This window comes from Ailuropoda melanoleuca, chromosome 10 (genome assembly GCF_002007445.2).
Source record: "Ailuropoda melanoleuca isolate Jingjing chromosome 10, ASM200744v2, whole genome shotgun sequence".
NCBI classification, from domain to species: Eukaryota; Metazoa; Chordata; class Mammalia; order Carnivora; family Ursidae; genus Ailuropoda; species Ailuropoda melanoleuca.
Genome location: NC_048227.1, coordinates 61,783,442 through 61,855,530, shown reverse-complemented (window position 1 = coordinate 61,855,530; position 72,089 = coordinate 61,783,442). Strand labels below are relative to the sequence as shown.

Here is a 72,089-nt window from a genome sequence, read left to right as displayed (position 1 = left end):
ACCTTTTCTCTTGTCACCACCTCTTCAGCATACTCAATGCCCCTTTCATACTCCATGGAGACAGTACAGAAGCAATCTATCAAGTCTTCCATTCCATGGAAGGCCACTTTATGTCCTTCCGTTTCTTCAGAGATAAACACCTACAAGAAAAACACACGTCCCTTGCCACTAGCAAAGCCCTTCAATAGCAGAATGACTTTTAAGTTAACAGAGTCAGTGTCTCTTTCTCTCTTTTACCAAAAAATATCCTCTAAGGAGTGGAGAGGAAGAAAAGGAAAGAAAGAGGTGAATGAGTAAGAAAACCTGTAGACAGTAGTCAGTAGTCATTGTACTCACTGCTTCTGACCCTGGCCTTATCATAAAAACTACACTGCACAAGCTAAAATCCCTCTCCAGGATGTAGTAGAATGGTAAACCATGCACTGAAACCTCTTCTTTCTCAGGTTTTAATGACTTGGCTTGGTAACAGAAAGGAGCAAAGAGCTGTACAGCCACAGGCAAATTCAGTAACTCTCTGAATCTTAGCTCTCTCGGCTATAATATGGAAATAATAATAGTTACCTTTCAGGATTATTGTAAGGATAAAATGGGATACGCATGAAGCATATGACCCATAGTGGGCTTGCAAAAAAAGAGTAGCTCTTATTATTGCTATTATTATTTACTTTAAAAAAATCTTATTGCCGTAGTTAAAATTTCCAGTATAATGTTGAATGAATAGAAACCGTTTGGTTTCTTATTTTTAAAAAAATTCTAGATATGTATATTTAGGAAAAAATTCTAGACTTGTGTAGAATATTATTATAATGGGACACCTGGGTGGCTCAGTCAGTTGAGCATCCAACTCTTGATTTCGGCTCAGGTCATGATGTCAGGGTCATGAGATCAAGCCCTGAATCAGGCTCCACACTCCGCGGGGAGTCTGCATGAGATTCTCTCCTTCTCCCTCTGCTCCTACCCCCATGTGCTCTCTCTCTCCCCCTCTAAAATAAATAAATAAATCATCTAAAAAAGAATATTATTATAATACATTAAATACCATAAAACAATTATGTCACATTAGAGTTTTATGTACTATATTTGCATCTGTTTAAAAGTGAGATTGGTCCATATATTTCTTATCATGTACTATCTCCGACTCTAGTTTCAAATTCTTTGAGTCCTATAAAATGAGACACCACACCCATTTGTGAAATTTTCTGAAACAATTTGTTGTGACAAGAATTATTATTTTTTTCTTTGCTAGCTTGGCAAAAGAAATGTGTAAAAACAGTGGCAGCCTGGAGATTTTGCAGGGGAAGAGTAAGGTCACTGGGGATAAGACTTTTGATTATCAATTTAACTGATTCACTGGTTATTAGTTTATTAAGTTTCTAAGTTTTCTTGACCAGATGCTTAGTGGTTATAAATATAAGTGGTATGCTAATAGTTATAAACAGACTGTTCTTGAATCTGGCAGCACAAGCTTGAAGTCTGTCTTTCCCATTCACTAGCTATTGACGTTGACCAATTTTCTAAGCCTCTCTAATCTCTGATTTCCTCATCCATAAAGGGAGGATAATAAATATTGCCTACTTCACACAGTTGTTTTAAGCATCAAGTGAAATAATGCATATACAATGCTCACCACAGTCCTTGGAAGATTGTGGGCATTCAGTTAATGTTGGCTATTATTAGCAGTGGCTGTGGTGTAGAGAAGCGTAAATTCTAGAAAATAAATTCCTTTTGATCAAGAACTCATACATTTTGTGCATACAGCCATTTAACTGGGTAATTTGGGGAAGGCAGGTGCAGGCTAGACAAGTCAGCTTCTAAGTGGAGAGATTCTGCTTCTGAGCTATTCGCTTCGCATATGAAAAATAGTTTTTTCCTTCTGATTCTGAACGGTCTTCCTGGCTATGATGGAGACACAGATACCCCTCTATTCATGTACATCCAAATGCAAGTATACCCAAGGTAAGACTACATGAGTTCTCATAGGATTTCTCTTTCCTCTGCACTGAGGTCCCTGATTGTACAAAATGAGTTTTAAGTGGCTTTAAGTCTATACCCAGTGAGGACAACTGCTAAGGCAGATTCCACAGTTGATGCCAGTGTTCCCTGGATTCACACAGAGCCAGGCCTGGCTCTACTACCTACCACTCAGCTTTGGGCAGGTTATTTAAGTCTTTAAACGTCAGTTTTCATTCCTGGAGAATTTGAGTACAGGTTGTAATCCCTTATTGTCTAACATATTCTGAAACTGGGACTTTCTCAGATTTTAAAAAGTTAATAGGGCACAAGTACCATATATCATGGACCATCCCAACCAGAGCCTTAAGCAGTTCCCCATAATCACACTAGTATTTCAGAAGAGAAATATAGGATTATTCACAATAAATCAAATAAAGTTTACAATTAGTTTGCTGCTAATTTAGTTAAGGTCAGGTCAGATTTTGCTACCAAATGAGTTAGGAGGGGCACCTGGATGGCGCAGTTGGTTAAGCGTGGGACTCTTGGTTTCTGCTCAGGTTGTGATCTCAGAGTTGTGAGATTGAGCCCATCAGCAGGCTCTGCGCTCAGTGCAAAGTCTGCTTAAGTCCCTTCTCCCTCTCCCTCTCCCTCTTCCCCTACCCGCCCCTATGCTCACTCACTCTCTCTCTCTCTCTCAAGTATAAATAAATCTTAGAACTGTGAACCTGGAGTATCAGTACCTGCCCCCATGGTGTTTTTGTACACGTGGAATAAAATTGTACACAATAAAGTGATCTTAACCATATTTCCACTATTGAGAGTAGAGCTCTTTAAACAAAGAGTTATTTCTTTTTCCTTTTTTCTTTTTCTTCAGTATGCTCCATGACCAACATGGAGCCCGATGGAGGGCTTGAATTCACAATCCTGAGATCAAGACCTGAGCTGAGATCAAGAGTCTGGCGCTTAACCAACTGAGCTAGTCAGATGTCCCCACACAAAGAGTATTTATAACCCCAGAGGCATTCAGTGACATAGAAACAAATATAGCACATCTTCCTATGACCGATTTTCATATAATTATCTTTTTATACTCCTTCTCTCCCTCTCTTTATATATTTAAATGTAGATATACATATATCTATAAATATATATCTACGTGTGTGTATATATATATATATATATATATATATTACATATAATCTTTTTCTAGCATTCTACCTTGACCATGCATAAAGGGGAGCCTCAGTGTTCCATCTGCATAGACTGCCGTTCTAATCTCCCCTTTCCTGAAGAAGGACTAAAGAGGGAGCTCCCAAACGAAGTGTGATCCATGAAAATGTTTCTTGTGCTTTCTCACCACCATTGGTGGAAATGAAGAAAAAGGCTTTAAACTCTACATGCTTCTAATAAGACCCACCCCTGGCCTGCCTCGCTGGGATACCGAGTCTCACCACTGCCTGCTTTGGCACTTTCAGAACTAATCTTACTATGCCCTATATCTCTGTTTACATCATATTCTGAAAGGAAGCCCAGTACTCCCAGGCCGTGTCTCAGTCCCAAGACTCCATCTCCCAACCCCCACTCCAACTCCAGAAACTCAACAACTGTGCACTCTGACACTCCTGGTCAGTTATCCACAATATTCCCCAAATTTTAAACATCTCCTTCATATGTTTTCTAGCTCCAACTGGAATCACAACATTGCTTCTCTTGTAACTTCTTAGAAGGCAAATTTCATGCCTACAACCCTTGTATCTCATTGTAGCTTCCAGACCATCTCCATTCTCTCCTTTCTAAAAATCCCCAGTTTTGAATCCCATACTGTCAGACTACCTCACCCATTCATTCCTGTTATGGTCATGCTCAGAGCTACAAGTCACTCTAGCACATTGAGGATAATGGTTCCTGGCTCACTTTTCCTCTCTTATTTAATTCTTGTCATAATTCATGCTGATTTCAAAATTTACATGTGTAATGTCTCTCATATCCTGTCATCTCAGTACCCTGACCATTTTTTCTCCAAAGATCTTGTTCTTCACCCTGCTAAGCAAACTTCCAGCATTCCCTCCTGGACCATTTCATTATCAATAACTGCAACCCCTCCAAAATTCAAATGCAAGCAACACACCTCTTATATACCCAGAGTATGTCAACAATTCTACAACCTACTGAAACTTAAAATCCATTTATTGAACTATCTTTTCACTATCTGTTGCTACCTTGACAGTCAATGCTTCTTTACCTGGCTCAAATTGCATGGTTCTTCATAATAACCACTTCCTTGAATTCTCCCATCTGCCTTGCCCCTTCCTTCCTTCCTTCATCATTCTCATCTGTCAAAAGCCCATTCCTGTTAAATCTGACTCTCTGCTCTCTTTGTAGTTTACTCACATAGCTGAGCATTGCTGGAATATTAGATACAACCACACATGAATGGCCTCATGTTAAATGTATGACCTTGAATTCTGACCTAACAAATCTTTTGGCTGTGCCACTCTGGTCCTACTACCATCTCACTGTTCTAGATGACTCTTTCCTACATCTCTTCGCTTGAATCCTCCTCTATTTCTATCATCACCAATCTCAGATGATGGCCATGCTTCTTACTTCACTAAGAAACAGAAGTACTCAGAAAGATTTCATAAGCTCCCACCACCACATCTACCTAACTATTCACATCTGTGCCTAAATTCTCTGTGGTCCTCTTGTTATCAAGGAGGTGGAGTACCACTGGGCTCAGTTCTTGGAACATCTGTTTTCTCTAGAGAGGCTCACTCCCTGGATGAATATAAATGGCTTCTCAGCATCTCCACATGGATATCTAACAGGCACCTTAAACTCAAGCCATCCGAAACCCAACCTTTCATTTCCTGTCTCAATAAATTGGCTCTTCCTTTAGTGTCCCTCATCACAGTAAATAGCATCCCCATTATTACAGTTATTCAAACTAAAAAGTTTGTATAATCCTTAACTTCTTTCTTACCTCTCCTATCACAGATCTGAATCCATTAGCAAATCCTGTCACTTCAACCTTCAGTGTGCATTCAAACAATAAACACTTGCTCCCAACTCCAAAACTCTACTGATGTTAATAGTTTTAATTCTGAATTACTGAGGAAGATTAAAGGAAGGTCAGGAGATTCTTTTTTTGAAACCCAAACTTCGAATGTTTACTTTTATATAACTGCTTTATTAAGATGTAGTTCACATAGCATACAATTCATCCAAAGTATACAAATCAATGATTTTTAGTATATTTAAAGGGTTGTATAACCATAATCACTATCTAATTTTAGAACATTTTCATGACGCCACATGAAACCCTGTACCCATTAAAATAGTTCTCACTTTCTTCCCAATGCTTACGCACTTCAACAGCTCCTGGAAACCACTAATTCACCTTCTGATTCTATGGACTTGCTAATTCTAGACAGTTCACATAAATGGAATCATCCAATATGGGTCCTTTTGTGACAAGAATCTTTCCCTTAGCATGATGTTTTCAACATTCATCCATGTTATAGCATGTATTAATGCTTCATTCCTTTTTTGGCATGTTTGTAAAGAAGGCGGTTTAGTGTTCAATTTTCAACTAATAGAGTATTCAGACATAGCATACAGACTCTGGTCTCTAATATCATTTCCTACTAAAAGAACCAGGAATTAGAGGAATATGATGAAAGGGGAAGGAAGGGAGAGAGGGAGGGACAGAGGGAAGAAGGAAGGAAAGAAGAGGGGAGAGTGGGAGAGAGGGAATGAAGAATCTGATACACCCAGAGGGTGAATCATTCAAGTAAACTAACTAAGTTTCTACAATAAATATGTGTTATGAAGGCAAAGTTGTGCTTGATTGAAAGAGATTAAAGGAATATATGACCACATGCAATACAAAGAATACTTTGGGGTCAGTTGGGGTAGTTTGAATGTGGTCTACGTATGAGATCCAATGAAAATTTACCAAAACAGAAAGGTGGAATTTATTAAAAAGATATGTTACCCAAAGTATGTACTGTATAATCTCATTTTGCTTAAAAAATGCATGCGTATGTGTGTAAGTAGGTAGACAGGTGGCAGGATAGATAGACAGATAGATCTAGGAGGATACACAGTGGTGATTTCTGGAATTGTATCTTCATTTTTTTAAACTTTTGCTTGTCTAATTTTCTTCAATGTAATTGTACTTCTTGTGTAACAGACTATGTAAAATAGAATAAAAATGGAGAAATTCCCAGAAATCAATCTATAAACAATGTTTTTGATCCTAAAATAAACAGGCTGTTTCAAGATAGCAGATGAGGAAATCTTACTAAAATGAAAGCAAAGTAATTTTGAAAATATATGTTTGAAGATAATCCTAAAAATGAGGTAAGTGTGAGGGAGGCCATCTCCACATTAAAATAATATATATGTATTTAAACTGGAAGAGAAAGAGAAAGATTATGGAGTATTTGATAAATGAGGCAAGGCAGAGAAAGCTGAAGACATGAAAACATACTGAATGGCTAAAGCTGAGAAAGGAGGTCTTTCCAGCAGAAATCAAGCTGTTCTACAGACTCAGAATTCGCTAGTAGAGATATGGAGTGAGAAGTGGGGCTAAAAACTGGAATTAATTGGAGGTTTTGGAATAAGATAATACCACTTCATACTAAAAGTAGGGTCACTCAAGAATTTACCCCTAGGCAAAAATGCATAATATATACATACGTAAGAAGACAAATTTGAGAGAGAAGATCAGAGCCTTAGAGAATCCATTCAGAATGCCCCACATCCAATTCTTGGGATTTTCAAACAGAGAAAACAAAGAAAAAAGAGAGAAAATTAAACAAAAAAATAATAGAAGAAAAATTCACAGATGTAAAAACATGAGCCTTCAAACTGAAAGTGACCACCAAATACACGATTAATTTTAAAAATTTGTTTGGTACATAACATACCCAAATGATGTTGAAATATTTAATACTATTTAAACAAAAGTGTTAACAATTCTTAGTATTAGTTACCTTCCCACTTCTTCAGACTATCAGGCATCAAAAGCAAGTTGTTCCTTATAATTATTTATATAAATATGTTCTCAAAAAGAAATGGTAGGTAGAGGATTCACAAGTCAGTGAACTTTTAAAATTGAAATTCTTAGGCTAGAGGAAACAAAGAAATCATCTTTAAATAGAATTTTTAGAAAAGGTAAAATTTAGGAATATGAAAATTAGTATTTTATATTTTTTAAAGATTTATTTATTTATCTTTGAATCATATCCTTTATTTTTATTTCTTATAATAATTTTTATTATATTATGTTAGTCACCATACAGTACATCCCTAGTTTTTGATGTAAAGTTCCATGATTCATTACTTGCATATAACACCCAGTGCACTATGCAATACGTGCCCCCCTTAATACCCATCACCAGCCTATCCCATTCCCCCACCCCCCTCCTCTCTGAAGCCCTCAGTTTGTTTCCCAGCATCCATAGTCTCTCATGGTTCATTCCCCCTTCTGTTTACCCCCCCATCTTCTTCCCTTTCTTCTCCTACCTATCTTCCTACTTCTTACGTTCCGTAAATTAGTGAAACCATATGATAATTGTCTTTCTCTGTTTGACTTATTTCGCTTAGCATAATCTCCTCCAGTCCCGCCCATGTTGCTGCAAATGTTGAGAAATAGTTCTTTTTGATGGCTAATATTCCATTGTATATATGGACCACATCTTCTTAATCCAGTCATCTGTTGAAGGGCATCTCAGCTTCTTCCACAATTTAGCTATTGCCAGTCATCTGTTGAAGGGCATCTCAGCTTCTTCCACAATTTAGCTATTGTGGACAATGCTTTTGGGGTAAATACCCAGTAGTGCAATTGCTGGATCATAGGGTAGCTCAATTTTTTAAATTTTTAAGGGACCTCCACACTGTTTTCCAAAGTGGCTGTACCAACTTGCATTCCCACCAACAATGTAAGAGGGATGTGGAGATTTTATATATTTATTTGAGGAAGAGAGTGCACGCACAAGCAAGGGGAGGGGCAGAGGGAGAGGGAGAAGCAGGCTCTCTGCTTAGCAGGGAGCCAAACACAGGGCTCCATCCAAGGAACCTGAGATCATGACCTGAGTCTAGGGCAGATCCTTAACTGATGAGCCACCCAGGCAACCTGAAAATTAGTATTTTAAATAAAGTAACACAAAATCATATTTCGAGTTCTGGTTCTGTGAGAAAATGTGTCCAAGCTTAAAGGAGACACAATGTTCTCTAATTTGAGAATGAATGTGTATCCGCCATGAACAGAGTTCACATTTTAAAAAATAAGATTAAAGATCCTCTCTATCACACTTTCAACCTCAAATTATTATAGGAACACTAAAGAGTATAATAAAGAATGAATCTATTACACAGAAGACCCAAAGTTCTAATCTGTGTTGTCTTAGTCATGTGACAAGAGGAAATACCAAAATTTTGACACTCGATTTTTTCAGCGTAAATGGGCATAAATCTCTGTCCTCCTTATCTTATAACAATATTGTTGGACTGTATTTGTTTACCCTACACATATTTATCGTGTGCTTATTACATGCACTGCATGTGAGTATTTACAAAGAAGGCAGACTTGCTGCTCTCCTGTGGAAGGAAATAATGATAAAATTCTCATTAAGATCTTCTTAAATTGCTTTAAAATGCAGATGTCAGTAAAATGTTATTAAATTTAAATTAATTTTTGAGTTGATTTTAGGCTTTCCAATGCTTTTGTGTTACTGTCACAGCAAGTATTTTCAGTAAGCATGTATATTTCAAAGTAGACTTTTAAAGGTACTAGACAAGTTAAAGGCATTTATATAACACTAAAGTAGGACTTTCTCATATCAACCTGGCTTACAAACTTTTAAGTAAACCAGGGTATAAATTAATAATCATAATAAATGTAGAAATTTTACCAGCACATTAAGGTTAAAAATAATTCTAAACAATTGTCCAGAATAAATAACCAGAAGTAAATTATCTTTGAGAGATTTTGAGAGATTGTATTATCTTGCTTTTATCTAACGAGTAAGCATAACATTTCTAATGCTGTTCTGTGACTGAAGATTATAAAAAGAATTGATTTACACATTAAATTTCATCTAGAATGTACTATAGTTCCTTGGGTCATAAAACATAGACATTCCATTTGGTCTACAATGCTTAAGCAATTTGGAGTCAGGTTTTTTCCTTTTTTGCCAAGGGAGCTTGGGCTCCCCCCCTCCTTTTTTTTTTTTGAACAATAGATCTTTTAAAGACAAGACTCCAGTGACCTTTTCAAGGGTCATTTGGAACCTTGGGCAAAATGTAACAGTTCTTCCTGATGGATTTCCACACAAAGTTACTGGAGACTCAAAGTCTATGGTAAATAGAGTCTAGGGAAACACAAACCTGGATCTGTCCGCCAGCTCATTATTAATACATCTGAATGGTCTGAACCCCTGACCTATGCACTGAATCTCTAAGCAAAACTTCCCTTCTTCCTCTCTCTCCTCTATGGCACTGTGGTCTTACAGGCTTTGCTTATTTTCTTCTATACTTTGTATTCATGTAACCCCCATTACAATATTAAGTCAGATTTATTTTGTTTTCCACATCTGTTCTTCTCAGCCCTATTGATAACACTTCATGGCAAGATGAGTTAGGGAAAGAAAATAAGCAGAATGTGTGGGGTTGCAGGAATAAAAATGGGGCTTTTTCCCTTTGATCTCCAAGTCGTGTTTTCCCTGCCGAGCTTCCTCTACACATCTTGGCAAACATTAGATGCTGAAGTCACCCTACTACAAAGTTTGGGAAGAGAAAAGGAGAATGAACAGACAACTAAAGGCTCTGGAATTAAAAATAAGGACTGTAGTTAGCCCTTAAATATTAACCTAAATATATATATTTTTAACAAAACTTCAAGTGAATTTGTGCAAATCACATATGCAAGTGAATGCCTAAATAAAAATTTTGACATAGTTAAGACTCAAAATGAAAGTACTGTTCAAATGATTATCTGACAGAAAAAAAAAGAATTTTATTATCAACAGGAGCATATTAATGCTGCTACAAAACTTGAAATCTTCTCCTGAAATTCTCTATTAATATTGCAATACCAAAGCTTCAAGAATTTAATCTTCTATGATCGTTTATCTCCACGAATTTAATTATTGACTAAAAAAAACCTAATCACTAGTAGCAACAGAGACATGTTCACTGTGCAATTGATTCACGGTTCGTTGACTGGCTTCACCATGAAAAACTAAATTGTAACCTATATTTTTTCCTAGAAGAACTAACAGAAGTTCTGTTAGTGATTTTAATTTTAATTTTAATTTTGCTTCACTATTATTTTACTCCCCATTTTCCTTCAGGTGAAAAACACAACCATCAAATTGTAGTTCCAGTTTTGCCCAGTTATTTCAGCCCTACAGAGATTATAGTGAATCGTTTAAAAAATGTAATTACATTATTGTCAGGCAGGAACAGTACCATTCCTCCCCTACGGCTCCCCTCAAAAAACTCCAGAAATGAGTTCATGGCTGTGAATGTGGACGAAGTTGTGCGTAGTGTTTAGAAGCGTTAAATCTGAGCTGAGAGAAAATTAGTCCTTTTGCAAGCAGTGAAAAACCAGGGGATCATTTCATTGTCACCACCCAGTAGCCACCAGATGCTTAGAATTCCACGTATTTTAAGGACAAACCATTCAATGACTCCTTTGACACCCAAAGTATGCCAATAATTCAATGTATTAGTTGGATGCAAATTTTATACAATAAGGTATGGAAAGCAAACTGTAATTGGGAGTGCCAGAGTGAATGGAGCTCTATCCTTTGACAGAGCCCATTGTTGAACCCCAGCCTGAACCTCCGACCCTTTACTTTGCCAGGATACAATAGCCTTTGATATGAGATGGTGGGAAACGGACTTAGAGACTCATTTCACATTCAGTTGCAATTCATCAGTTTGGCGAGGACTTTTAGCAGCTTTAATGACCACAGCAATTGATGGTTAAATCAATTTGTGCCGGTGACAGCATGGCTGGCCTCTAGACTGTAACAATCCAGGATTGCACCAGGCAGAAAAGACTCTGTTATTCAGATGTGCACGGCTCCTACTCAGCTCAGAGTGAGAACAACAGGGAGACAGTCTCTCACAGGGCAGGCCCTGGAGAATGCACACATTCACTCCAGTTGACTACACAATGGCCGGGCTTCTTTGTAAAGTGGTGCAGTAGATTTTTTTTTTTTTAAGTATTGTTGCAAGTAAAAATATACAGTAGAAGACAAAGATTTCTAATATTTGACGATATCCTAAGAGAAAGTAGCAAACCAGAAAGAATTTAGGCTTTGTTTCCTTGATCGAAATGGGTGGTCCTATTCCCGCCACCAATAGACTCCCCTCCCCCCATAAAAAAAAAAAAAAAAAAAAAGAAAGAAGGGAAAAGAAAATCCACAGCAGAGATTATAACAGAGAAGGTTTACATTTGGGGGGGGGGGAGGTGAAATAAGAATTTTAAAAACAATACTGCATTCTGTGTCAAAAAGGAGGAAATATTGCTCCCTCTTCTGTTTATCAGAGGGATTTTTTCCCAAGTAATTGGAAGACATATTTTTTAAATGTTTAAATACAAATGTTTATAACAAAAAAATGGCAGTGGCAGCATGGTGGGATGACGAGTATGGCTTATGAGGTTTATTTATAATAAAAAAATGTTAAGTAAATACTTGGCTGAGCCTATTTTTTAATGTTTGAGAAATTTATATGCAAAATCGACATTTTAAAGGTGGGGGCAGGGACAAAAAGTCATTTCACCGACCAAATGTTTTGTGCCAGAAGGAATGAGTGTAAGAATGACCAATTAAACCATACACAATACTTTACAAGTCTGCAGAAAATGTACCAAAGCATCTAAGAATAAGTGCACTTAATGAGGAATGTCAATATATTATTTAAACATCTGACTTATACTGGTTGGAATAACCTAAAGTCCACAGATGTACTTCAGTGGACCTCTAAGACACGACAGCTAACTTAAATAACTGTTTAGGATTTTTTAAAATGGGCATTAATACTATAATTTTTGCAAAACAGAAATTGTCTCCCAAAGTATTGAAATAATGTACACATAATATTAAGTTTAGAATTTAATGAAACTGACTACAAGGATGGAATCTCTGTGATCCTGAGATTTTTTTTTCATCCTTGTTAAAAATCAGACCAAATAATGTAACATTTTTTTTTTAAAGCAATTGTGGAAAGGGGGGAAAGGGATCTCTTTTAGAACATGGGTAGATCCATGGGAAATGAATTGCATAAAACATGCAGCTATAGCACTGTGGAAAAAATGTAAACAACATTTTCCACCAGATTTGTCTAAACATTGAAAGAATATTGAGGTTGTACAGAGGAGGTCTTGGCACGGAGTCCAGAAGCTGTACTTGGTAACTGGGGAGGGGAAAGAAAAGGAGGCGAGTTTCCATGGCAACGCTGGTGCTGAGAGCCAATGGAACAAGCAAGCATCTTCCCAAGGGAGGAAGGGAGCATGAAAAGTGGAAATGGAGGGGGAAGGGCAGTGGCAGCTTCTGAAAGGCTAGTTTATGCTGAATAAGTGTTTTGTGTAAAGCTGTGACGTGATCCATAACAGAGTGTATGTTCTGAGAGCTCTGACACCCTCTGGTAACGCACTGCTTCAGTGATTAAAGATCCCTCTGCGTGGGAATGTATATTTGTCTCACAATTTTCAGTTTCGATGTATAAAGATATTGAATTCATCTTGGTGTGTACGTTGTCTTCTGCCTTCACAATAAAATAATAGGTGACTAGAATAGAACTTTGCATGCATTTTTCCTTATCACTGTATCCAGGAGTGAAGTTTATATGGGGGGAAAAACTTTTATTTCCCTCTCTTAGAGGAAGAGAAGGAAATATAAGGCAGACAGATAAGGTTTCTCATTCTTTTGACTTTAAAACTGTGATTCACAATCCTGACAACAGTGTTTCATGTGTCACAAGGCATTTATTGTTCCTAAGGAATACAACTGTATCAAAGCTAACCTTATTTATCTGATTAAAATGATCATTATGAGTACTTTCTTCTGATTATAAATGGCTTAGTGTGAAGTGGAAAACAGTAATGGCCCCAAGAAGTGGTGACAGATGAAGGGCTAACTTTCCTCCCTGATCTAGAAATAAACACATTACCATTGAAGTGAAGCCCTTTCATTAGAGGTCAGATTATATTGCAAATTAGCACTAAGTGGAAGGGCCCAGATAAAATAGAGGCTTGGTTGCACCGGAGTTAAACTTACACCATCGTCCAATGATTTAAGTAGAAACAACCTGCATCAGGATATAGACTGGTCTATAAACTCTGTGAGGCAGGGGTTATGTCTACCCTGCTCACATTGTATTTCCAGCACCCGCACAAGGCCTACGCATAGCAGCAGCTCAATACATATTTGTTGACTATTGAAACAGTAAGTAAGATGAATCATTTTTCAAAATTGTGAGACACGACCTGCAAATGCATAGGAAAAGAATGAACCCTAATTCACCTTCTCCAGTACAACAGGCAGCACGCTTATGTTCTCTAACTTAGCCCTCACTAATACCTAGGAAGGTAGCTGTTTATCAGCCCCTTTTTGCAGCTGAGAATAGAGAATCCCTGGAAGGCTAAATTACTTGCCCAAATTTACACCACTGAATGAGCTGAGACTCAAATCCAACCCACTCGTGATTTGTTAACTTTTCCATACTGCTTACTTTATACCAGGCAGCATTGAGTAACTCCCACTTTGCTCTAACCTAAAGAACTCATCATCGTACTCATCACTCTCTTTGGGACCCCTCTAAAGCCCAAGGATCTCCCTCAGCACCTAGTCCTTGGAACACAGTGAAGGCCAGGATCTGAAATCCAAAGCTAGATTAACCAAATACAGCTCTCAGCCCTTCACATACAACGGAGTTAAAATGCTTTGGGGAGTAAAAGTAGCTGTGTTCCTAAATTCACATGGAATCTTGGTGCAGCCCACGTTTCTACTGTCTCCTCTTATGTGCTGCTTCCTACATCCTGTGATTCAGTCTCTGCCAAGACTGAGCCCCTCTGAACTGACAAAGCTCTACCCAGATCCATCTCAACCCTTTCCCTTCTCCATCCTTCCTCTGTTGACCCCATTTAAAAAAATCAATTCCAGCGAATCCAATGGCACCTCCATTTCATTATCTATCAATGTATTTTACTCTACACTTAATCTCTTCATAGAATAATTCCTCCACTACCCATTCATGATCTTCTTTTCCCTCTGAATATAAGCTCTTTTTCTTCTCCCTATTTTCTTCTCCCGAACATTCCCAAATTTCCCCCAACATTCTCAGATCATTATGCTTTCACCCTTGTTTAAAAAGGTAAGATGCACCTTTATTTGTGTGTCCACTTACTATGAACAGATAATAATATGACAGGCATTGTCTGAAGACATTTTGTTTTCCATAAATCTCACTTCATTCCATTTTTGTCTTCAAATAACTCTCCTTGAAAGTAAGTTTCCAACAGGTTAAATAACCTGTTTTTGAAGTAGAGTAGGAGTTGAACCCCACTGAGGTTCTCCCCACAGCATCATACTTCCTCTCTATCTGGTTAAACCAACCTTCTTCCACTCTTACTTCAGCCATCTCCCAATTTTCTTATACACCCACAGTCCCTGAAGATTCTTTCAATTGACTCTTATTGTTCCTCTCCATGGCTGGCATCTTGGGGCTTCCAATGTTCACCCTGAGCACACATCTTAGTACATCTCTAAGCTCTGCCCCAATAATCTTTTCCTATATTTCAGAAACTTACTTTCATGGGTATACCCTAACCAGTTTCTCAAAATGTGGCCTAGAAGACCTTTGATGATCACCAATGATGCCAGCAAACATGTGGCAATTTAAAGCAAAAGACAATGAAACTATCTTGTTGACTTTCATTTTATAAATCTCATTCACTAATTCCATAAATATTCATCATGCAGCAACGAATTGCCAGTCACTATTATAGGCACTGAAGATATAGTAGTGAACAAAACAGAAGATCTTGTTTTCATGGGACTCATGATCATAGAGAGAAATAATTATAAATTATTATGAAAAGAAAGAAAAAAAAGCAACATAATATCAAGTAGACAAATGTAATATTCATCTACTCAACAAATATTTCCTTGAGTTCCCACTCTGTGTCAATCACTGTTGTACATAATGGGGATGCAGCAGTAACCATAAAATGCTAAATCCAGAGACTATTCACTTCCAGAAGACATATAGTATGATGCCTATCATATGACCCTAACATTAGAGTAGAAATTATTTTAGCCAGAGTTGGTCCATGCTCTTCAATATATTACAAGAACTTGTTCTTTATCATTGCCAAGGTGTCTAGGATTAAAACATGCAGGTGTTTCTGTAATTATCTGCTCTTTTCTGTGTGTATAAGGATCCCTGCTCAAGTGTTCAGCTGAGAACTCCTTGGAAGCATGAGTCTCCTTGGCCAAGAAGTTGAGTAGGTCTAGGGTTTCTTATGAACTTGAACAGGGTGGGGGGGTTGTTTGTTTTCCCCAGAATAATCAATGCCCCTGTTCTCTTGGAGACTCCTTTTTAGTGGGGGAGATCATCTATATGCAAATAATAAAAAATAAATTTATTTCAGAGTACAGGGCACAAGAATATAAAATATATAAATGATATATATATTTATATATGTGATTAATAATGTGATAAATAAATAAACATGTGATAATAACATAATGTGATAGGGAGAGATGAATGTTAGGGTTTGAGATGTGGGAAGAAGAAAATAAATACGGTGTTGTGGGGGAGGCCCTTCAGAAAGAAAAGACTTGAGAGCTAAAGAATGATAAGTGCCAGAAATTCTATTGTTTTTAATAACCAACACAGGCCTACAGGGTGGACCTATGCAGCACTGAAACAGTTTGGTATCTCCAACATTTGAGTTTAAAGTCTTCTCAGCTAATACATCAGAACTTCTCTGTTTGTGTTTGCAATTGTTATTATGCTGTAACATATCTCAAAGTTAGAGGGGGAAAATGGATCAATGACTCGAAAGTTGTTTATTAAATCACAAAGGTGGCAAAAATAATCAACAAATTACTACAACCAGGAAAGTCATTTGCAGTAAACCAAACTCCAGGATAACATCTGACATGAACCTCTCTGTGCAAGACAAGTGAATCTGCAAGTGTAATCATTTCACATAAATAAAAGGACAAAACGAATACTCTACATAATAATGAATATCTGAAAAGTCAGTGTTATCGAACCAGCGATCAATTAGTCTCAGTGCATTTCCTGTTGAAAGTACCTCAAATAATGGTATAAAACCATAAAAGCTTTTACATTGTTTTCAAAAAAAGCACAGTGACCTCTTTGGTAAGCCAATTGAGTTTTTCCAGAATGAGGAACAAATAATAGTTTCCAGTATAGAACAGAAGAATTTGCTTGCCAGCGGCGGCGAAGAGACTAAAACAACAGAGAAAACATTCAAAATCATACGCCTCATAGCACAAACAAGTATAAGCCTGCTATTGCTGGGAAGTTTATAAGACTATTAGCAAAGTCAATTTAAGAGAGAGAGAAAGAGTATAAATTGGAAAGAAAGCCAAAAGAGTTACACACAAGATACACCAGCATATTTTGCACATTATCATCAACGTATAATGTAGAAACACAATTGCTGTTATATTTGTGTGCTAACCAGTATTTTGCTTAATGGATCTACAAATGTCTAATATGTAGACATTGTCTAATATGAATTAGGTCCTAGAATGTGTGAGATGTGTACGAGGGGAAAGTACTAGGTGATTACTTGTTCTGTTTATCACTGAAAATCTACAGTGACAAAAGATGTAAGTTTTGGTACATAATGAATATTCTGCAAGCCACTTGTAGACCGGCAAAGTTCATTTAGATCAAAGCTGACAAATTTCAACTACGTGAGCAGCAATGTGCAGCTACACCAATAAACTAATTGCACCTGCATATCAAGCAATACAGGTCTTCATTCACAGAGGCCGTTGGTAACGAGCACTGCGTCTCCTGTCGCAGATTGAGTATTGAAAGAAACATGAAACGTGTGAACACAATTAAATGAGATCCCTGGGTGTATGATTTTTAGATTGGGCAAGAGCTATAAGAAAGTTCACCTGTTGTTAAAGGGAAAAATACATCTATTTTTGAACTAAGGAATTAGTTATGGACACTTCATAATGACACTGATTCTTCTCATAACAATTTCAAGTGGCTTTCTCAAATACTCTACCTCGAATAAACTGCACTTAAATATAAAAATTACATGTCTTAATGTTGAGAATAATTTGAAAAAAACTGCCAGGATTTCTTACAAAGATAGAATCGCTGTGTTCACAGGTCAGTTGCTCAAAGTTCCATGCTTTCCCAACAATTCATCATTTTTTTCACTCATCAGAGAATTGATACCATATAATCAAGCTTTTTTAAAAAATGTGGTTAAAAAAAAACCCACTAAACAAAATTTATCATCCTAACCATTTTTAAGTGGACAGTTCAGTAGTGTTAACTGTATTCATATCATTGCGCAACAGATTCCTAGAACTTTTCCATCTTGCAAAATTGAAATTCTATACCCATTAAACAACAACTCCCCATTTCCACCTCCTTTTCACTCCCGGCAAACCATCATTCTATCTTCTATGTCTAGGAGTTTGATTACTTTAGGTACTTCATGTAAGTGGGATCATGCAGTATTTGTCTTTTGGTGACTGGCTTATTTCACTCGGTGTAACATTCTCAAAGATCATCTGTGTTGTAGCTTGTGACAGGGTCTCCTTCTTTTTCAGGGCTGAATATTACAAAGTAATATTCCACTGTGTGTCTATACTACATTTTGTTTATCCATTTACCTGTCAATGGACATTTGGGTTGTTTCCACCTCTTGGCTATTGGGATTAATGCCGCACTGAATATGGGTATGCAAATATCTCTTGAGATCCTGCTTTCAGTTCTTTTGGATACATACCCAGAAATGGGGCTGCTGGATCATGGGGTAATTTTATTTTTAATTTTTTGAGGAATTTCCATACTATTTTCCATAGGGCTGCACCATTTTATATTTCCACCAACAATGCAAAAGGGTTACAATTTCTTCACATCCTTGCCAAGACTTGCTGCTTTCTGGTGGTTTTTTGGTTTGCTTTGGGTTTTGGGCTTTTTGTTTTGTTTTGTTTTTTGGCCTTTTTGCTAGCCATCTTGGTGGGTGTGCCGATAATAACTCATCTTGTGTTGTATCTCCCTAATGACGAATGATGTTGAGCACCTTTTCTTGGCTTATTGACCATTTGTATGTTTTCTTCAGAGAAATGTCTATTCAAATCGTTTGCTCACTTTTTAATTGGGTTGTTTGATTTTTTGTTGTTTTTGAGCTGTAGTTCTTTATCTCTTCTGGATATTAACCCTTAATCACGTATATGATTTGCAAATATTTTTTTTTTCTCATTCCATCAGATGCCTTTGACTGTTGATGGTTTCTTTTGATGTGCACAAGTTTTTAAGTTTGATGTAGTTCCATTTGTCTGTTTTTACTTTTGCTGCCTGTTGCTTTTGTTGTCATATCTAAGAAACTACTGTCAAATCCAATATAATAAAGCACTTCTATGTTTTCTTCTGGGAGTTTTGTAGTTTCAGGTCTTACATTTAGGTCTTTACTCTATTTTCACTTAATATTTGTATATGCTGTAAGGTAAGGGTCTTACTTTATTCTTTTGCATGTGAATATTCAGTTTGCCCAGCACTATTTGTTGAAGAGTCTGGCCCTTCCCCATTGTGTGTCACTCTTGTAGAAGATCATTTTACCATTTATGAAAGGGTCTTATTTTTAAACCATATTCAAATTCTTAAAAATTAAAATTTAATTTCCAGAGATAAATGCACTAAAGAATGGATTAGAAATGTTTTTGCATTTAGCTCTCAAATTCTACTTTGAGTGGGCAATGCTCATTAACAGTACTGGACGTGATTTCAGTGAGGAATCTCTCTGAATTTCTGCACACATTCAATCTGAGTATTCGATACTATTTGACAGCTGCCAAATAATTATTTCCATGCTGCAAACTCATGATTGTGAGGATGGGATTAACTTAATACAAATAAAGACTGAGAAAATTGTTAAAATCTGTGCATTAATCTAGCTATAACTGAGATTGATGTCAAGACTTCGGTGGAAAGCTAAGAAAATCCCCTCACTAATACTAAGCAGTAATCATTCTTTTTTTTCCCCACTCCACTTCACCCATTTTATCCATCCCCTAGTAATCATTTTTCTTAACACACATTAAAATGTTGTTTACCCTTTATTTTTTACACTGTGAGAATTTTTCTATGTATTTCAATATATTGGTTTATTATGCCCCACATACCCATTAAATGATGTAAGACTGCATTTTGAAAAGCTCTGTCTTAAATCTACGACTATATAACTGCTAATAGTGCCATTCAATAGAAAATAAATGCAAGCTGCATATGTAATTTCAGCTGTTTTAGTAGCTGCGTTAAAAAGATGCAACAGGTGACATTACTTTACTAATATATTTATTTGAAAATGACCCAAATATTATTATTTCAACATGGGATAAATATTTTAAAATATTGAGACACTTTGCATTCTTTTTTTCCTACTGAGTCTTCACAGTCTGGTCCGTATTGCACATTCACAGCACTTTTTCACTTGTGCTAACATCTCAGTTTAGAGCAGCTGCCTGTGAATAGTGACTACTGTACTGGACTCCGCAGTCCTGAAACTTTAACCGTAGGAATCAGATTCTCCAATTTTAACCTTCTATCCATTGACTTCTTCTAATATCTTTCTGTCGCTAAACCTAAATTTAAACCACAAAGAGACCCTTTCCTTTGAAGCTACCCTTCTCTGAGTCCAATGACTTCCCCAACCTTGTTAGAAAAGCACTCAGTTAGGAAAGCTCTCTAATCAATGTGCTTCACTGGCCAGATCATTGTGCAACGCTGAATCAGTTTGAGCACTCACTTTCCTATTTCTTCTCCAGACCGTGGCACTACCGAAGGAAGTATATAGCCATGTTCATTGGCATCATCTCACATTTATCCCTTTCACCCTCAGCAGGTGGGAGTGGGTCTCCAACTCTCTGTTATATATTATAATCACTGTATGTATTCCTAGCAGGAGTCGCTTTCCACTCCTTTGGCAGACGGTCCCTACGTGGAATCCCCTTCTTGTGTCCCATGTTATTCCTTCACCCCACAATCTTAGCAGACTATCTAGTCTCCTATTTCAGAGGAAGTAGAGGTGACCAAGCACGCACTCTTCAAGGCAAATCCCTTCCACCTGAGCTCTTCAACCATCCCCTCCAAGATTTCTCAGTGACTTTGCGTGAAGAGCAAGAGCACCAGATGACATCCAAGTTAAATATTGATGTAAGCACTCGGCTCTTTAAGGAAACTTTACATTATTGTTCCCATTCTGGCACTAGACATGTGACTTGAAGCAAATGTTTCCATACCTCGACTTTCTCATCTTGAAGGTCAGGCTGGGCGAATTCTGTTGTTGCTTTTAGATCCAGTGTTTTAAACTCTACAGTCCAGCATAATAGAAAATGAGCTTTGAAGTGCTGAACAGATACAGAGGAGAGGAAAATGAGTATGGGTAGAACCAGGTGGCCTCTGTTCCTTTCTGGCTCTGTAACCTCACATAGACCTGAACCTTTTCAGGACACTGTTTCTTCGTCTATAAAGTTGAGATCTTAGTAACCAATTCACAGATGGCTCTGAAAAGTTAAAGGCACAGCACCTCCGTGGACAAGTGTCTCCTAGCACAGTGCCTGTACAAGAGCAGGGACTCAACTTCCATCCATTGTTTCAGGCACGGGCAGAGGCATCATGCAGGTTATTGTCCGTCTGCACATGGACGCAACTGAGCCCTGTTCTCGCAAACTACATTTCCCAGGCTCCCGTGCTAACTTTTCCCAGGCTCCCTTGCTAACTGGCTTTCTGGCATGTTTGGCCACTCAGAGACACCAGTAGATGACTAAGGGCTGAAGGAAGGGGAAAAATAGAGAATTTCTCCTCCTTTTTGTATGCCTTGGGCAGCATTTTACATTGCTCCAGCTCCCTGCTAGACACCCCTTACCTTAATGGTCCCGTGTTCTGGGTCACAAGAGACAGCCCTTAATTCCAAGTTCTACTAACACCAACTTCTATGTCCTTCTGTCCCTCCTGAGCTTCATCCCTTTGTTTAAAATATTTAGTGAGTCCTACTTCCTGACTGGACCCTGGCTGATGCAGCCATGAGAGTGCCATCTGTCTTTGGAGAATAGGTGAGCATTTAAACGCTGAGAGTAAAGGAACGAGCCAGGTAACCTATTTAGACCCTTATTCAGTTTGAATTACCCAATTCTTAACACTTTGTTAAAGTCAAACATTCATTACATTAATTTTATAGCCTAATGTTTAATTTCAGAGCCTCTCTGAGAAGTGCTGGGTTCACAGAATGAACAAAATTTGGAAATATAAAACTTGGTGAGTCCAATGCACCACAGCTGGTCTTAATAGCAAAGCCACAGGGTAGAAATTGTATGCATCAAACTACCCTGTGCCAGACCAACTGTATTTTATGATCCCAGGTCCGGTTTTCCCACAGCATATCCTCCCACAGCTAATGGCTTCCATGATTTGAAACTCTTTCGCCACTCCTGAAGGCCTTGCTACGTTGGAATGTTGAGGTTTCTAATACTAATCTTAACCACATTCTCCCTTCTGTGTGCTGCACTAGGACGGATCAAAGCAGATGCATGTGCAAAAAATAAGATTTTCGGGAAATAAAACTCAAAATTTTCTTGGGCCTATATACTAAATGAGAATTCATTTCTTGTATACCACATTATTTCTCGGAAATTCGTTCTGTCTTGAGCTAACAGTGAGTTGCCTTGCCAAAAGTTCACATCTCTTAGAAAAGCCACATTAATGGTTTCCCCTGACCTCCTGACCTCTTCACCTCTGTCAGGCTGTTCTGTTGTAATGTCAAACATTTCAACATTGTATCTACTCACTTCTTCCTCCGCGGATAATTCGTCTAAGCTCCTCTATAGCTGACAATGAGATACAGAGTTTCTCATCTGGAGATAGAATTAACAATATCATATTTTATACTAATATTCCCTATATGACAATTGTCACTGCACAAATAGCTTTCAGGCTTCTAGCAAATATTTACTGTATCAGGCACTTTTCTCAGCACTCTAGGTACCTTAGTTCACTCAATATTCACAACCACACTACAAAGAAGCATTACTGTCTCCATTTTACAGATAAGGAAACAAACATTTAGAGATTGATTTGTTTAAAAGTTAAACAGCTGGGAATAAAACTGAGATTGAAACCCAAGAATGCTGTTGTCGGCAATCTGCATTCTCAATCACTACCCAAACTGAGATATAGATTCTTGAGTAAGTATCTCCAGAATCGTATTTTTTTTTACCTAAAATGTTTTAATTTAAATTTTAAATAATTTCAGACTTTAAAAAAAGTTACAAAAATTATGTAAATAATTTCCATATTCCCTTCACCCAAACTCCCACAGCACAATTACCCAAGTAAGGAAATTAATATCAATACAGTACTAATTAATTAACATGGTTCTAATCAATAAATGTTATTCAAATTTTGCCAACTGTCACGTTAATGACCTTTTTCTGACCCAGGATCCAATCCAAGACCAAACATTACATTTCATTATCATGTCTCCTTGGTCTTCTTCATCTGGAACAGTTCTTCAGTTTTTCTTTGTTTTTCATGACCTTGATACTTTGACCCCATTTTTTTGTCAGCAGTCCATTTGAGTATCCAAAATAATCTTAAGGCTCAGGAAAACTGGACATTAATCAGTGGGAAGTGCTCACAATGTCACACAAGGACGTAGCAAGGGTGTACACGTAACCCTGTATCTGGTGGGATGCAAGACCTGGCTTCTCAAGGACAATCTATGGGTTGCATCTTTGTGGCCACTAGGCTCCATTGCCCTCTCCCCTGTGGGCCCTCTCCTGACCAACAATCCATTTTCAGAGCACTACTGGTTTGTAACGAATTAGAGAAATATTTCATTCCACTGGGTAATCTGTATGAATATGATCTCTCAAGCATTTTCTGCCATAAAACAATTATCTCATGAGGCATATGAAGGAATTTAGTCTGTTTTCCTGTATATGTTCTTCCTGAGCATTTCCAGATAATTGGCTCCATATGAAATCCTTGCATGGATGAAAACCATAAATACCACATTTTTACTGTGATATAGGTATGACAGGCAGTGTCTCCGTGTTTTAAAATCTAAGTTGATTCCAGTTATTTGCCAGTTTCAGGTTATTACCTACTTAAATTCCTTAGATGATCAGGGTAATACAGCAGCTGATGCTGCTTGGACTAATCCCTGTGTCAGTTATAATGATCAAATTAGAATTTTTCTCAGTGGATATTCTAAACACTGAATGTAACAACTTGGGGAAAGGGCAAAGATTCTTTTGAATGTCATATAATTCATGTAATATAAAATAGGCATGCTTCAAATTGTTCACTGCTGAGGAGTGAGGTTTTCTCATACAGTTCAATAAAAATTACTCATTTTACTATCATGACCATTCTTGGTTCCTTCTCAGACTTGATCATGAAAATTATCATTCATTGGTCAATGTGCTTAATTCGATATTTTTCCATATTGATAAGTAAGACTACATTCATACCTTGCAAAGCAACAATAGTTCTTATACCTACTGGTTTTAGGACCCCTTTATACCCTTAAAAATTATTAAGAACTCCAAAGAACTTTTGCTTAATCGGGTTATATCCATTACTTTTTACCATAATTGAAATTGCAGCTGAGAATAGGGGCGCCTGGGTGTCTCAGTTAGTTAAGCGTCTTCCTTCAGTTCAGGGCATGATTCCAGCATCCTGGGATGGAGCCCTGCATTGGGCTCCCTATTCGGAGCTTCTGCTCTCTAGCTCTCTCTCTCTCTCTCTGCACCAAATAAATAAATAAATAAACAAAATCTTCAAAAAAAAGAAATTGAAACTGAGAATATTTTAAAATATTAATCAATTCACTTAATTATTCTTCTTTGATCATCCAAAGATGGGCAGTACCATAATTTAATAAAATTCTTGCTTCCAAAAAAAAATCTTTCTTTTTTTAAAAAAAACCTTTATTTATTTATTTATTTATTTATTTGAGAGAGAGAGAGAATGAGAGAGAGAGAGAGAGCATGAGAGGGGGAGGGCCAGAGGGAGAAGCAGACTCTTTGGTGAGCAGGGACCCCAAAGCGGGACTTGATCTCAGGACCTTGGGATCATGACCTGACCTGAAGGCAGACGCTTAACTGACTAAGCCACCCAGGCACCTGTATATATTCATTTTTAATGCCAAAGCTTGGTAAGGTAAATTACTTCTCACNACTTTTATCACCACTTTTAACACATGTACTTGGAAGATATAAAATTGATTGGAGGAGATAACAGGTTAGGACCCATAAAAACTTTCAAAAATAAAAATGGGACTAAAATGATCAGGAAACTTTATAAACTGCCCCAAGTAGCCAAAAGATGACAATGTTTTAGATTGTATTATATCACTCTGAAATTTGGTACCGAGACTTTGCTATCACTCAGTTCAAATACTGTTTTATGTTGCAACTTCTTATATATTGCCAAATTCTAAGTTAACATCATTCAGCTTCAATATTCTTACAACAACCTACAATGTATGACTACTTAATTGTCATAAACAAAGCTTTTATCTTTATTAAAGTCCTTTAGAAAATAAAAGAAAGGCATTTTAAAATCTCCAAGCACAGGAAATAGATGAAAGAATACTTTAATCACCACCATTCCACTAGTCAGGCCGTCAGACAGTTCTTGGCTCTGTGTTAACCTGGTTCCTGACCCAACCACTTCTCCTTAGAGGCTCTATGTAATGTTTGCAATAATTAGATAGGTCTCTGGAGCATAACAACTCAATAGAAATAACCTTAACCAAAACAGTCCTTTCAGTTGTAGGGTTACCAAATCTTACGAAATAGTTATTTCTGATTTATTTCTTCTAGAAATCCCCTTCTGTATCACCACCGCTGCCACTCCCAGACATTTTTAATAGTAGACTGAGGTGGTAAAGTAGAGACCTTTACTTCGTATATTTCTTTATAAGTACTGCCTCAAATATAAACTGCTGATAGGTTTCAAGTCAGATGCAGACCTTCGAATTAATAATCAAAGTATAGGTTTTTAGTTTTTCTAATAATGTTCTCTCAACCTAATTGGGAAGAATCCTAATGAGAATTCTGGTTATAAATGACAGAAACCCAACTCAAAGTATCTTACAAGAACAACAGAGTTCATTGGGTATATACAGGGCAATTCATTAAACTGAGGAAGAAATGCAGAAATTGAGACAGTTTTACAGGCTTTGGGCATTGCAATCAAAAGTTCAAATGCTGCTGGGGCATCTGGGTGGCTCAGTGGGTTAAGCGTGGGACTCTTGATTTCGGCTCTGGTCATCTCAGAGGTGTGAGATCGAGCCCGGCCATGGGCTCCACGCTTAGCTGGGAGTCTGCTTGAGATTCTCCCTCCCCCTCCCTGTTGTGCCCCTCCCCTTGCTCATGCATGCTCTCTCTTTAAGTAAACAAACAGATAAATAAAATCTTTTTTAAAAATTCAAACGCTGAAAATATTATCTCTGTCTCCCTTGGTCCCTCTCTGTCTCCTGTTCTTTTTTTCTCTGTGTGAGCGGTGCATGCAGGCACACCTCACCTTGACTGCTCTCTGCTTGTGGGCTATTCTTCCAGATTTCACATCTGCCAGGAAACCATGGCCACCAACAGCTCTGAGGTTCCATCCTTGCAACTCCAATGATGGAGAGAGAAGATCTAATTTGTGTCACGTACCCACCCTTTAAATCAAACTAGCTAGAAGTTGAGAACCCCCTATTGGACGAGCGTAGGTCATGTGACCACCCCCAGGACAGGACGTGGAGGCAAGTCCAGCAGAACTTCCACCGAAACTACTTGGCTGGAGTCAAGCAGGAGGGGGTTCTCAAGGGAAGATGAAAGGTACTTTCGGAAGAATGAGAGAAAGTGGTGCTTTCCAAAGAAAACAAAAGATATCAACTACAGATAGCTTCTGTTATCTACTGCAAATACTGACTTTAAAATTACCAAGTGTGTTTTAAATTTAATTAGTCGTTCAGTTCCATCAACTTTTGTTTTCCTTGAAATAACTAATCTTTCCTTTACTCCCCATTTCACAATCACTACTCTAGCAGAGCCCCTAGGTATTTGACCCATTCAGATGTCCTCAGACCAGTAGACTGAAGCCTCCTCATTCAACTCCCAAAAGCCTCACTTTCGCACATATCCTGCCCCAGTCAAAGAGACCCCACCAACAGCTCTTCCTGACCAGTGTTGTAGTTCTTTGAATTTCTCATATCGCAGAATGCCTCTCCCTCACCCACCTCTGTTTTCAGCCCTGGACCCTTCCTTTAGTTACATCTATCAGGTTTCAGTCTGCTCTGGAGTTTTCCCATTTAGTCAGCTCTTAGTTTCCCTCTCCTCCTGCCAGTGCCTATAATCGAGGGTACGTTATATAAATCTTTACTGTTGTATTTTTGTGCATTAGACCAGCGGCCTGAGGCAAGGTGCTAGTTTTGCACCTGCTGCTATGCCTACCTAGCCTACAGCTCCTCAAACTCTTACTGGTTCTGAGTTTCTCTCATCATACTTTGCTTAGGTTCTATATTTGCCTTATATAGTATTGTGCACAGTTTTTATCATACCATTTCAATGGAATATTCCCTAAACAACACAATGTCTTAGTAAACGTTGGATAGCTGGATATCGTTCCAATGCAACACTTAAAATGCTCTACTTTTTAAATAGCATTTGCCTCCTCAGGATTGTACGTGGCTTTGCCTTACTACAATGCGTTACTAAGACTTCAACCCTCATTTACTGAGTAAACATCAACCAATGTGTAATAAGAGAGATAATTTGAGGAAGAAAGAAATGGAAATAGGTAATAGTGGAATCTCATTCTACAGACCTGGATTTATTTCAGACCCAAGAAAATGGAGGAAAATGAGATAATCACTAAATGCAAAATATTCCAGTTGTGGGGGACAACAGAGAGAACATGAAGTAACCAGAGAAAGAAGTAAAAAGATTATAGACCATCACCTGTTCTTCAGCTTCTATGATGTATCTGCTTTGAGCTTTATAACTTAACGGCTTTTTCTTCTTAGAGCACTCTCCCACCTCAAAGTACTTTCTGGATACTACATTAAAAAAAAAAAAGCTAAATAGAGTAAATTAAACTACCCCAACTGCATAGTTTGAACCCTTAGCACGTGCAACTCTGATGACCGTTGCTGTTTGGTCACTAGCCTGGCGATGACACACCTTATAGCTTCCCAGTGTCTGTATGACTTTCTCTGTGCTATAGGAGACCTATGCCCCAAATTCTAGCCATAGGATATGATTGAATATATTTCATGTTGGACCCTTAAAAACAAGACCTCCTATGACTCAGTCAAACACATCCAGTGTTCTTTCTCTTCCTCTTCAGCCACCACACCAAGCCAATGTTACTGACGCTCAGGGCAGGGAAAAGGATCAACTTTGTTTTGCTTCTTATAATAATTATCCCCTCTGCCATTGGGGAAACTAGGACAATCTCTTGGCATGATGCGTTTGTGGTGTTCTCTTTTTTGAAACAGAAAGCAGATGACACTCAAGTTCTTATGGAATTGTAATAGGACATTATTGCAAGTCATAGCAGTATTTAGATCGGTTAAGTCTAGTAACTGGTGTGGGCTTGCCTCCGATTACAATCACTGCTCTGGGGAGCATTTTGTTGGATGGGGGCGTGGTGGGGGATACATTACACCCATTATTTCAAATAATTCTCATTACTGTGAATCAATTAGGAAAAGAAAAAAGGAGATGTTCTCATGAGGAGACCTTAAAGAATGCCACACTCTGCTAGTTTAGGATGCTGTGGTCCACAATTCGATGATAGATTTATGAAGTGGTCTACAGAGGTGACAGTGTAAAGAGACCCTTGGCATAACAGTGTGAGGTGCCTTTAAGACAATTTTTTAAATGGAGTACCGTTCTTGCTGCACCTGCTTCCAGTAGAAGGCGACGCAAAAAAAAAAAAAAAAGAAAAAAAAAAAAGCCTGATACTGGTTGCTATGGCAGCAAGTGCAAAAAGTGAGTCTGAATTCTGTGTCAAGGTAATGAATTTAGCATCTACAGGAAAAGAAATGGATTTCCTGTCACACACTGTAAATCCACCACAGGAAATGAACACATTGTAGTCATTTTGGGATGTTTAAAACCCATTTAAGATGTGCAGAAGTGGTGGAAAGAGTGCATCAGATTACCTCAAGGGACTCAGTTTTTCCCCATCACTGCGTTTTCATCTATGTCCGTGATCAGGAGGAGGAAAGAACCTTCCACATGAATCTGGCAGTTTGGACTCAGTGGGTCCCAAAGTGATGATGGCATGGTCACAATTTTTCCTCAAGGCCTTATTGTTGCTCTGAGCTGCAGAAAGCTCCTTCTCAGGGAATGCTCTTCAGAAGGGCATTTCACCCCTTCCTCGACTCTTGACGCTTCTCTTGTTCTTACTCCTGTCAATGTACAAGGCCATCCTTTATTGGGCTTTCCTGGGCCTACTCTTTGGCTCTCTCCCTTTCCTCACAAAAATAGTGTTGTACTATTTTTTCACTGGCCTGCTAAGTTAGGAATTGAATAAGCCATTTTCAAAATAATAATAATTAATAATAATAATAAGTGTGTGTGAATATAAATGCTGTACTTATTAAACTGAGAAATAGACATAATATATTGTTTAGGAAGTGCCAGAGAGTTATATCCACTCTCACAGGTAAAATGGTAACTACTTAACTAGAATTATATGTTATATTTAGTAATGATGTCAGGATGATTTAATATGGATGCTGGACAGACTTAAATCTCAGAAATGTAGTACTTAAAATGTTGGTTTTCTATTGATAGCCTACCTGATATGAGTAAAGCGGCACCCTTATCTTGTAGCTCTGTCATCTGGAGGCCTGAGCTCCAAGCCTGACCTGGGAGGGAAAGAGAGGGGATGGGAGGCATAATGTTGGAGGTAGCATCCATTACTTCCAACCACATCTCATTGGCCAGAAACCAGTCAGAAGACAACCAGAACTGCAAAAAAACACAGAAAGCATATGTGAACATAAGCAATTTCTACAACCACAACTTGCTAATAAAGACATTGTTGGGCAGTATTTTCTATTTTGGAAATTGGAGTGACTATTATTATTGACAGAAAAATGCAAACCAAACTTGGGGGAAATGATATGGTGGTTTCAAAATGTACATGAGAAAAAAATAACCTATATTGGGAGCTGCATCGAACCCCCTAATGTCAGCATTCGTCCTCTATAATTTCTTTATGCCTCCCCTGGTTTCTCTAAAACAGAAGGATGCAAAAAATTATCTCTAGACTTTATTAGAAAACTATTTCTGTATTAGAATATTTCTGCCAGGAACAAGAACAAGGATAATGGTAATGATAGTCTTTCATTATACTTTCAGATAAAATTAAAAACTTGCGATCCTAGGAGCCTCTTTCCCACCTTTCAAGTATCCTTAGACTTAGTCTTCAAAGAAGTCCACATAAAAGTGCTATTAGCACAAAACATCTTCACATCACTTAGCAATTCAGTAACAGCATACTGATGTCAGTGAAATATAATGAAGTACCTTCTCACCACTGTTATTTCTATCATCTCTGAGAATTGTACAGTCAGAATAAAGTAAAGCATAAAATCAAATCCTCTGTTAATTTTTGATATTGCTTTATTAAATGCTAAGTAAAGACTAAAACAAAGCAGAAAGCATGAGTTGTCTCAGTCCACTCAGATGGAAAGCAAAGAAACAGAATTCCCAAGTATAAACTTGGCTGAACCCATTTGGAAGCCCAACTTGCCTATTGCTTTAGAAATTAATGGGCTGCAGATGTTACTATATTTTAACAGCATATTGTACCCAGATCAGAGACTATGCATGGTCCCAGTAGGACAGATGTTTTGCGCAGTCAGTGGAAAATTCAATCAAATAAGCTGTAATTGCAAAAGTAATTAAAGTTCATTACTTACAGTAAATACACTCAGAAAACTTCAATGGCTAAGGAAAAAGCAACTTTGTTTTTTTACCATCATACCAGACAAAATTAAAAACGAAAGAATTTGTTCACTAGAACAAACCAAAGGATTCTCTTCCAGTCTATAGACAAGTAAATATTTGCAAAGTAATAAAAGTTAAGTTAAAATATCCAGCAATGCTTCTTATAATAAATACTTGAGTTGACAAAATTATGGGCATAGAATATCATCAAACACAACTGAGAAAGATTTAGGCATATAATAAACTTCAAAATAGTTACATGATTTCAAAATTTTACCATTGGGAGTATTACATAAGAGGTTAAAAATATGATAGATCTTGCCAGTTTCCTCCAACCTCAATATCTGGTCTTTTAGAATAGCTCTGAAGAGTGTTTGGGGACTTTTTTGTCCTTAAAAGTTCAGTGAAGTGTCACCAATTATACGTATTACAAAAGTAAAATAATAGCTAGAATTGTTATCTACTTCCCGTGTACCTAGCACTGTGCTAAGAACTTTACAACAATCCAATGAGATAGATTCTATTACTTCCCCATTTTACAGACGAAAATAATGAGCTTTAGAGAAATTAAGTAACATCCCACTATCACACCTAAGCGGAGAAGTTGTGAAGACAAACTACACAGTTATAATGCTCAAATGCTTGATTATATTGCCTCGGAAAGCCAGGGTCCTAATTTATTCAAATGCTATCTATTTCCAATAGTTATTTGAGGTAGCTATAATGTTTTTAAAATCAAAAAAGGTATTCATGAATATTTTAAAATCTTTCTTGAACTCATTTACATTTTTCACCCTGTAGTGATCATTATGTAGTGTCTTTTTTGGTACTAATACTTCAAGAGTCAAAGACAGCCTCTTTATTTTACATGCTCTATATTTGATGAATTAAGGATCTTGCTCACATTTTTCATTAATTTAAAAATTTTAGGTATGTCTTCATTTACTTTTCTGCTTCTTTTTAATTGTTTTTATTAAGCTCTATTTTCTTACCATTTGTACTAATATGGAACCCATTTATCTACTTTATCAAACTATTATTATTCTTCAGATTATTCTTCATGATTTTTCAGTTCCTTTATCTCTTAACAGATAGCAAATTGGAATTACAAAGATTCTTTAACTTTGAATAAGGCCACACTAATGTTTTCCATATTGTTCTTTCCTGGTAATGGTTTTTAATTGTAATAACACACTGAGTTAGGAAATTCAAGAAAAAGGCAGTTACTTTTTCCTAAAAACCTTTCCTGGGCTGTAATTAGTAATACACTAGTTTCTAGTTATTTTTCATTTTTTCTAAGCATCTCATATTTACCAACATAAAAGTTTTAAAATTTCAGATCCTGCCATCCTGAATTTTTAAAATGCACCAATAGAAACAGTTTTTTTAGTAGAAATGCTTGTTTTTGATGACATTATTGATTCTTCTTTTAAAGTTATTTCTGCACATGGTAGTTTAGTTAACATTGAGATTGAGGTATCTGCTTTCAATTATGTTTCACTAGAAATAATTTCCCCACATTGGAGGTAATTTACAAATATAACAAGAGAAAAAACAAAGTGCAAGTTAAGAAAAATAGCCTGAAAAATTAACCTCCAAAGCCATTCATATATACATGTTGGGTTAATCCACTGCTTCCTAAATTACTGGTCTTGGAACACTAGGTCCATAACGTTAAATGAAACAGTTTTATTGTTTGGGAAATCAGTAATTAAACAAGTTAAACAAGTTTCTATACCCCAGATCTCAGTTCTTAAATTATAGAAAAGTTCATTATGAATTTCCAAGAGAAAAACATAATATAAACTATTTCCCACATTCCTTTAGCCCCAAAGCCCTTGTATTTATGGAGTTGTTCTCAGTTCTAAAACTCCATGCAACACACACTGGGAAATGCAGAGGTAATTAACATGTTCCACAAACTACCATTAGAAACTAGAATGATTTCTACTTACAAAATGTCTAGCCGTGAATATTTTAGGTACCGTTATCATATAAGGATTTATTCCAATTGGAAGGATCCTGGAGATGGTCAACACAGAAGGGACATTGTTGAGAAGAACCGAAGCAGGGTGACAGGAAACATGTACTATTTATTAAGAACATAATGTCAAAACTTAATTGACTTTATTAACTTTTCTCTTGTTTTCAGATTTTCATTCCAGTGTAAGTATTTGAAATTTTCAAGACATTTTTTTCACTAACAACATTTAGCTGTTTCCATTTTCCTGTAATATGTTAACACAGACATAAAAAGTATGTAAAAATGTTGTCCTTTCCATTCAAAGTATTTAAGTTGTTAAAGCACAATGTTAGCAGTATCTGTAATAAAAAGAAAAAAGAAAAACCAAAACAAAACTGTGGCTCTCTTAAATAGAGTAAGTCTCCAACTGGCTCATTGATTTTTTTTCTGTCAAAACTTGTTATGTTTCCTAAGATTCTTCAAAAATCTCCTGGGAAACTGGGGATCTGCCAACTTATAAAAATACATCATTCCCATATATATTACATCAAGCTGTTGAATGTGTATGGAATTTGTTTACACTATGTGCCAGGCAACGAAAAAGCTGAATCAATGTTCGTCTATTGGTGGCTGTTTGAAGGAAGTTAAGAAACACAAATTATTAAAGGTTTTTAACTTTTAAATACTCGTATTACTAGCACTTTTTCTTATATAATATTGAAAATGCTGCAAAATGTCTTTTCTTGTCCAGTGAGGTCTTAGCTTCAATAAATATTATCAGTTCCTAGGGTAAAATTTGATGTACCATTTTAACAAACTTTTCTGATTGAAAGGACGAAGATATATCCAGACTTAAGGTGGCATTTGCACTAAATTTAGGCAGGTTCTGAGCAGCTCCAGTACTCGAAATATGACCCTATTGCACAACCCTTTACCTTCATAAATAGTATCTTCCTTTGGATATGAAAGAAGATTCTGTCTTGAAGCACATGCTATTAGAAATACAAATATCCTAGGGTAGAAATAATGCAAATGATAGGAGTCAACTAAGAACAAAGTTCTTTGCTTGGAGGATGAGAGGGCAGAGGTGAGGGAGGAAAATCGTAGGTATAGAAAATTATGGGGCTTCAGAGGGGAGGGGTTGGGGGATTGGGATAGGCCGGTGATGGGTATTAAGGAGGGCACATATTGCATGATGTACTGGGTGTTATGTGCAAATAATGAATCATGGAACATTTCATCAAAAACTGGGGATGTACTGTATGATGACTAATATAACAAAATAAAAATTATTTTAAAAATAAAAATTAAAAAAAATAAAAGGCAGAAAAAAAAAAAAGAAAAGTATGGGGGAAAACTTTGCCTCCTTAAAAAATATCTTCCCTGTGAACACAAAATTTTCCACCTGCAGAACTACTAATGGCAAGTAAGATTGCAGGAAAGATCCCAGAGAGGCAGATAATGCGAAACAAGACGAGTCCCATTTTTACTTCATCTAGCATTCTAGATAGAAGTCTAGATAGAAGTCTTTTTAAATGAAACACTTTATGAAATTTAAAACATTTTTTTTTTAAGTTTGAGGGGTTAACCTATCCACCCGGAAGCAGAAAGTAAAGCAGAAATAAGACCACAGAGCTTCCTATCTCGTCAGCCCACCCGGACGTCAGTTGCTGGCCTAAATCAGAAACCAAGACTAGACCAGCGGAGGCAGAAGTGGACCCAAAGCTCACTCTGCCCAGAACAAAGCACCGTAGGAGGGTCTCTTTCTCTGCCTAAATTTAGTGAAAATTTCACAACTGCACGACTGGTGAATGAAATAATGAAATAAAATATGAAAACAGAAAAGCATTATCAATTTTCTCAGGAATGGAAAATTTAAAGAAAAAACCTCTGAGTTAATGCGTCAGCCCTGAAGGTAAAGTGAACGTGGAAAATCTTGGTTAACACAGCTTTCAGTATTCATATAATCAATGGGCCTCCAAGAGTAAGTGCTGTGGTGAACGTTTTTAAAGAGAATATTGTCACTCTTTAAGTTACAAAAGTGTTATCAGCAGTACACATACAAATGAGATCAACTGGGGAGCTTGGGTGGCTCAGTTAGCTAAGCATCCTATTCTTGCTTTGGGCTCAGGTCATGATCTCATGGGTTGTGAGATCGAACCCCCTTCTGGCTCCAGGCTCAGCAGGGAATCTTCTTGAAGATTCTCTCCCTCTGCCCCTCTCCCCCCCCAAATAAATTAAAAATCTTAAAAAAAATGAAAATTAGATCAATTACTTTTTTGTAATATACATTTTAACCTCCAAACTTTTATTACCATTGGTTTTCTCAATATGTGAATGGTGTTAAAGAATAAAAATTCACTCTTTCTTCTTTCTATTTCTATTTAAATAGAAAAAAGTAGAGCAACCAACACCCATGGAACCACCACTCATAATGGAGTCTGCCACATTTGACACTATTTTTTTGTTCACTAATGAAAATAAAATATTAAAATTAAATTAATCTTTCCCCAGTTTTATTCCCTATTCCTCTCCCCCCGCAGAAAACAATTAACCAGAATATCCAGGCATTTAAAAAATAATCATGCTACACATATATGTATCCATATACAATTTTGTTATTTTTAAATTTTACTTTGAGGACATCATTGCTAAATAGTTTTTCAAGTTAGACTAACATTGCAATTTAGACTTTTACCCCATATTATTTTTCATCTAATCTATCCATGTTGGTACATAGATCTGGTTTATTCATTGTAACTGCAGCAGAATATTCAAATTCCATTTTCATTTTATTTCTTTAAGAATTATTTTAAATTAGATCACACTTAATGGCTTTTGTCTGCTTCCTTGTTTTCTTTCCTTCCTGGCCTTTGATCCCAACACACACACACACACACACACACACACACACACACACACACTTACTCGGAGTTTTTATTTTAGGCCTCTCTAACCCCAAATTCTGTTGGTGAATGTTCTGGAATCAAGCTTCCTGGCTCTGACTGTACAACAGGCTGAGATGCAGAGTGTGGCCAGGAAATACCTGAACTTTTGTCAGGATCCCTTTTGGGTGCAGTAATTACATGTAGCTCAGAAACTTTTTGCAGCTAGGTATGAACAAATGAAAATTTGGAGTCTATGTTTGGAATGTCCTATTAGTTTTCCCAAAGGGTTAACATTTAAAATGGCACTTTAACAACAAAAACTAACAGATAGGGTGTATGAATCACTGACTTCACAGGGTGTTTCCATTAATAATGCTTTTCAGCTGTGCAATTTGGAAAGGAAAGTGAAAAGGAAGGGGGGCTCATCAGCTCACACAGATAACTGAACTCTCTCATAAAGCTTTGCTGGTGGAGTTGACATTGTTCTGGATGAAAAAATGCTGCAGCTTTCCCGTCCCTAGTTCTCATTACTTCAATTTCTGGATTTAAGTGGTATTACATTCTCGTCCTTCACACACACACACACACACACACACACACACACACACACACAATGTGTATCTACAAGGTCAAACCACAAACCTGAATATTCAAAATAATTTAACTGTATTTTTATAAGTGAGACTTTATTTGTTCCACATATTGTGACAAATCTGTTACTTCTACCTATTTATGCTTCAGTACAGAATGTCAATCAATTAAAATAATTAAGTGCATGAGAAAAGAGCAGCTCAAGCTAATTTTCATCCCCTCCCCTAAAAACTGTGATTTACTTTTTAATTACCCACAGGTTAATGATTATACTTAGGGAACTTCATATATCACAGCGATCTGATATTGCACAATTTATGTGAGCAAAACTGTTCTGTAGATGCTATAAAATAAACAACAACAAAAAGCAAAAATTAACCTTGTTCTCAGGGAGTTTGCATTCTAGTAAGTGAAATGACACCAGGAGAAATGAAAGCAACATTGACTGTAAACATTTTAATAGGGAATAAGAATTCTATCAGCTATACTCATAAGGAATTGAGGCATCCTAGGACAAGACAGGATAGGAGACTCAGAATTCTAAAACCTTAGTCCCTATGCTGGCTCTACCCTACATGATTAGAGCATACCTGACACATAGTAGCGGCCAATGAACATTTGTTGATTTACTCTATTGACTTCAGACATACAGCTTCTCAGAGTCTTGGTTCCTCTCCCACAAAAGGGGATGAGATAAGTCATAAAATTCTCGTGATGATCAAATAAAATATGAGAAAGCATATTATAGTGAGTTTTAAGGTACTAGAAATGTATTGCTCATTCCCTGCAGAATTCAAAACTATGAGTCTTGAAATTATGAAAGCTTGCGCAACACAATATTAAGGTACCTTTCCTATCAAAAACCTGTGGTTGGAAAAAAAAAAAAAAAGAAAACACATAGCTCATCGTTATCCTCTTGCTTTGGCTACAACCTCTCCCCATCCCACCTCCCTACCCTCTTCTACTGGTTAAGAGGTAACTGACCTTCCAAACTTGTAACTTCCTTTTCCATGGGTGAGCGGGACTTTTGTCAGGAGAATGTGAAGCACAGACTACCTCCATGCTTAAAATCTGACCTTAAATTGAAACTGAGCAATGTTTCCTCTATAGGCCCCAGTACAGTGGCCTTGGAGAGAAAGATTTAATAACTGGATTTTGTAAAGCTGTGGGGTCATCTGTGATTTTAAATCCTCATTCTACGCCAAACCTCTTGCTAGGAATAATGGAAGATCTGGGTGTATATAACCTGCAATTTCCACGTTCTGTGGTAGCCTAAGAAAGGATGCCTCAACCTGGAAATCAAGCACGGAAAAATAATGACAGTGATCAAGAGGTAATGAGAAACGTGTTCTCATAGTTTAAACATCTGAATCAACCTTTGATAGCATTTATCATCCAAGAATAGGAACATTCTGAGCATTATGACACTGACCAAACTTTCTATACAAATTCTCAAAGCAGACATTGTATAAATACACTACGTCAGCATACATACTTCATGTGCTAATCTTTTCATGACGGTTTATTCTGTGACATTTCAGTGACAGTGTAAGAAAAAAAGAATGTGACTAAACCTAAAAAGGAGGTGGTAAGGATTATCCAAAAAGAAAGAAGGAAAGGAAGATGGAAGGAAGAAGACAGGAAGGCAAGAAGGCAGGGAGGGAGCGAGGGAGGGAGGAAGGGAGGCAGAGAGGGAGGAAGAAAAGGAAAAGAAGAAAGAAAGAATAATAATATATGGCACTCAATCCATCTTGGCATATTTGAGACAGACTATTTTATTATGATATTTTACTATTGACAGACTTCTCATTTAAATGGAAATTGTGTACATGTTAGTAGTAACCCTCCACATATAAATCAACTTGGTTCCAGCTACGTGCAGTTCTGCTCAGATATGGCAATAGAAGGTTGGAATTTCAGCAAAAATTAAAAATCAGTAAGGCCCCATCAACTATGTAATTCATTTATTATCAATCCAACTATTTAGAATTTTTTCAATCTTTGGTTTAAATTTCTTCTTCCTCATATATAACATGGATCTAATACATTTATCATTATGACATTTTTCACAGTGCTTAACCCAAAGTATTTGTTCCCTCTCCTTGTGCTCGTATCTTTCTTTTCTGTGGGGTCTGCTTAAACTGGTATGTGTGTGGTACCGTAAAACAAAGTAGAATAAGGAAGAGGTCATTATGAAGAAAAGGGGTGATTTTAAAAATAGAAAAGTTATTGGGTAGGTGGTAATACATAATACACTGCGTTTCTGGTGGTATAGAAGTAGTTTCTCCTGAAAGTGTTTTCTTTCTTTTACCTGGCCCACATTTTTCTGCATTCTTTCTCTCTCTCCTCTCCTTTGCTTTCAGATGACCTTTTTTCCCTTTTCTCTATTTTACTCTCAGTATTGGAGACTACTGCTTTAAGATTGTTTTCTCTCTTCTTTCTCATAGGATCTTCATGGGAAGTCTATTTGTGGGTGAACCCCAGCTTCTTTAGCTGTAAACAAAAGAATACAGTCCCTGATTCTCACCACAAGCCACATCTAAAAGTGAATCACTCTCAAGCAGATGTTGTTTCCCATAGGAACAATGTACCGTTTGGGGTTGTCATTCCTAACTAAAGAGTCAGCCTCAAGTGAATCATAAACATGACCACCAATAAGTTTTAAAGTGAAGATACAATAATTATCAACTACTGGAAAAGATCGTTAGGGCCCAAGTCCCAAGAAATGGATTTTAGTGCATAAATTATACTGGGAGTTATAATATGGATCCTTATTATAAAGTGAGCATTCAAAGACAAGGGACTTCTTTAATGTAGTCTAAACCTGATGTGCCAGGTAGGAGAGAGTTACTTTAATTAAACAAATGTGGAGAAATTAAACAATTACTAATCTGGATAAAAGGTGTGTGTGTGTGCATGTGTGCTTGTACACATACACACACGCATGCACATATATTCAGCTTCTTTAAAAGTTTGAATTTATGGGGTGCCTGGGTAGCTCAGTCATTAAGCGTCTGCGTTCGGCTCAGGGTGTGAGACCAGCGTTCTGGGATGGAGCCCCACATCAGGCTCCTCCGCTGGGAGCCTGCTTCTTCCTCTCCCACTCCCCCTGCTTATGTTCCCTCTCTCGCTGGCTGTCTCTATCTCTGTCAAATAAATAAATAAAAATTTTTTTTAAAAAAGTTTGCATTTATATACAAATTCCAAAGTGTATAAAAACAGGTGCCAAGATCAGCACTCCAAATGACCAACCATCCATTTGCCCCGGACTAAGAGGTGCCGTTGGGTGCAAACCTGAATCACCATAACCAGGAAAGTTCCCCCGGGGAAGCCAGGGCAAGTTGGTTACCCCGCTCCCCAAGTGCAGGTAGAGAATTAACCTTGGACGTGAAAGAGAGGAATTTCCTTGCTGTTTGGTTTGAATGGTAAGAATTATTTATGCATTGACAGACGTATAAGACCCATGTGAGAGAACAGAGCTATTAGGATGAGAAAGAAGACATGAACTGCACTGTTAAGAGTGTTTGGCACGTAGGAGTAGGAACTTGTTAGGGGAAATTATGGAAATTGATATTTACTATGCACCCTCTTTTTAAAGAATGGCATTTAGCCTATAAATGTGTAAGTTCAATCATCAAAAAATACAATCAATATGCAAAATTCTGTATTTGCATATAAAGAGATTGCCTCCTTATGTGGAAGATTAAAAGAAACCAATTTCCCTCATGCTGCTGTTTAGTATCTAATGAGGGATTTCAACCTATTTCAACTGAGATTACTCTTTAGCATTCCATCCCAGGCCAAGTAGCCTAGCTGGCATGCACGATACACTGATTCTAAAGGGAAAACAAATGAATAGCATAATTGTATTTTCAAAACATTTTAAACAGCTTTGATGCTTGGAAAGTCACTTCACTTTTTGCCAACAAACAATGCCAATTTTCCTTTGATCTTAAAAAAATGCAGGTTGGAAGCAAGACTCTCCGATCAGTATATTTTTCAGTTGGGAAAATTTTTGAAAAATAGAGGCCAAAGTCTCCTCATATTACCACTATACGTTGGGCACAAACCCCCTTATAAATTCGTGTGATGCTAAATGTAAAAGGGAAATTCTGAAGGGTTTTTCTGCAAGCATGTCTCAAGGGTCTGCCCTGAAAGTCTCCTGCAAAAGAAGCTGGTAAATAAGCTCATTGAGTGTCACAATTATCTTCACCCAAATAGTTTCTCCCTGCAGCCTACAAGCTGCACGTCTCAGACTTTGGGACAAAATATAAGGAAAAGCATCTTCTATTTCTCAAACGGTAGTTTTGCTTTTAGAGATGCAACATTGACTAGAGGAAAACAATTCAGATTTGGAATCCTATGATTTTTTTTTCCTTGAATCTTAGTTTCACTAATTATCTTAAGATAAAGCAGGACCTATGAGCCTCTGAGCCTGTTTATACACCTGTACAATCGTACAGTAATGCTTGACCTACCCACCTCACAGAGGATCTTGGAAGCATCAAACTGTAATATGTAAGATAATAATTTGCAGACTTTGGTTTTGCTCCTTTGGGATCTTTCATGTATCACCCAACTGCTCTCCGGAGAGTGTTTATGGCAAATTCCACTCCTTATAATGTTCTCCTTTCATTTGTCCTCACTGAAGGATGACTACATCTAATAACAAAGACTACATCGTGTGGGCAATTCATGTATGTAGTTCTAAGGGGCAAACTATGACTCTCTCTTAGTGAGGAGGACACCACTGTCCCACAACAAAGAATGAGCTGGAGACCTTTAACAGTAAGTTCCTCGCTTTATTAAGGCAATGCCTGCCAACAATGCCTGCTTCCATCAGAGCAGATCTAGCTCTCCTGGCAGGACCTCTGGGATGGCTGCTCTTGCAGGATCAACTCAGCACAGACCTGCTAATTCCCATGGTTTGCTCCCCAGAAGGGTCCACGCCTGCCCTGAAGGGTGACTCTGCTCAGCTCTCCAAAGGAGCTCCGTGTTTCTTGGCAACTCCTAGTTCAGTGTCTGTTCCACAAATGTTTATTAAATTCCTACAATTTGCCCAATACTGTATTTCATGCTAGGGATAAACATGTGAAACATAACATGGCTGTCCTTGAGAAATTTAGAAGCTACTATTAGCCCCGTGCCCATAAATAGAAGAATGTGGGTAAATGTTCTGCAGTGTTCCAAACAGCAGCCGGGGGAGCACTGGAAGACAGATTCCTGGAGCACCTAAACTTTAATGGTTGATTCAGACCTTGGTCCTGTCTGAGATTCCAAGCTCAGTTCTTTCAAGGACATAGATGAAGACTTCTAAACCTGGGATCCACAGAGAGAGGCTCTGGTGTCAGGTGAGTTCTGAGACAATTTTGTGTACATGCATTCTTTCATTTCAGTGATAATCGCAATTATGTAAACCAAAATCAGCAAGCTTTTTCGATAAAAGACTAGATGGTAAATATTTTAGGCTTTGTGGGCCATACAATCTCTAGCACAGCTCCTTGCCTCTGCCATTATAGCAGGAAAGCAACAGTGGGCAATAACTAAAAAAAAAATAAATTTAAGCATGACTAAGTTACAATAAAACTTTATTTAGAAAATAGGTGTGGGGGCTTGCAAATTAGGCCAGCAGGCCAAAGTTTGATGACCTCTGATCTAAGTGAGCATTTTGTAACAGAATACTACTATGTGATTTCAGTGGTGTTTAGAGTGTGTTTAGGAGAGGGACAGAGCCAAAAAGCATCAAGGCACAGTATATGAATATAAACTTATAAGCAATGCAAAAAGAATACTCTGTTTCTCTCTCTCTAAAAAATGAAAAGAAAGGAAAAGAAAAATGGGGCATTTGGGTGGCTCAGTCGGTTAAGCATCTGACTCTTCATTTCTGCTCAGGTCATTATATCAGGATCCTGAGACTGAGTCCCTGAGTCGGGCTCTACACTAGGCATGGAACCTGCTTAGGATTCTCTCTCTCCCTCTGTCCTTACCCCTCCTCTCTCTCCCTCTTCTCTTTCTCTCTAAAAAAAATTTTAGGGGCACCTGGGTGGCTCAGTTGGTTAAATGTCTGCCTTCAGCTCAGGTCATGATCCTGGAGTCCCTGGAGTCCCGGGATTGAGCCCTGCGTCAGGCTCCCTGCTCAGCCAGGAGTCTGCTTCACCATCTACTTCTGCCCCTCACCCCACTCATGCTCTCTCTCTCTCTCTCTCTCTAGCTCTCTGTTTCTCCATTAATAAATAAATAAAATCTTTAAAAACTTTTTTAAAATAAATAAAATCTAAAAATTTTTAAAAAGAGTAAGGCAATGGATAGGGAATTCATTACATGGAACATGGCCTTGTAGGCATGCCAAACTAGAAGGCTTCTGTGTTCTGGGAGAGCAGTTCCATATTCATATTGCCTTGTAAAGATATCACTATGCATGGCAACTTTCAATAGGCTGCCATCAGTAAATATATAAATGCAATGAAAAGGGCTTTTTTGTTTTTCAGTATTTTTTTCTTTTTTGGCATCATTTGGGAGAATATATGTTTATATTGATTTTCCCAACAAAACAGTTGATTGGTAGTTAAAAGTAAGTTTACTGTCAATCATCATCATCATCATCAAAGTAATTAAAAAACCAAGAGGGTTTCATTACATAGGCATTGTTGATTTGCCAAGTCACCGAACTTATTTTCTAACCTCCCTTTCCCCCGCTGGTTCTGGGCTCCATCAAAACTCCAACCTCCTAATCAAGTGGTTGTTCTTTCCCGGAAGCAGTGCCTTCCTGAAGCTAACTAGGAGCCCACCTTGACTCATCTCAGTACATAATGAAGACATTCCTATCACTTAGGAAATTCCAACGGTTTTTGAAGCTCCCTGCCAGGAGCTGAGGACAAAGACCGTAGACGTTGTTTATTATACCACCAAACTTTTAGAAAGTGTAAAGAACACCAGTGAAAAGAGAGGACAGTGAGCAAGGGACAATGCTGTAAAACAGTAGTTGCCAAGCTTTGCTGCACACTGGAATCACATGGGTGTCTTTCAAAAATTATGATGTCTGACTGCTACCTTCAGACCACTCTAATGTAAATAGCAAAATGTAAAACCAGGGCATCGGGATTTCTTAGAGCACACCTGGGAATCTAATGAACAAAATGTTTGGAAACCACTGATATAAAGTAAGGTTGAAAAACAAGAACCAAATCAGACAGAACCCTTTAGAGCAGGGTAAATATTTTAAATTTTCTTCTAAGTGCAATGGGAAGCTGCTGCAAGTCTTAAGAAGGGAGTAATAAAACTCACTTTATTTTTATAATGGCTATATGATACACCATGAAATACAGTGAAATATGAGGAAGAGTATGGGAGAATGAAGACCAATTAAAAGGGATTCTAATATTAGAGTAGGCAGTTAGGTTCTAACAGGATACCTGGAGGTCAGGAAGGAAGAAGTCATGACCAGCTAGGCAAGGTCCAAGGCCCGTCCCAGCAGTACTCCACAAGAAGCCCAGTCAAGCCAGACAGGCCCAAGATGGTGGATGCCGTGACAGGAAACTCCTGACCAAGTTAGTAAGAAAAAGCACAAAACCTTGCTTATTGCTCCACGTATAGAATATTCCACCTGTAGTTAACAAGTGCAGATAAAAGATAGAAACCCAAACCTCAGAAAAACCTCTCTCTCTCGTTATTTCTCTCTCTCTAGCTAATCTCTATCATATCTTGAGAGTGTACTTTTTGCTTGAATAAACCTTCCCACTTGTGATACTCATCCACTGTGCTGTGTGCCTGTCCTGAATTCTTCTCATGACAACCAAGAATCTTCAGCGACTCTTTTGGATCTGGCTGAGTCCAGGCCTGGGGTCACCCTGTTCACCCAGTGACACTAAGAGGACAAATCAGAAGACTTGACTTATATTTCTTGAAGCCTGGGTGATACAGAAGACTGGTGTCTGGCCCAGGCCTGAAGAATTTAAAAGCCTACAAGTGGGTAAATTGAACAATGGTAATTGAGAACATGGCTTCATTGCAGGAAACTTTTCTATCAACAAGTTCAAAGTGTGTGTTTTTCCTCTAAACTGGGAAGAAGTGACCTTGGTCAGACCTCAGTCATCTAAAAGTGACTTTGTCCAAGAAGTGTGGTAGAGACCCAGGTGTAGGGGACAACCGTGAGTTTTAAATAGTCAGTGGGAAAATGTCAAAGAACTACCAGTGACCAATCTGCAGTTAACAGGAGACCTCCAAAGAACCCATGCAGCCCACAGAAGAAGAAAGAATCTGTTGTAGAAACAGTAGCTAAGCCAGCAAGTGTTCCACCAGCTCACAACAGTGCCAGGAAAGTAAAACCTTTACTGCCCCTTACTTTCCCTTCTCTTCTCCGTTCCATCTTGGAGAAGCAATGGCATCTTTACCCCGCTTTTATGATCTGTGTGGGGAGAGGACGAGGGACAGAAGCATGAGGCAATAAAATAGAAAAGAAGTCTTCTACATTTCCAATTCTCAGCAGGTGCCAGCTGGGAGAGAGGTAGGGCACCCAGCAGTAGAACTCACCAACATCCTCCTACTCCCTTTTTCTGATTAGGAAAGACACCTTTTCCAGCTCCTTTCAATTACATGGGGCCTGTGACTAAGTGTAACTGAAGAAATGGAACTGGAAATGTCATGTGTCACTTTCAAACTATTCCAATGAGAAGCCTCTGTGTGACTCTGTTGTTCCCTCTTTCCCAGCAGCAAGGCGGTCTCTTGTCAACATGGCAGCACCTCAAGAAACACATGGCTTTGATTACTGAGTTACTGCAAGGAGGAATTACTGCTTTGGTCCTGGGAGGACTTAGGGTAAACAAACAAACAAACAAACAAAAACCAAACAAACAAAACCCCAGAATTTGTGTTGGGTTTGTCTATTACCACAGCACAACTTGATCTGTCCCAATTAATACAAGGATAGAAGATTTAACCTAGAATGAAATTTGGCGTTTCTATTACTACTTGGGACTGAACATGCCAATTATTGCTCTAAAACTGTTTTAGAGATCAAAAAACCTACAGGGCTTTTATTATCTAAGAGCTTCTTTGAGATTTTATCCAAGAGCAGTGAAAAAACCAGCCACACAGACATTTGCAGAACAGTTGGGAGGAAAAATTACAGTGCTTGATTGTTTCAGCCTCAAAACTTACACTTCTATTGTGCTGATTATGGAAGATTTCTGGAAATTCTCACTAACCTAGGTCACCCTATTTAAGAGACCACTTCATGTAACAAGGAAAATAATGGTACATAGATTTAAAAAACAAGTTGATTTCCTCTGAGCTTCAGGTATGGGTAGGGTTAAGTCGCAAAGGAATAGAAAGGACTACCAAACCCCGGAAGTTAAGGGTTTTTTGTTTGTTTGTTTTTTAAAAGATTTTCTTTATTTATTTAACAGACATAGAGATAGCCAGCGAGAGAGGGAACACAAGCAGGGGGAGTGGGAGAGGAAGAAGCAGGCTCATAGCAGAGGAGCCTGATGTGGGCCTCGATCCCATAACGCCGGGACCACGCCCTGAGTCGAAGGCAGACGCTTAACGACTGCGCCACTCAGGTGCCCCCAGAAGTTAAGGTTTTATGTTTATGGAAGATTTTTGTAACTTGAATAGACTGTCATGCCATCAGCTAGTTCAAAAGACAATTCTCATTGCGTTAGATTACTGTTGGTTATCTCTGCCACGGCAGTGGGGATATACAGAGTACATCACCGGCTCAGAAATACAGGACTCTGGGAAACAAACTGAGGGCTTCAGAGGGGAGGGGGGGTGGGGGAATGGGATAGGCCGGTGACGGGTGTTAAGGAGGGCACGTATTGCATGGTGCACTGGGTGTTATACACAAATAATGAGTCATGGAACACTACATCAAAAACTAGGGGTGTACTGTATGGTGACTAACATAATATGATAAAAAAATTATTAAATTTAAAAAAATAAAAAAATAAAAATAAAAGCAATGAAATAGAAAAAAAAAAAAAAGAAATACAGCTATGCTACTTGAATATCCACAGGCATTAACTGTGGTAGATTGCAAAAACGGTCACAATGCTCTGCTCTTTTTCCCTGTCCCTTCAATCTGGTCTAGTCTTTTGACTTAATTTGGCCAACAGACTGGGGTGGAAGGAGCAGAGTTCAAGTTCTGACCTTGCGACTGATCTGGCGTCTTGCAACCCTGGAGTTGCCATCAGTCGGTCCAGGCTAGGCTGCCAGAGGGTGAGAGACACACAGCCCCATCACTTTTGTTGTTCCAGCTGATGACAAGCTACTCTCCAGAGAGAGATCTGCCTGGCAGACGTTCAGGTGGCTGCCAGCACATGGGGAATCCCAGCTAAGACCAGAAGAACTAGAAGAATAGAACTCCTCAGCTGAGATCTGCATGCTGACCCGGAAGATTGTGAGTAAAATAAATGGATGTTTTAATTCATTAACTTTTGGATGATTCATTAAATGACAACAGCTGATTGAAAAAATAAGGATGAGATAAATACTGTTTGTAAGAAACTCTGCCAATTATTTTATGAATGGTGACAGAAAGGAAAGGCTATTATTATGGAACAAATAAATGCCAGGTGTCATAAATGCTACATTTGGGCAGAGAGGGTTAGGTTTTATAGCTACTCATGTTTAGTCTTGTAGTAGTAATTTGGACTGTCATAACAAAATCCCATAGACTGGGTGGCTTAACCAACAGAAATTTATTTTCTCACAGTTCTGGAGGCTGAGAAGTCCAAAGTCAAGGTGCCAGCTAATTGGTTCCTGGTGAGAACTTTCCCTAGCTTGCAGAGGATCGCCTCTTCTTTGTGTCCTCACATGACCGGTGTCTCCTCTTCTTAGGAAGGCATAAGGCCTATAAGATGAGGGCCCCACCCTCACAACCTCATTTAACCGTTATCCCCTCTTCACAGGCTGTATCTCCAGATACAGTCACGTTGGGGAATAAGGCTTCAGTGTGTGAATTTTGAGGGGAACAGAAACATTCAGTACGTAACAGTTTGAAAAACACTATTATTGTTGAAATTCCTCGAGTAAAAAAATTACTTCATTATTGTAGGATTGAAAGTCATCAGTCCTTATCCCCCTTTCCCGAATAAACGATTGTTTTTGATAACACACAATTTCTTAAGAATGCAACTTCTACATTATTAAACTGAACAGATTATACAAATAATTGTCTCTAAAATTTTTGCTCTAGAATCCAACATTTTATGAAGAGAAAGAATTACATTGGAAGAAATAACTTGAGCTTTAGTAGCTTTCTGGAAGCCAAGGTAGTCTTTAAACCAAATCCCATTTGATGAAGCAAAATAGAAAAATAATTCTCAAAGGCTCACATACACATACTGGAAATTTTATTATCTTTCTTCTCTCATATTCTTATTTTTATATTTAGAAATAAATTGTCAACTTGTAATATTATTTGAATGACAAAATAGAAATAGTTATATTAAGTAAATGGCAAAGAATGTTTAAAGTCTATTAGGTATTCCTATACTAAAAGTTTACTACAGTTCATATAAAACGGCCTTTATGCACATTTTGTATTTCTCACTGTGCAGTGCTGAGTAAATATTGGTATTACGCTGTTTTACATTTGAAGTACTTTATGTTTTCTTAATAAAAGATGCTAAAGTATGCACCATGATAGCTCTGTATGAAAATATAAAAGAAGGACATATTCAATTCTATGAATATTATTGGTGGGCTACTATTAAATATGTTTTCATACTTTACACTCCAACTGAAGTCAACAGATAGAGATCATTTACTGCCCTGACATCATGAGGATATTTTCCTGTGTTGATAATTGTGTTTTTCACATTTAGGTCTTTAATCAACCCAGACTTGACTTTATGTGTGATGTAAAGTAGCATTTTGATTTGCTGTTCATATGGATACATTTGATCTGAGCAGTATTTATGGAAAAGGTCATTCATCCTCCACTAATCTTCCATGCCCTCTGTCTCATATATGTCTGTATACCTATACACCTGCCTCTGGGCTCTCCGTTTTATTTCATTAGTCTATCTCTGCATCCATACCACATTACCATAATTATCATAGTTCCGTAATAAGTCTTAATATCTAATAAAGCAAGTATTTGCACTGACTCTTCTATTTCAAGACTGTCTAGTTAGAGGCACCCTCTTGAATTTACATATAAATTTAAGAATCAGCTTGTTACTTTCTATGGAAAAAAAATGCTGTGATTTTGACTAGAATCGTTTGGGGGTAAAATCAATTAATATAATTTATCTTTTAATCCATTTATGTATTGTTTAATGTCTTTCAATAAATTTTAAGATGTTTTTCATAGGGTTCTTGAACATATTCTGTCAGATATGTTTTCATGTAATTTGTATGCTTGGGGTTATTATAAATGTTATCTTCAAACTTTTTTGTTTGTATTCTTACTATTTATTCCTCTTATTTAGGAACACAATTTATTTTACTATGCAGAGTTTTATTTGGCACCTTTCCCTTACTCTTTTGCTAATTTGAATACTTTATTTATAGGTGTTTTTGTTATTCCTTATACACAATTACATGATTTGCAAATTAGGTTTTATTTCTTTATTCTTTCTAATCCTTATTTCTTTTTCTTGTCATACTGCACCAGCTAGAAAAACTGGTAAAATATTAAATAAAAGAGGTATTGCTTGGAATCTTGGTATTCTTCCTGAATTCAGAAGTAGAAGCTTCAGTGTGTTCTCACTGTATATAAAGTTTACTGCTGATTTTCTGTCACATTAAGGAAGTTCCCTTCTGTTTCTAATTTGTCAAGAACATCAACATCAATGGACGTTATATTTTAAGAAGTGCCGTTTTTGCAATTGTTGAGGTATTTTATGATCTTAAACTTTATAATATGGCAAATTATAACAATTAACTTTTCCATATTAATACTTTATCTTCCTGAAGTAAAATCAACTTTGTCACATGGATTATACCATTTATACTTTATATATGTCCTAAATTCTTTTTGCTAGCATATTGTTTATGATTTTTGCATCAATGTTTCATAAATAAATTTTGCTCATGTTTTTCTTTCTTTACTATCTTTGTTGCATTTTGGGATTAAAATTACATGAGCATCATAAATAAATTTTAGTGCCCTGAAAAGCATGATTAAGAGTGCAAAAATTTGTTACTTGAAGAATGATTTGAACTTGTTGATAGAGACTCTGCGTTTGGAATTTTTGTAGTGGAAATACTTTTGACTATTGATTCAATTTTCTAGTAATTATAGGACAATTGAGACCTTCCAATTCTTCTTTAGGTAAATTTGCTTATATAATTTTTTTTTCCTAGAAATTTGTCAACTTAGTTGAAATGTTTTAATTTATAGCATAAATTAAAGTTTTCATAAAGTTTTCATAAAACTGTCATAAATATTAAAAATCCCAGAAATACCCAAATGAGTTATAACTTACGTCTACACAAAAATCTGTACATGAATGTTTATAAGAGCTTTATTCATAATTGCTAAAACCTGGATGCAAGTAAGATGTCCTTCAGTAGGTGAATGGATAAAGAAGCTATGGTATATCCATACAATGGAATATTTCTCAGCAATAAAAATAAAGGAGCTATTAGACCATGAGAAGACATGCAGAAAACTTAAATGCATATTGGTAAGTGAAAGAATTCAATCTGAGAAGGCTACATATTGTATAATTCCCACTGTAGGACATTTACGGAAAAGGTGAAACTATGAAGACAGTAAAAAATCAGTGGTTGCCAGACATTGGAAGAGGCAGAGGGAGGGATGAATAGGTAGAACACAGGGGATTTTTAGAGCAGTGAAATTATTCTGTATGATACATACAATACATTTACACATTTGCCAAAACCCATAGAATACACAGCACAAAGAGTGACCTCTAATATAAACTATGAACTTCAGTTAATAATAATGTATCAATATGGGCTCATCAATTACAACAAATGTTCACACTAATGCAAGATTTAATAATAAGGAAAACTACACTCAGGAGAGAATGGGTATGTGGGAATTCTCCATATTTCCTGCCTAATTTTCTGTAAAGTAAAATTGCTAAAAAACGGTCTATTAATTTAAAAAACAAATATTATATTAATCTACCCCTTGTCATATGATGTTTCCTAGTTTCTTTTACAATTGCATCAACCTTTAAACATATTTTTTCATTACTGTATTACATTTTTATAATGATGGAATCCACAGCTGTGTAAGTCCTGGACCTAGTTTCTTCTCTTACAAGCTCTTTATGTACCATTGAAACACTACATTTTTCCTGATTGACTTATTTTTATGGGTTATTACTTTGAGAGACAGTTTTAAGAAATGGTCTCATTAATGTTGGTTTCCTTTCTGAATAACCATTTTTTTTTAATTGGAGCTTTATTATTGTTGGCAAATTGTGATGTTTTCAAGGTCAATAACATTTGCTCAGGGCCTGCTGCACCAACTCAGGTAATTCTTACCTTACCTCAGTGTACGCTTACCTAAAATGGTCAGTTTAATAAATTTATTTATTTATATTAACACTGGTCACATAAATCCATCAGAGCAGATATTCCACAACTTTAGATAAGTTCTGTAACCCTGACTTATTTGTATTTTCCCCCATGATCATGGGAAATAGAAAAGAGCCAACTTAGACAATTTTAAAAAGGTATATGTCTCAGGACACACTGATTGTTCTCTGTTCTCTTTCCTTGTGAATGCAACCCAAATGCCCAAAGATGAAAGCTTAGGTATATAGCTCTCTGGTTGCCTGAAAGAATCTGGTTGTGTTTTCCTTGAGATGTTAGGTTCATATGATTATCTTAAACTTCATAATTCAATCCACCTTTTTTATTTTGGGCAGACATTTTTCCCTAGAATTACAAATGATCTACAAAGTTGAAGGAAGTTGTAAGTTTAATTCTTTTGCATTGACTTAAGCAATGAGTTGGAAATATCAGGCTGATTTCATGATATTCTCTGTAATTAAGCAGAACATTTATTTTCTGATATTAGTCACAATTTTTTCCTAGTATTTGATTAGTATTTTTTCTTATGTTTATTCAGTTTGTGGGTACTATATGTATGAAAGGCACAGGAAAAAACTCAATACCTCAATTTTGAGGTTTAGTTTAGAATTGCAAGCTCTTTTATTTAGGATAAACTTGAAACTAATTAAATTATTTCTACTTCAAATTCCAAAATATCAAGAGCTCTAATACTAATGGGAAGAAATGATAAAAATAGCCTTTTCTTCTTTTTCGGGGGATGTGGCCATGTTTTGGAATTCATTGTATTTTTTTTTCACCTATGGATCTTGGGAACAGAATTTCTACTGTCTAGCTATTTGCTAATAAAACTAGTAGTCAAAGTCTGGAGCAGGAATTTTTTAAACTTTCTCAAAAAAAAATGACTCATAGTTCTGTACTTACGTTTTTAAAACGTCCTCTGGAATTCAATCAAATTCTACAAAAAATAATCTAAAAATCAAATGTCTACACTAAGTCAGTTGCTTAGAAAACAGTTGTGGAATTATCATAATTGAATCTGTCAGGTCTAAACAGAAGGAGAACCCAGAACAAATAGTTTAAGAGGGGACATAAATACGGACCACTAGTTACAAAGGAAGAGGAAGATCTACAAGACAATCTGAGAATGGTGAGGACACCCAGTGTTTCACATCAACACCCAGAGATTAGTGTCAGTCAAAAGTTATTCTAAAGTTGGAGAGACAAAGGAGATGATCATGTTGCAAAGGCTAGAGAATCCAGAATGTGCCGACAGAAGCTGGAATCACAAGGGAACAGCCACTTATGGAAGCAAGGCCCAGTTGGGAACTGGGATCACGGCAAAGATCGGCTCAACAGAAATTGTGGCCACAGAGAGAAGGTCTGCTAGAATAAGATGAAATTATGGAGACTCAGACTATGCTAAAAATGCAAGCCAAAGCCAAGAAAGAAGGCAAGGAAGTAACCTGGCTTCTCTCCCATTGTCCTCCTCTATGAGTTCTTGAATCAGTAGGAAATCTTACTTTATGAAGTTCTTGGCAAATTTCCTGTAACACGTATTGAATATAGATGCTATGCCGTGCACAGGGCTATCCGTGCACTCTCTCATTTAATCCTCACAAATACTCCATGAAGTAGATATTACTGTTGTCATTTTGCAGATAAAGGGAGGACTAACTGTCTGCGGTGACCATGGTAATAAGTGGGAGAATTCCCATTCAAAGCCCTGCTTCCTGTTCTCTAAGCTCTGTCTTGGTCACCGTGTAATTCTGCCCCAGTCAGTGCTGGTCTGATGAGGCTTCATTATGTGCTATTCATAATCACCTTTCTGAGCAGATGGCTCTCTCCCACTTCCACAAAGCTGGCTCACAATAATGATGGTTAAAATTAGATAGGTGATTTATATCCAACCCACACACAGAAGATGAAATCATTCCTGCTTATGTGACCAATGATCTTCTAAAGGCTATATGTCCATTTTTATCACTTTAATCATCTGTAACTACTCTGTTATCCTCTGAGATGGCTAAGGGGGTAGGTAGATTGAAGCAGAGACGGAGAGCATTCATCTACAGGAAGAATCATCTCTTCACCCAAAGCAGGCTCTAAACTTCCTTAGCCTCCAGAACCTTTCTGGTTTTGCCTTGCCAGTCCAAAAGTGGAAAAGCATTTGGTGGTCAACACTGACACACATGGCTACCTTTCCCTGGTCAAAGGAGGCTTATCTGATGGCCATGTCCACTTCCTGCCCATTGGACACTACCAGTCAGTGGTGGAGCTTTCAGCAAGATGGTGGATGAGGTGAAGAAGTCTAAGCCTACGCTGAGACGGTTCTGCAAGAGTCAAGGGAAACGGAGTGTTCTATTTTAGAGAAATTATAAGAGCTATCACCTCTAGCTACAGGTCATTTTTATGTCACTCAGACACTGCTCTGCTAATGACATTAAAGATGCCTTCGTTACCCAGGTACAGGACCAGCAGATAGAGCTAGCTGATGGAAATCCAGAGCCCTCTGACATCAAGCCCATTGCACAGCCAGGAGCAACGTATTCTTATGTTGAAATTGAGAGAGGAAAGAAGTTTTCCCACAAAATTTAAAAAAAAAAAAATCCCCTTGCGGTGAAAAAGGGAGGTCCTGGCCAGCGAAGCCATTCTTAATAATCCTGACCAGTCTGACTGGAGGCAGTGCCAGATGAGCAAGGAAGAGGCGACTGTGGCTCACAGCTTCTACAGAAACCTTGAGCCCTTTGACTTATCCTGGATGACTGAGGAAAGGGAAAGACGCTTCATGAACTTCACGGGAAGTACTAACACCCGTTTGTAAAAAAACTAGTCTCTCAGGGCCTCCCGTGGAAACCACCTGCGGCAAAGAGGCCTAATATTGAATATTTTCTGGAAAAAATCACATTCTAGGGTGAACATCTTATGTTAAAAGCATGTCTGTCATCCAGCTCCAAGTACAGATTGCGTTTACCAACATTTTCAAAAAAGCATTTAAATTATCAAATAAAATCCAAAAGCTTTTCTGTGAAAAAAAAAATTGAATCATGAGTAGGGCAACACAAATTCGGCTAGTTTTGCTTTAGACCAAATTAGATAAATATCTGGTTGGTTGATCACTTATTTATTATTAATTGCTGATGCACTGTATAGTGTGTGTGTGTGTGTGTGTATTGTAGGGAAAGGTGCAGTATGCTATTACAGAACTCTTTCTCAAAACTGCATAAGCCAATGACATTCTGAAACCTATTTTTAATGGGTATCAGTACTCAGAATAATAATATATATTAGTATATATGCTATAATAATATTAGTATATATGTTATATACTAATCAAATTTAATCCTTATATATTCCTTTGTAATGCTACCCAGGTTACGCTGAACATGATTCTTGAAGAAATATACTGAAAGAAAGAAAGAAAAAGAAAAAGGAAAGAGTGGAGCATCCGTTCATCATGAAAATATATTTTCTATCTGTAGGGCCAGCACAGCACTGGGTAAAGGGCACTTGTCGGGAATTCAGGTGTCCCACCTGTGCTCCTCCTTTACTCTGTAACCTCGGACATGTTACTTAGCCTCTTTGTTCGTTTCTCCATAGAGGGAGGCAACTACTTCCTGTTTTTTCTATGTCAAACACATGTGAGGTAGGAAAATGTTAAACGAAATGATTGATGTTAATACACTTTGCAAACTAAAATAACAAATTTAAGTTATAAAATTTCTCCTGAGTTTTTCTATGCTGGTCTAGATACACACTCAGGTACTAAAAATGCTTTCATACACAGACAGAAATACACACACACACACACGCTATTATCATATTTTATTCTGGTATCTGTCCTAAAGTGGCAGAGGTTTGCATTTGTCTTGTGTAATCAATCTGAATTGAATCAACCTGAATGAATAAAAACTGACAAACTTTTGTGCAGAATAACGTGATTTATTTGGTACTGATACCAGGTTTCTAGATGGTGGAGCTGAATGCGTCTAAGGGCTGACAGTAGACCTTGGAGAAGGATAAGACCATCTTTTAGTTTCAGAGGAGCAGAATGTCTGGGATGAAGCGCAGGTGAGCCCTTGTTTGTTCTAAATATAGCACTGTCCTCTATCTAATTTGTAGGGAAAGAAACGTCCAACAATAATCTAATAATTTGTCAATTTTTACTGTAGCTGTTATTGTGGGTTTTCACCTTTTTCTATATTTTCATAGACATATGTGTTCCCAGAATGATTAGAGATTCAAACCCGAATTACAGGATAGAGAGTAGAATGTTCTTAAAGAATGCAAAATTCTTGTTAATGAGATATGGAAGTAATCATTTAACTTTAAACTCAAGTGCCAGACCCCTGTCTGGCACGGGCAAGGCCATGGGTGTGGTGGAGGTGGGAGAGGCCCAGAGGGAACTTGGCGGAGTCCTGCCGTTTGAGGAACCACTGCTCCTCAGAGCCAAGTCCCTTCTTGAGGTCCACGTTTGGGCACCATGGGCTGCACAGTGCACTCAGATGAATGACATGATAGTAGAGTTAGCCGGAGAATGCCCTCAAGTTTTGTTTGTGAAGTTGGAAGCTAAAGCTGTTCCTTCATGTAGAGGCTGCTTTCAGGAAACAGGCTTGAGCAATGGAAGGCAGAAAGGGCTCACAGTGACCCCTGGCTGAACACAGGCCCATCAGGGGACCCACCTCAAGATACCATAGGCCCTAACTGACCAGTGGACTACTTCCAACCAGGCACAGTCACCAAAAATGGGAGAATTCCATATGTCCCATACCTCCTCACCTTCCCACTTTACGGTTCCCTTGCAGTGTAGTCAACAAACTTCTCTCTTCTTTTTTTCTGCCTCCGGTGAATCCTTTCATGCCCAAGCCACCAGCCCCCACTCAATCATCACCTCCCATTTGGGGTCCCCATCCTATCAAGACAGACTCCACATTTAGACACCACACTTAAGTATCTGAAAAATGTGAAATTAGTTCTGTTCCTTCCCTCCTGTTTTTCAAGATTTCTCAGAAAAATGACCTATTAGATGGTGCACATGCCCAAGCTGACCAAAACAGTTCAGCGACATGGATCTCCTTCCCGCCAAGGGATAACAAGCGTCCTAAAGAAGACCCCAACCTTCGCGGGAGGAAATGAACTCCTGCGGCCCCTTTCGCGTTGTTTAGGAAAGGAACTCCTCACAGAACCCCACTGTGGTTTCAGCAAGGAGATGGTGGAAATTCTCAACAAACATAATATTCAGTTTGGCAGCTTTGATATCTTCCCAGATGATGAAGTTTCAGGGCCTCAAAACCTATCCCAATTGCCCACCTTTCTCCAGCTCTGTGTTTCCGGAGAGCTCATAGGAGGACTTGACATGATAGAATTAAGGAGCTGTAAGTATCTGACAAGCTAGATACAATTTGCCCCAAAGCTCCCAAATCCAAGGGAAGGCTCGAAGTATCGACAAATAAAGCTCTGTGATGCTCTTTATGGAAGGAAACAAACAGGAAGCAAAATGTGGATTCAGTAAACGAATTCTGGAAATGGGAAATAGCACTGGTGTTGAATATGAAACATGACGTATTGGAGGCTGAAGAAGTCCGGCAGGGGTTAAAACTTACTCGAATTGGCCCATGTGCCCCCAGCTGTCTGTCAAAGGGGAGCTTGTTGGGGGTCTGGATATTGCTAAGGAACTGAAAAACAATGGCGAGTTGCCACCAATACTGAAAGGAGAGAATTGAATGCTATGCGTGGTGCCCCATCGCTGCAGGAAATACTTCATCCCAGTAGGGCTTCCTGACTCCGTTCTCAGAGGATGGCAAGTGGCAGAGACTGCTTCCTACCCAGTTATGCTCAGTGTATTTCACAATTTTGTGCTAAGTACATGTATGTTTCATTTTTTTTTACCACACACAGAATGCAAGAAACATTTTCAAATCCAATTAAAAATATTTTGTATTTTCATTTTTAAAAAAATCATTGAAAATAAAATAGGAAATTAAAGTCTGTGTATCTGTTTCCTACTGTGGCATTTCAAAGGAACTAAAATTGAGGCTTAAGACATTTACTTGTTCATAATTCTGCAATTTGGGCTGCCCTCCATTGGACAGCTTTTCTACTCATCTCTCCTAGAGTCACTCATGCAGCTGCTGGCATTGAGATCTCTTCTGGGAATGGATGGCCCAAAATGGCTTTACTCGTGTGTCCAGTGATTATCCAGGACGGCCACCCAAGGTACCTCAACTTTCTTATTCAGGAAGATATCCAAAAATTCCTATAGGGTAAAAGCAGGTCTCTTAAATCCTCTTGGGCCCAGGCGTACAAATCACACAAATCACTTCTACCATCTTACTGGTCAAATCAAAGCCCAGGCCCACCCAGATCCAAAGGTGGGAAGATAGATTCCACCTCTTGCTGAGGACTGAGAAATTCACATTGCAAAAGGGCATGAACATCTGGAGGTATGACTCATTGGAGGGTCTTATTGTAATAACCTGTCAGTCTAGACATAAAACTATTCTTCCAGAATAAAGATGATAACAACTGCTACTATGTACTAAAAAATTTACAAGTGTCTAACAACTGTTATACATAACATATATTAATTTTCAAACAACTCTCTGAGATAGGCACAATTATTTTCACAATTTTACAAATGAGAAAACAAGATCACATGGACATAAATGTATTAAATTATTTCAGTAATTAAACATCAGGAATATGACCTCAATGCAGAAGTAGACAGACATAATTAGAACAAAAGAGAGAGTCTAGAGTTAGGCTCAACTATATGTGGGAATTCAATCTAAGATAAAGCAGTCATTTCAAATTACTAAGATAAAGTATACTGTGCAACAAACTACTAAGTTATCTGGTAATTGTTTAATTAAATGGATCACACACAAAATGAGCCATTTGGAAAAAAAGTTAATGTTTGAATATACATCTCACTCACCAAAATGAATACAAACAGATTGAATGTGTAATTATATAAATATTAATCCTGTAGAACCACTGACAAAAGGTGTAAGCAAATAGAATGACCAAGCACATTTAGATCACAAAATCTTAGGGTAAGGCTGGCTGTGAAAACCAGAAAGTCAAAAAAATATTATAAATTTTTACTATGTAACAATAAGTTAAGGCTCCTTTAAGACTTATAAGTAATATTCTGAGGGTTTTACAATTATTATAACATTTGACATTCACACAATTTCTATGAGATCATTGTTAGCATTACTCACACTTTACATCTGAGGAAACCGAAGCATAGAGTTATTCATTATCTATAGTCATATAGCTTCTAAGGAGACAAGCTAGAACAGGACCCTTAGCATTCTGACCCGATAACCTGTGCCCTGCTATAAAGATAATTTTTAAAGATTTATCTACTTATTTGAGAGTGGGAGAGAGTGGGGGAGGGGGACAGATGGAGAGAGAGAATCTCAAGGAGACTCTCCACGAAGCATGGAGCCCAACACAGGGCTGGATCTCACCACTCACCAGATCACAGCCTGAGCCGAAACCAAGAGCCAGACGCTCAACCAACTGAGCCACCCAGGTGCCCCACAAAAATAAAATATTTTTAAGTAAGGGGCGCCTGGGTGGCTCAGTCATTAAGCATCTGCCTTCGGATCAGGGCGTGATCCCAGGGTCCTGGGAACGGGCCCCACATTGGGCTCCCTGCTCAGTGGGAAACCTGCTTCTCCCTTTCCCACTCCCCCTGCTTGTGTTCCCTCTCTTGCTGCCTCTCTCTCTGTCAAATAAATAAATAAAATCTTTAAAAAATATATTTTTAAGTAAAAGGCCAGTGAAAGGAAGTATATGTTATAAAGCAGAAGTCATGAAATAGGAAATGGATTTATAATGGAGATAGCATGAAAGAGAATACCGCAAATGACAAAGAACCTAACAAACAAAAAACAATAGAAAAAAATGGGCCAAGAATAAAATGGGAAATTCACACAGAAAAGAAGATACAAATATTCAACAAAAATAAGAAAGCATCTCTGAAAGCAGTAGTAATTAAGTAAACTAAAGCAAAATTAGGGATTATCAATGCCAGTTACTGGTCTGGGAAACCTGAAAGTAGTGAATAATGCTCAGATCTTATGAAAATATGAAGAAATAGCTACCCATATGCATTGATGGAAGGGCTGTAAATTGTACTATGATATGACAAAACATTCCCCAAATCGGAATGACCACACCCTGAAAACGTAATATTTCCTGTAGAAATTTATGCTAAGGAAGATACCTAAACAAGTGTGCTAAAATGTACATTTATCACATTGTTGATAGAATGAAAAAAAAAGGAAACCATCTTAAAATTCCTCAAATAAGACCCAGGGTAATAAATTTTAGAAAAACCATGTCATAAAATGGACTCCTGTGCAGGCATTAAAATGGCTGATGGAAATCTATTCACACTGACACTGAAATACCCACTACCTTGGTGAAAGAAAGCAAGCAGGTTGTAAAACATTCTGTGATGTGTGCTCCTCTTAATATAAAATTGTATGGTAATACATGAAGAGAGCATGAATGGTCAGTCAGATTGAGGTTAATAGTAGTTGGGGTTAATAACAGTTGTAGTTGAAACACAGAGGAATTGATTTATTCTTTATTTCTCTATGTATTAATTAACTTTTTCATAAGCAGCATTGTCTTTGTAAAACAGAAAGTTTGGCTTTCTAGATGTGACAGCATGAAGATATCAGAGAATCCTCTCTCCAAAAAATAAGTATAAAACTGGACAAAATCGTGAAAAACAAACATTTTAGGGCTGTAAAAAGTTGACCAATAACAAACAACAAAATTGAGCACATTTATATATGAAAAATGACAATGCTTTGTGTAAGAACACTGGGAGTCTGTCTGCAGCCTTCTTTCCCTTACATGCTTCCTATACACACACACACACACACACACACCCCTCCCCCCCAATCAGTTGACAAGGTAATTTTACAAGGGCGTGGCTGGCCAGGAAAACCTGTGGCTTTGCCTCCAGCTGGGGCAGACTTGATTTGGAGCAGAGGGCAGTAACTCAGGTATGGCAATGTTGTCAATAAAAGCAGCAAACTCGTTAGGTAATGAACCTTATCCTCTACTAACCTGAGTTTGTAATTTAAACCCTAAAAATGAAAGTCATAGACCGTAATAGGCAAAAATTGTAGCACTGTATCATTGGGTTCATAACATACATAGACAGAATATATATGACAATGATAGTACAAAATAGGGGAAGTTATTATATTTTACTGAAATTAAATCAATATTAGCCTCACCTAGCTTGTGATAGTTAAGATGTGTATAGTATCCTTAGTGCAACCACTAAGAAAATAACTCAAAAATGTAGAGTTAAAAAAAATAAAAATTGAAGAGGAGACGTCACTATTAACCTTACCGAAATAAAAAAGATTTATGAGGGAATACTATGAACAACCATATGCCAACAAAGTGCATAAATTAGATGAAATTGACAAAATCCAAAAAGAACAAAAATAACCAAAACTGTCTCAAAAGGAATAACTAAACAGACCTATAATGATTAAAGAGATTGAAAAAATAAATAAAAACTCCCTACAAAGAAAAGCCCAGGCCCATATGTCTTCCCTGGTGAATTCTACCAAACAGTTAAAGAATTAATTCCAATTTTTCACAAACTCTTCCAAATAGAAAGGTAAGGATTACTTCTCAACTCATTCTATGTGGTCAGTATTATCCTAATACCAAAATCAGAAAAAGATATCAAGAAAAATATCTATAGACTAACATCTTTTATGAATACAAGATGAGAAACCCTCAATAAAATACTAGGAACCAGAATCCAGCAACCTACAAAAAAGGACTATGTACCATTACTAAGTGGAATTCATTCCAGGAATGTAAGGTTTGGCATCCTAAAATTAATTAGTGCAATACATCATAACAACAGGCATCAAAACAAAATCACGTGTTTATCTCAATTGATGCAGAAAAATCATTTGCCAAAACTTAACATCTTCCCTGATAATAATACGCACAAAAGGAATAGAATTTCCTTAACACGATTAAAGGCATATATGAAAAACCCATAGCTAACATCATGCTTAATGGTAAAGGACTAAACGCATTTCTCCTAAAATCAGAAACAATGCAAAGATATCCACTATTACCAGAATAGGCAAATCTCTGCAGATGGAAAGTAAATCAGTGGTTGCCTAGGGCTGGGTCAGGGAGGGATTTAGGAGGAAATGAGAGGTGTCTGCTAATAAGTATGGGGGTTCTTTTGTGGTGATGGAAGTGTTCTAAAATTTATTGTGATGATGGTTGCCCAACTCTGTGAATACACTAAAACTATTGAATTGAACATTTTAAATGGGTGAAATGTGTTATATATGAACTATATCCTAATAAAGCTTTATTTTTAAAAGGAGAAAATAAAATAATATACTAAAATATTGATTCAATACAAAAACATGTATTTCAAAAATGTGCCAAGACAATTCAGTGGAGTAAATGAGTCATTTCAACACATGATGATGGAACAATTGGATATTCACAGGAAAAATCTTTAAAAACTAACTTAAATTCTTATCTCACACCATTACGAAGATTAATTTAACATGGGTCAAAGACATAAGTGTAAAAGCTAAAACTGGGAAACAAGTAATGAGAGACTCTTAACTATTGAGAAAAAACTGAGGGTTGATGTGGGGAGGTGGGTGAGGGATGGGATAGATGGGTGATGGGGATAAAGGAGGACCCTTGTTTTGATGAGCACTGGGGGGTGTATATAAGTGATGAACCACTGAATTCCACTCCTGAAACCAATGAAAACCATTAAAATTACCAAAAATTACCATGAAAACCACGATAAATGATGAACCACTGATCTCTGCTCCTGACACCAGTATTGAACTGTATGTCAACTAACTAGAATTAAATAAATAAATAATTAATTAAAAACAAAACTCAAACTATAAAAATTCTATAAGAAAACATAAGATAAATAAACCTTTGTGCCCTCAAGGCAGACAAAGATTTCTTCAACGTGACACAAACTGCACAATGCATAAAAGAAAAAAATTTATAAACAGGATTTTATCAAAATAAAAATCTATTGTTCTTCTAAAGTTACCATTAAGAAAATGAAGAGACAAGTCAAAGACTGGGATAAAATATTTGCAAGTCATATACCTGGTTTAAAAAAAAAAACTATCATAATTCAGTATTAAGAAGGCATCTATTCAATTAAAATACAGGCAAAAGATTTAAATAGACATTTCACCAAAGAAGATATATGAATAGCTAATAGGCACATGAAAAGATGCTCAGTATCATTAGTCGGCAGAGATACACAAATTTAACCATAAGGAAATACCACTAAATAGCCACTAAACTGACTAATCCAAACAACCATCAAAACGAAGTTTTAACAAGAATGTGGAGCAACTGGAACTCTCATGCGTTGATTGAAATATAAAATGGTATAGTCACTATAAAAAAGTTTACCAGTGGGTTTCTATTTTTAAGTTAATTTTATACTTACTTTAAAACCTGGCATTCAATTCCTAGGTATCTGCCCAATGGAAATGAAAACTTATATCCACCCAAAGACCCATGCATGAATCTTACAGCAGCATTATCCAAATATCCAAAAGGTGAAAGCACTCCAAATACATATCAATTGGTGAATTGATAAATACATGCGGTATATTCCTGCAATGGAATACAAGTCATCATTAAAAATTATGAACCATGATTTCATGCTGCAACATAGATGTACTTCAAAGACATTATATATGTTAAGTCATAAAAGACCATATATTGTAGGATTCTGTTTATATGAAATTTCTATAAATGGCCAATCTGTAAGGGACAGAAAGCAAATCTGAGGTTGCCAGGGACTGGGGATGGGGTGGGGACTGGCTGCAAAGAGTCATAAGGAAACTTCTGGGGATGGCGCAAATGTTCTAAAACTGGGGTTGTGGGGTTGCACAGCTGTACAAATTTATTAAAAATTATTAAGACGTACACCTGCACAGAATGAATTTTATGGTATTTAAGTTATGCCTCAATAACTTAAGAATATATAATAATAGTATTAAGCATAGGGTAGTATTTTAACAAGAGAGTAGAGAACCCAACAATAAATAAAGAGTGGAGAGAACCCAGCAATAGATAGATACGAAATTTTACATAGATTGAAATGGCTTTATAAATCAATGGAAAAGGGGTATGCTTACAAACGGTGCCAGGACAATTAGTTTTCCAAAGGAAAAAAACAATTATTTTTATTTCACACGATATGAAAAGATAATTTCCAGATGGATTAAACGCTGGAAAGTAAAAAACAAGTCTTTAATATTTTTAGGAGAAATTATAATCCCCGGGTTAAAAAGATTTCCTAAACAAAACAAGCACACAAAAACCTAGGAAAGAAAGGTAAACTGTGAAAATTTCTGATCCTGATACAGTGACGCATAATAAAAACAAGGAAAATGATGACATCAAAAGAAAAGAATATGTGCAGTGCTGTTTTTGGTTAAATCTGACAAAAGACTAATGTATCAAAACCTGCTAAAAATCAACAAGAAAAAGAAAAACCCCAAAGTGGAAAAAGTATATGGCTAGATGATTTACAGAAAAGAGAAGACAAATAGCCATCATATAAATTAAATGATGATAAACATCACAAGTGATTATAAAAAAAACACAGGTACTCTTTTAAAGTGGTGCTCTCCTTCCCAGGAGATATGTCTCCGGAAGCAAGGAAAACAGAAGAAAAAATGAACTATTGGGACTTCATCAAGATAAAAAGGAAGGAAACAATCAATAAAACTAAAAGGCAACCCACAGAATGGGAGAAGATATTTGCAAGTGACATATCTGATAAAGGGCTAGCATCCAAAATCTACAAAGAATGTATCAAACTCAATACCCAAAAAACAAACGATCCAGTTTAAGAAATGGGCAGAAGACATGAGTAGACACTTTTCCAAAAAAGACATCCAGATGGCCAACAGACACTTGAAAAGATTCTTAACACCACTCATCATCAGGGAAATGTAAATCAAAACCACGATGAGATACCACCTCACACCTGGCAGAACGGCTAAAATCAACAACACAAGAAACAACTGGTGTTGAGAGGATGCAGAGAAAGGGGAAATGTCTTGCCCTGTTGGTGGGAATGCAAACTGGTGCAGCCACTCTGGAGGACAGTACAGAGGTTCCTCAAGAAGTTAAAAATAGAGCTACCCTATGATCCAGCAATTGCACCACTAGGTATTTACCCAAAGGATACAAAAATACACATTTGAAGGCTCCATGCACCCCAATGTTTACAGAAGCATTATCAACAATAGCCAAAGTATGGAGAGAACCCACGTGTCCATCGACTGATGAATGGATAAAGAAGATGCAGTATACACACACACACACACAATGGAATATTACTCAGCCATCAAAAAAGGAAATCTTGCCATTTGCAACATGGTTGGAGCTAGAGTATATTATGCTAAGTGAAATAAGTCAGAGAAAGACAAATACCATATGATCTCACTCCTATGTGGAATTTAAGAAAGAAAACAGATGAACATATGGGAAGGGGGAGAAGAAAAAAAGGAGAGAGGGAAACAAACCATGAGACTTTTAATGATAGAGAACAAACAGAGTTGATGGAGGGAGTTGGGTGGGGGATGGGATAGATGGGTGATGGGTTTTAAAGACGGTACTTGTGGGGCGCCTGGGTGGCACAGCGGTTGGGCGTCTGCCTTCGGCTCAGGGCGTGATCCCAGCGTTCTGGGATCGAGCCCCACATCAGGCTCCTCTGCTATGAGCCTGCTTCTTCCTCTCCCACTCCCCCTGCTTGTGTTCCCTCTCTCGCTGGCTGTCTCTATCTCTGTCGAATGAATAAATAAAATCTTAAAAAAAAAAAAAAGAGGGTACTTGTGAGGAGCACTGGGTGTTCTATGTAAGTGATGAGTCACTGAATTCTACTCCAGAAACCAATATTGCCCTGTGTGTTAACCAACTAGAACTTAAATTTAAAAAGTTAAGTGCTGCTCTATATACAGCTTATGTTCAAAGATGACTCTAATGAACCATCTATTGCTTTACTAGTCAAACTCCAAGACTTTCGGTTTTCGTGGAGGGGACTAAGATGAACTCTCAAATGGGAAATAAACATTAAATAATTTCTCCTGCAAAACACACACACACACACACACACACACACATTTAAACAACCACGTGATCCCATTTCACATCCATCCAATTAGCAAAAATGAAGATAAGTTTGACAATGCAAGGAATTGGCAGACATGTGGAGAAATGGTAACATTCAAACACCAATAGTAAGGTTATACAAATACTTTTAAGAGCAATTTGGGGGATGCCTGGGTGGCTCAGTTGGCTAAACGATCCCAGGGTCCTAGGATGGGGTACCTGCATCAGGCTCCTTGCTCAGCAGGGAGACTTCTTCTCCCTCTGCCTGCTACTCCCCTTGCTTGTGCTCTCTCTCTCTCTCTGACAAATAAATAAATAAAACCTTAAAAAAAAAAAAGAGCCCTGTTTAGTTGAATCAAATAGAGTCTTTGGGTTACAAACTTTTAGAGAGATATGAAGGCATTCTAAATGGTACATAGACACGAAGAAGTTTTAAAAATTAATTTCCACACTGAATTCTACACCTGAAGCTAGTATTGCACTGTATGTTAACTAACTGGAATTTAAATAAAAACTTGAAACTACAGAAAATTAAATTAAATTAATAAATTAATATTAATTTTCAGACCTTTACCTTCCATATTTAGATTGACAAAAGCAGAGAAAAAGGAAGTTGTAAAAACTATTACATACAGTTTTGCCTTATTTAATCCATAAGACATACTCATGCCAAAACTTTACGTTTTATCTATTTAAAATTAGATTATTAAAGATAAATGAACTGCATGTTGGCAAATGCCAATCCACCATGAAGTGTGTTCTCTCTGCATGTAGCCATTGTCTGTGATGAGGAAGAACTCGGTAAGCATCCTCATTCCCTATGTCTTGAGTCATGCCTATGTCTCCAAGATATTAACAAAATCATTTAAAGTGCATGATAAAGTGGAAAGATTTCATTGAAACCATGTGCATTTTCAAAAGTCGCTGAAAATAAAGAATTTTGATTTTTCTCCATCTTCCCTGAGTAATTGGATTAAGTGGGGTACGTTTAAGTGAAAAATTAGTAACTATAATGAATGAGTATTTGTTAAGCCTTGGAAAAGCCTCTTTGGCATACTTCCTGGAAATAGAGAAAATTGATTACTTTGATGATGAACAACAATCTTTTTGAAAGGGAGATGACTTGGCCTCATGAACCACATAGGTGATGGCATGTACTCCACCCCTCCTGCAGCCCCCCAAAAGCTAAGGTAATCTTGAGTGCAGGCTGACCCTTGCAAGCATTGGAATGCTGATCACTGCAAGCAGATTCACAGAGACGTCCACACACCAGCATTCCAACTGGAGCCTGGGGATCAGAATGTAATGACCATCCCAGTGTAGGTTTACGATGTGACGATATTTTGATGACTGTGCTTTCATTTTTGGAGTTCCTTTCTTCCAGAGTTGTTCAAGGAATGTTCCATATGGACTTTGACATTTTTTAATTATATATTAACAACTTTATGGTGAAATATAAGCAGAATCATCAAAAGAGTAAAATCCCAGCCCTTTTCACCATAAAACCCCAACTAGTGTCAAGATACAATGGTCTCTCTTTGCTTTAATATTGCACAGATATAATTTTTCATAATTGCAATGTACCCATATTATTTAAGATTTTATTCTAGTTAACATTGCAGAATCTAGATTTTTTTGCATCCCTTCCTCATTTACATATTTTTAAAGAGCAATGTGTTATTCAGTTTGTTAATATACCAGATTATTTAATCCCCCCCAAAAAAAGATGGCTTCTAATTCTTTACTTTCAAGAAAACTGAAGAACTTAATTAAATTTTTGCCTTAAAAAAGTTTGTTAATAATTATTATGCTCAATTATTATTTTAATTTTGGTTTAAGCACAAAAGAAATTTAGAGAAATAAACAATGCTGTTACAGCAAAAGACTCCTGTTCTTATCTAGACATTTATTTGAATAAATGGGATTTAAGTTGATGCTGAAATTTGATTCATTCAATTTTACGTAATATTCATTAATATGATCTAATTGACAAAGTCCATCTCATTTAGAAAAATATTTCCAATACAATTTTACTTTTATCAAATTTTTTTAACATTTTTGTGGTCTTGAGCACTTATGTAATGGTTATAACTGGAATGCTGTCCCAGTACAAAAAATTTTTAGAGCCTAATGTCGCAAGAAAGTTAAAATTTTTGTTTCAGTGTACCTGTATGTTATTGTTGAAGAAAGCTATGATAAACTGATCAATAAAACACTTTCAAATATAACAACATACTGTATTAACATAAAATTGTTTGAGAAACGTGGGATGGAAGTACGAATTTGCAAAGCAAAAATTACAGTGCAAAATTTCCAAATGTTAAAGAAGAAACTGTTCATGTGTTTTTGAAAAGATAACAGAGGGCAATGCTGCTGATGTTTGTGTTCCATTTAGTACATTTTAAAGACTACTGTGTGAACTTTGCTTTTAAATGCCAGTACAGATCTTCCTCGACTTACGATGAGATTACATCCCAATAAACCCGTATGTTGACAATATCATTAAGTCCAAATGCATTTAATGCCCCTAGCCTACCAAACATTATAGCTTACACTGATCTACCTTAAGTGTGCTTAGAACATTTACATTAGCCTACAGTTGGACAAAATTATCTAACACAAAGTCTAAAAATACTGTTTTTAATGAAAACCGGAAGGATTGAACAGGAACAGAATGATTGTAAGTGTATTGGTTGTTTATCCTCATGATTGCGTGGCGGCCTGGGAAGTACAGCTCGAAGCTGCTGCCCAGCATCATAAGAGACTATCTACTGCACACTGCTCACCGGAAAATGGTCAAAATTCCAAATTCTAAGTATGGTTTCCACTGAATGCATAGATAGTGCTTTTGCAACATGGGAAAGTCAGAAAATTGTGAGTTAAACCATCACATGTCGGGGACCGTCTGTACTTGCAAGATAGCAGCATTCGTATCTTTTGCAACTAATTGAACTCATGTCGAAAGATTTTAACTATCAGCTTAAGATGTGCGAGGGGTTTAGTTTTAGCTTTTAGTCTATTTTTTTAGCATTCTTTAGATTTTAAAGTTCTTTTAGGGAAATGCAAGCAAAAATGTAGAAAGACCACTAAGAAAGAAGATGATCGTCTCTTCTGACCAGACAGTTGCATTCTGCACACACCGCAAGGAGACGTGATAGGTCAGGATATTCATTGCAGCACTGTTTGCGATAGCAAAAACTGGAAACAAATACTTACCAACAGAGTGAAGAATAAAGAAATGGTACAACTGCATAGTTTTATACATATATATGTATATATATGTATGTGTGTATATATATGTATGTATATATGTGTGTGTGTATATATATGTGTGTGTGTGTGTATATATATAGTGGTGAAAGTAGATGATTTAGACCAATGTCACTCAAAGCATGTTCTATGGACCAGTATCAGTTGGCAAACTATTTATCACCAATGCATGACAAGATAGTACTAAAATTGAGAGCAGTCATTTAGAAACTTTTGTAGCAGCTTGATGGAGTAATTTTTATCTGTTAAATGTAATAATAAAAATTATGACTTGTCTTTAGTACATCTTTGTTTTATCATATTTTCTAATAATACATTTTATTGTATTTTAATTAGATAGATGGTTCATAATCGACTGAAAATTAAAAAAAAAAAAATCTTTACCAGAGTTGAACCAGGGATCTTTAATCAAGGAAATAAGCATGAGTGAATCTGAAAAACGTAATATTGGGTGTAAAGAGAAACTTTGAAAATCATATGTACACTGTGTTGCCAACGATTTTATACATAAACATGTACATAGTAAAATATATATTACCCAAATAGTAAAATAAAATAGTAAAATATAAACAACTCACATAGTAAAAAGTACAAGTATGAACTGATAAGCATGAATGAGAATGATATATACCAACCTCTGAGTAGATGTACACTTTGCAGAAGATGGGTGGGAAGGAAAGCAGATTTTGTGGAGGGATGGGGGCTTCAGCTGTATCTTCAGTGTTTTGCTTCTTTTAAAAATATCTCTAAAACAAATGTGACAAAACTTTAAGATTTTTTTAAAGCTTCCTTGTAGGTCTGTGGGTATCCATTATATTGTTCTCTGTCTTCTTTTATGTTTGGAATATTCCATAATAAAATACATAAAAGTAAATCAAAGTTTTTTTTCAAATGCAATATAAACTGCAGATTGTTGGAAATTTTCCACAAAAGGAAAAAAAAGGGAAAGAGATCTAAGAGAAGATCAAAGCTTTTCTAAAGTATCTGGCAAATTTAACAGATTATGTGCCTCTCCAAAATCATCCATTGAATATCAACTTTGTGTAAAGAACCTTACAAGGTATTGAAAATAAGAAAAACTATGTGCTGAGGATATAAAATAAACTATTGGAAGAAACCTGAGATGAAATCAAGGGCCTGTTAAGCCAGATGTCTTGATATGTACCCAAAAACAAAACCGGATCTCTGCATCTTAGATGGACAGGATTTTACCTTGAAAGGGACAAGAGTCCCGCTGTTACTGCTTCATTTTCCCACATTATCATTATCTCCTATGATACCGGTCTTAGCAGTGTCACCTGATAAACTGACATTTCTAGGAAGAGTCTGAGCCTCATAAGAGAGATTACAACAGATGCTGGGCAGATGTTTCCCTCTGCCTTTATTTTATTTTATTTTATATTTTATTTTTAAATTCAGAAGTTGGGCAAGCGTGATCTTTACACTGTTGTTCAACTCTGTAGGTCAGCTGCCTCCACAGCAGCCCTAAACAAGTGGATTTCCTTTGTGTGTCTGAAATCATCAAGCACCAGACGTCAGCATAGAGGTTTCCATCACTCAAGAGTGCCGGGCTGCCCTATCACCAAGCGCTGGTAATGATGGCTCAGAAGCAGTGATTTCCTATCCCGTTTCATTAAATTGAATGTGAAGTAAAGGGAATTTGACCTCCTTGAGAGGATGCTTTCTTTGACCTATGAGAAGTTTGTTGTTATAAAATGAAAACGCAATCACTGGAGAGATGTAGAAAATGAAGCTACACTGGACAGCTTGCAAATCATTTCACAGTGTACATGTGATTTAATAATAATAGGGTCAAGGTTTCCAGAGAAAATTATTTGATACTGATTACATGATACTAATAAGTAGAGATGCTTCTGTGTGTCACTGAACAATGAGGACACAAGAAAAGCAATAACCATTCTTCATTACGGCTCTGTACCTCTGGGGTCTGGTCACTTCAGATATCCTTCAGCGGAAGCCTGAGCAATTAAGATGGCTGATTGGCTGGGGAAAGAGCTGTGTTGGCTTCGCAACACCAGCACAAAAACTGAGGAGACTGTCCTAAAAGAGCAAGCCCTATTGGCGGGTCTGACATTCCTCTCGCCTTAATTCACAGGCTAAATTAAAACGGACTATTTATCGGAACTAGGTATCCAACTGTTAAATTCATCTGAAAGAAAATTAAGATACTTTCTTGGATTGTTTGCAAGGATTTAGAAATTTGCCTTGAAGAATTTTGCAGGGGCCATTTTAGAGTCGCTTTTCAGGGGCACCTGGGTGGTGCAGTCGTTAAGTGTCTGCCTTTGGTTCAGGGTGTGATCCCAGCGTGCTGGGATCGAGCCCCACATCAGGCTCCTCCGCTATGAGCCTGCTTCTTCCTCTCCCACTCCCCGTGCTCGTGTTCCCTCTCTCACTGGCTGTCTCTCTGTGTGTCAAATAAATAAATAAAATCTCAAAAAAAAAAAAATACAGTCGCTTTTCAGATCTGAAGAAAAAAATCAGAGCGATTTTACTGAGAAAAGGAGAACGAAATCTGCCTCCGGTAAGTCTGTAGTTATTTGTGAAATCCTCTTTCTTCACTGTTAATGTTTAAAAACTAAAAACCGAGGCAAAAACTCCGGCCGATAGAAACTCTAAGATCAATGGTTCCTAAGGTGCTTTTGCAGTACGACAGCAAAGCCCGCAACGAACCTCAAGGCCACCTAATTAATGTTCTGCCACTTAAATGTCTGTGTTACAACAAAAATGTGGGAGCAGAGGAGAGTTGCAGGGAATCGCTAGTCCATACCCTCGTCCTGTCCACACATCCCCCAGTGGGCCTTCACGGCTGGTAAGAACAACAGCTCTCCAGCAGGCCTAGATCCTGCTTCGGCTGCAAAGTAGTAGCAAAACCACTCAAACCCTCTGTGCCTCCTCTCTTCGTCAATTAAATGGAAATAATAAAGTACCTACCTCACTATTTTAAAAAAGAGTGAAAGCTTCAATGTGTGTCAAGCACATAGTGCCTACTACAGGCAACATATGAATGGTAGCTGCTGTATTGTCGAATTTAATTGGGTCATTGTTCCAACTAAAACAGCATCTCATACAGCAATGGTGTCAGCTCAAGTGAGTCACACAATTACGGGGCTTAAAACTTTGTAAATATCTATATGTGTTTCAACATTGACATATAGATATGTGTGTTTTAAAACAGGAAATACTACAAAATGTTAAATGATTGTGAATATAGTGAAATTTTCTTTTTCATTTTTTAAATATTTTCCGATTTTAAAACAATTTTTCTCTTTTCCAAAATTCACCTTTTTTCACCTTTTAAATAAGTGCATTTTATTGCATATTAATTGCACTTCAATAATGTTGATTTTAAAACAAAAACTACCATAATGCTGGGCCCCATCCAACCCAACTTAATTGAAACCATTAAGTGAAACCATTATTTATATAAATGTTCAAACTATTCTTTGTTTAACATACTTTAATGTAGATTCTTCACAAAACTTCCTTTTGTACTAAGAAAATAGAATTTCAAGGCGCGCCTGGGTGGCTCAGTTGGTTAAACGTCTGCCTTTGGCTCAGGTCATGATCTCAGGGTCCTGGGATCGAGTCCCACATTGAGATCCCTGCTCAGCAAGGAGTCTGCTTCTCCCTCTCTCTCTGTCCCCATCATCCCCCACTTGTGCATGCACATGCTGTCTCTCAAATAAATAAATAAATAAAATCTTTAAACATAAAAGAAAATAGAATTTCAAAAGGAAATAAAAGATAATAACAAAATCCAGTTTTCGGTACCTGATCCCGGAATACTTTTATTCCGTGCCCCCTTAAACAACTTAGTAAGGGACTCTGATCTCTTCTTACTATTCCCTAGTTGAGGGACAGCTTTCAATTTGTGTCTGAACTTGATTTCTCTAAGAAGAAATTTCCAGGTACTTCTAAGACTGAAGTCTGTTCACAACAGCTCCAGGAACGGGTTTCCCGTTCATTGTAACTATAACTGCTTGAGGTTTTTCTTTTGTCTGCATTAGAAACACCTACAAATGTAATTACAGATACTGGGGATTAGTGTTAAAACAGCCCATCCTAGTATTTGGTACACAAGTCGGAATACTCACTTTATGTACTCATTTCCGAAGGAGATAAGGTGCCAGGCTAATGGGTGGCCTAAGTGAGGAGATGGGAAACTTGGTTCCTCTTCAGAAACACCAAGAGATTTTTTTAAAACACAGTTTCTTGGGACCCTCTCCAATCCTAATGAATCAGAAACACCCAAGAGGGAAGTGAAGAGGAAGGCAAGACCTGTATTTTTGAATTCCACCTAAGTGATACAGGTAATTGGGCAAGTTGGAGCAGTTATAGTTTGGGACCAGTTAATATTAGGAGAAAGTGTTTGTCTGAAATTTAACAATTGTATATAGCTCTATTTTATATCATACATGTTATGTACTATTACATGTATATACT

The 72,089-nt window shown here is 37.2% G+C and overlaps 2 pseudogenes; both read left to right on the top strand.

The window, feature by feature from the left end:
• Positions 1-36,942: 36,942 nt before the first annotated feature.
• Positions 36,943-52,983, top strand: LOC105236701 (annotated as a pseudogene).
• A 1,546-nt stretch (positions 52,984-54,529) lies between these two features.
• Positions 54,530-55,882, top strand: LOC100474954 (annotated as a pseudogene).
• The last annotated feature ends 16,207 nt before the right edge of the window (positions 55,883-72,089 follow it).